Source organism: Pleuronectes platessa, chromosome 7 (assembly GCF_947347685.1).
Source record: "Pleuronectes platessa chromosome 7, fPlePla1.1, whole genome shotgun sequence".
In the NCBI taxonomy this organism is placed as follows: Eukaryota; Metazoa; Chordata; class Actinopteri; order Pleuronectiformes; family Pleuronectidae; genus Pleuronectes; species Pleuronectes platessa.
In genome coordinates this window covers 20,710,479-20,782,567 of record NC_070632.1, presented here as the reverse complement: position 1 = coordinate 20,782,567, position 72,089 = coordinate 20,710,479, and the positions used below count along the sequence as shown (strand labels likewise).

Below are 72,089 nucleotides of genomic sequence, written 5' to 3'. Positions count from 1 at the left end.
TGGGACATTTCCATGCATTTAATTTACATTGTATATTAAAGTGTCAATTTAATTGATAATGCTGGACAAAGTAATCTTACATTAGGTATGTGTTATTGCTACATTTACTTGAATAAAGTCTTTACACTAAAATAACTATAATTACTTTTTACATTTTATACAGAAGCAGAGAGTAAGAAGTGTGGATATTAACATGTGCACTTTCAGTTGAAACCCGATTTTAAATAGTGAAAACAGCAATATTTCAATTAAGTATTAGTAGTAGAATAATTATATAGCTATATTGTCCCTTCATTAAGAAAATGTCAAATAGATGCTTGTGTTACAGAAAAAGTCAACAGTTGTGAATATCTGTGTTTATCTTATTTCAGTGATAATTTGAAATAAGCATAGGTTTACTTAAATGGACATTTCATCAGTTACAAGCATCGCTATTGTTTCCTCGTGCATGTGAGGATAACAATTAAAATATGCTGAAAATTAAAAAGAACATTCCATGGACAATATTTTTCAGTTTCATATGATTTTTTTTCAATTAGGAGGCACAGCATCCTTCACCATTACACAGGAGGTCTCGAAACCCACAGATTGATCATTCTCCGAGGTCAATCATTTGAAGATGGCAAACGTTGGAATGAGAACTTATATTATAGAGGATTATTTCACAAATGTTCAAATGGATAGTGTGATGCTTTAGTATGACACAGCTGATACATCGATGTCACTTTTATCCCCAGGTGTGCATACAGAATAAAATTAATATTTGTAAAGGACAGGATTCACGGTGCAAATGAAGATAAAATGATGTAATAGTTAAAGCGAGAGCACAAACTCAAACAGAATACACAGCATCCATGGCATTAGCCAATCTTACATGTTCTGTTCCTCGATAAATGTTTCCAGAGAATAGAACTGCTACAGCCACAACACACACCTACCGGCAAATTCGTTGAAGTGATTGCCAATATCGTAGGCCTGGTAGTTGTAATCTGCGTACTCGTAGTCGATGAATTTCACTATTCCTGATGGAGGAGGAGAGGGAAATCAGCAGCTGTTAGCACGACATCATGACCAACACATCTCAGGGAAAGCTCACTCCTTTTATTGAAAGAACAGGAGTCGAAGGAACTCTTTTGACTCTCTTGAGAAAATGAGAGAGGAAAATAAAAGCATAATAAAAAAGACGAACTTTTTACCGTGATGCAAAGGTTTTTCTTCTGTGTGTAAAATAAAGGGAAGTGATATGAAGACTGAACTTCATTATTTCAAACTGATGAAAAGAGATACATTCACTCAATTTAATATTTCTTTCAGCTACCATTTAAGAGTGTTGAATGAGACTCTTCGACTGAATTCACCGAATTTTATTCTGATTGATGAATATCTGCTGCACGTCCCCATAATATCACCTCAAATCAGTTCATTTCAGTATTCTCTCCACCACCCGCTCCACTGTCGCGGATGTGCGGAGCTGTTCCTCACCCTCTGGCTTGTTGTATATTATGTTTTTGGTCAGAAGGTCGTTGTGGCAGAGGACAGTCGGCGAGTCGATCTGCGAGAGGTGTCTCTTCAACGACTCCATCTCCATTGACAGAGTCTCAAAGCTGGGCATCTCTCCTCGAGTCAAAGAACTGTAAGATACCACATTTTGTGGACAAGGTTTCATGAAAGTGAAGAGATTTGGATTGGAAGCTGTAAAAGGCCGGGGGCGAGATTGGCCACGCAGGTTCAACACCTGGAAGTCACTGAAGGGAACATACACTGTGAGATGCAGTTAAACAAAGAGGTAGTTTAAGTGGAATATTTGATACAGTGTATCCAATACAATCAGTCAGTATTCTTCACTTCTAAAAAAAAAGGTGCAGCATTATTGGGAGGTTAACAATGCAGGAAAAAAAGACAAATTAAGCAAACAAACATTTAAAAATACACCCCTGCCTAATTTTGTATCTAGCTTTTCTTCCCTTGCAACCCTGGTGGTTTATTTTACGGTGGATAGTGGTGAAAGAGAACATCTTACTTCACTAGATGTTACAGAGTGAGATGATCTTGCAAGCTTGATACATTTCCCTTCACTACAGGATGCCTACCGATGTATGAATTTTTATCGATGAACACTCTTTTCATATAAAGAGTTCCACAGGTAAAAATCTTGGATTCAAAATGTAACATTGAGAAAAAATATTAAATTGTGTTACCATTTGAATGTTGCCGATTTTAAGTATCAATATTAAACATCATTGCAGGCAAATGGCCCCATGATTGTTCCGGTGTTCCAGTGTTGGATGTTCTAATTTTATCGATATTACACTTTCCTATTTTATGAGTTGATTAGTTTAAGTAAAGTGTGATCAGCAAACGAATCAGTAACTGTGGCAACATTAACATATTATCTCAGTTCTTACATATTTTAGTGAAACAGTTCTTATTGGCAAAGATAGTTTTCTTCTCATCAAGCTTAATGTCAACTGAGCTAAAAAGAGAACAAAAAACACATGATTGAAAGAATAAGTAAATTAACTAGAAAAACACTGAGAAAATTCTCTGCCTCGTTGTCGACTCCTGTTTTTATGCTTTCAATTTGAAAGTTTCCATCTAAGTGAGAATTTCCACTGAAATGCAGTGATTCACCTGCACTTAGAAACGATTGAGGAATAGGAGCACTTAAAGGGAAAAAACTGTATAAGAGATTTTGAAAATTGGAAGTCGTAAATTTACAAGAAAAGAAGTTTTACATGTATGCAAATGAAGTCATAATATTATATTATCAAAACTCTGGAAGGACCGTGTAATAAACTGAATCTGTTCTGAAGATATAAGCACACAGATTTAAAGGAAATTCCAGCTTTTGTGGAGAAGGAAATGTTTGGTTGCGGCTGACGATGAGGCTTTCATACAGGTCTTTATTCTCATATTATTATGTCTTTATTCTGGAAATCGCTGATATTTTAACCCTTTAAGTGGCTCTAATACTTTGTAGTTTGCAAGAGCTGCTCCACCCTAAAAGAAATCGATTGGAGGGGAAAAGTGGTGAAAGTAAGTGTTATGGCACTATTGGAGGAGGGAGCGATAAAGTTTGCAGAATAGTAGAAGACCAAGCTTGTCATGAACGCCTCAGTTTTCTTCTATGAAGGTATTTGTATACTGAAGCGGTTCAGGGACCCCTGTAAGGTTAGGCCTTGTTTGCGCTCTGTTGATTACTTGACGTATCAAAGAAGGCGCTAATGTCCTTGGACGTCAGTGCAAAAAGCCTGCGGAAGAAACTCTGAATAACTATTCCACTCCTAATTAATTTTTGTGTTTTTGCAGTCATCAGGCCACGACAAGAGGGTAGAGTAATTTAAACACTGCCTATTTATTCAAATAGGAAGAAAGAGACGCTCCGGTATAGCATACGTAATTTATTGAGGCCTGTTAGGAATGCACAATAAAAGCAGAGGAGCTGATTCTTGTTTATAGTCATGCCACCGGGGCTATACGCAGCCTCCTCCTCCTACACATCTGCAACAAGTCCTTTATGTGCATCATCTTCCTCCACTTCATTCATTCATCCTCTCTTCCTGCTGTGGGTAGTCAGATTGAGGGGAGCCTAATTAAATGAAATCAGGTTTGGATCAAGACAATGAGATAAACTTGACTGAGGCTGATTTTTATAAAACATTTAAATCGTGGTTCCTGCTCATGTTTTAATCATTTTGTTGCATTTATTGCAACTGTTATTTTATTCTACTAGCCAATAAATGGTCAAAAGACAACAAGGTTTAATTCCAAATTTCATTTTTTTTTTACTCACATCTAGGCTAATCACCTACGAAATTTTGAAAGCCACCCGCTCTGAAATGCATAGTTTACCAGCCTCCTCTCTGATATGAATTAAAACACTTAGTCTAACGGTGAATAACTCTGATTCCTTTTCAGACCCATTCATTTTTCTAACTTAAAAAACTGACTTTATCACAGAAACCCTCAAAGGCTAAATGAAAGACTTCCATTGACTTTAAATGGAAACCTGTCGTCTTGCCATCAGATCTTTTTCCTCTCTCTTTTTCTGTCCTTTTCATGGAGCATACTGCATCAAGTACATTCGCCTCCTGCTCCCTGTCAAGTCCCTGTAAGGTAATTAGTGGAATATCCTCCTCTGGCGCTTCATTATCCATGTGCCTTATTTACATATGATTTCAAACACCAGCCGAGCTCTGCTGACATTTCTTTCCTTTTTGTGGTTTTACACCATTCCTGGGAGTGTAAACGGGAGACGTGGCAGGGGGCCTTTGGAGGAGGAAGAAGAGGTTGCACTCTGGCTTTCCATTGCTTTTCTTTCTTTTCTCTCCCCTCTCTGACTTCTACTGTGCTCTCTCGCTCTCTATCTCTCTCTCTCCCTTCGAACCTCGCAGCTGCCGGAGCCTCTTTCGCTCCCTCTTTCCTCTATCTCTCTCTTCCTTACTCTATCTGTCTCTCTCTCTTAGCACAGCGGGTGGCTTAAGAGCTGAAGACCTCCTCTGCAGGTGCAGCCTCTTCCTGCTCTCGCTCAGCCTTTCTTTTACCATTTCCTCTGAAGATCACATTCATTGCAGCACTCACACATGCTCGAGTACAAAAGTTTCTCTGATGCCTGTTTAAAAAGCCTTTTGCTTGTTTTCCCCCATTCTTGGTCTTTTCTGTCCGCACTTCTTTCCCCCTCTCTCTCTCTCTCTCTCTCTCTCTCTCTCTCTCTCTCTCTCTCTCTCTCTCTCTCTCTCTCTCTCTCTCTCTTTCTGCTTATGTGAAGACATATTTAACAGTTTTATCAGCTTAGGTTAAAGTTAAGGTTGGGGTACGGCTTAGATTTAATAAGACTCAAGATGCCAATGAATGTGCAAACAAACAAACACATCATGTACAGTACGCTATAACCATAAATAAAACTCTAAAATCACTTATTTTGAATCATAAATCTAAAAAAAATCTTGCTGTAGCCTTCTTCAATCTTGATATCATACTTTTCTCATGCTCTTTACTGTTATTCAAGCCCGAATAGATAATATTTTCCAGATCGTTTTGAGTTACTCTGCATCTCTCTGTGTGTGAGCAGCAGCGGACTGTGTCAACCAACCCACTGAGTCACACAAATGTCTCACAGTATAGCACCATCTATTGGGCCTCTGAATCTGGTGCAGTTTGCTTTTGCAGATGCATATTTTAGTTTATAAGTTTTTTCTTGTTCCATTTGCTATGCTATATGCAATAAAACCTTACAAGATAAATCTTCAGTATCAGTTAAAGGAAAACATGATAAATAAAATGAATTTCCTGTTTCTTCATTTAGTAGGCTGCTCATTATTTTAGATAATGATACAGAGATCAAATATTTAACTGTTTTAATTGTTTGCGATGTTGAACTGAACATTTTGGCTGAAATGTTTGGTGAAACTATTGGGACTATTTCGCACATATTGAGGTATATTGCAGGTTGCAATTACTAAAAGTATCCCTGAATAACATCCAAACAAATAAAAAGAGAAGTGCTCAAAAATGAAGAAGATAGGAAAGCAGATGCAGCAGAATGTATTGCCAGGGAACAAACATATCTGTCTGATTCTTGTCTTCCATTTACAAAGAAGTTTAGTCATCCTCGTGTTCTCTTAGATCTTTGTGGGGCTTTTGTTTTTCTGAATCCAGGAAAGTTCTTATCATAACAGATCATTTCCTCCACATTGGCTCTCTTTATGGATGACTCAGTCTGAAACAAGTTGCTTTACCCACTTGCTTAAATTCAAAGGAGAAACACCAATTCTTTAAAACAGCAACTTAGATACTCCTGCTTCGGTTTGGGTCGACTTCCGACCTCTTCTCTGCAAACGTAAACAAGGTTGAACGTTTGACCGATAAGGGAGAGCTCTGCAGGAAGCTTGTGGCCAAGCGTCTGTTTCTTTGTAGTGTCTGGAGGGCCCTCTCACCTCTCACCCCATGACCCCTGTCAGGGATAATGCAATGTCATTGCCACAAAGACCACTCCCCCGCCTCGTCCCTCTGACCAATGACAGCTTGCAGACAGCCTCCGTCGAAACGGTGAGAGAGGTGAATGTGCCAACATAACAACTTGAGTACAGACTGTCCAGTTACTTTTAAGACTACAAATGGGTGGAGTTTGAGAAATGTGCCTTTGGCTATCGAGAAAATGATAACGCATCAGAGGAAGTGAATGTGGAAAATGTGGCTGGTTTCTATCATAGTGATGTCTACCACTGAGGTAGCCTTGCAACAACACCTCGATAGGTATTTGTTCAACCCTAAGAGGCTGCTCAGGTCGGAACTCACCTGTATCTTAGTACTAAAAGAAAATAATTGGAACAGTTTTACAAGTATACATTGTTAAACCTGAAACTTCATTGCCTTGGCTTAATTTCTTTGAAGAACGTGAAAAGCTTGTGACAATTTCCTCACGTTTGACCCCCATAGAGATGTGGACACACAGAATCAAAAACACTCACTGGCATAGGCACATTAGCACAGTGCATTCCCTAACCCTAAACGTAACCATCACAACTATATGCCTAGCCCTAACCTACTACAAATTCTAACCCTAACCCTTCAAGAAAGTCTTAACCCTCAAACAGCCCATTGAAAGTGGGTCAGACCCACCTGCCACATTGTCACAATCTAGGCCCAGAGAAGTCAACTGCTTCTACTTTCCCCTCCCCTCCTGTTTCTTTCTCAATCAGTGGTAACCTTTAGACAGTTATTCCAAAACGCTGTAGAATTTGAACTCTCCTTCTATTGCACAGCAGCCCTCACACTTGCACTTCAGAAGGGAACAAAACAGATGAATAACTCAGGTGAGTAGGTCACTTGAGCTACAATCCTCCACCAGCAATATGAGCAAAGGATTCTCTGCTCAGAGGGCCTTGGAGCTAATATTGGAGGAGAGTGAGACACATAGTAAAGTGGAAGAGGAGAATGTTTCTAAAGATGATGATAGTGTAGAAATAACTTGAGGCAAGCACAGAATGTTAAATATGTTTCATACGACAAAGTGTGTAAGACCAGGCTAAAAAGGGCTAGTTTGATATGGTAGGGTATTAGAAGTGTTTAGAAAGTTTTCAAGAGAGGGGCGCCCCTGTGTTGATAGCATTTGCTAGCTCACTGGGCATCGTTTGATTTGAGTCAGTGGAGGTTGATGACTACAGGAGTAACATGTGACCGTTTAGGCCGCTTGCAGACTAGATTGGCCGCACATTTTTCGGTACATTCATGGATTTTGCTTTGTATGAAGGGAAGCTTGCCAGTATGACATATCAGTAGTCAAAACAGGAGATAAACATGGCCTGTACCAAGAATTTGACAGCCTACTGAGTCAAGTAAGGACTAATGTGTCTTACATTGTATAGTACAAAGTTCCCCGACTGGAAGAGAGATGCAACATGGTCAGGAAAGGATAGCAAGTTATTAAACAAGTTAGTTTAATTAAACATTAGGCAAGCTTCTAGTCACCTTGGTTGGGTTGAGTGATCAAGAGGCAACTTTGATGTTTATATTGCGCTAAAGGAATTGATTGGCTAAGAGTTCTGTCTTTTGTGTGCAAAACAAACTGTGTCAAGACTGTGGTCCTCCAATGTTAATGCCAGGTCTAGTTGGGTGTCATCTGCATAACAACGAAAAATAAGCTTTGTAAGCCGTAATCTCGGCAAAGAAAGAAGTAGCAACATGTATGAGGGTAGTTAAGGGAACTTTTTGTAATCCACGAAAACTAATAGAGGTACTTAGTCATGTGTTCCTTGTCCTTGGAAGTAACGCTACAGTTTCTATTATGCTTGTTAGCTAGACATGGTAATGGTTCAAGCTTATTTGCACCACCTCCACAGAACGTTTTGATTTCTCACACAAGTTCAGCATGTGGACACTTGCCAGACCTGCAGATCTTGGTTTTAGGTGCTACGGCGAGATTGGGCGATAGCCGTTGAACGGATAGGTTTGGCAAATGGTCAGTTGGCATTAACTATTCTTGGTTTTTGCTTCATCACTGCCAATAATAAACGCGGTCACTGTCTTGCTTTCATTGAATGTGACATAATAAACTAGTTAATTCCAGAGTAATGATCAATTTTATAGAAAAAGGGTTTTCTGATATAATCCAACAAATCACTAAAAACGAATCAATTATCCGAACCTAAATTTATATGTTTTAAATACGAATACATTGTGATGATTGTGTGATGATCTGTACCTTTTTGTGCAGCGCTGCTCTGCTGGGCTGCTGTTGATACTGCTCTGCACCAGTGTGAGAAAGTGGGACACTTTTGTCCAGAGCAGAGGTTCAACAGACACACCACATTTTGGCTGGATAGAATGGATTCTCCCCATCTCTGCTGCTATCAATCTGCAGAGGGAAAACATTTTCTCAGATCAGCCGGGCTGATGCTGTTATTGCACAAACAATCATTATCAGAGAAGACACAACTCCCTTCCCATTTAGCACTCTTATCTTGTTCTTCTTTCCGAAAAAAAAAAGAAGCTATGCTGAATTTATGACCTTTTGACCACTTGAGTGCTCATTCTTTAGGCATCTTAGTGGTGACATCAAGTTTTCTGGGTATTCCCCACAGAGGGTATCAGGCAAAGCAAGGTGATTGATGTCTGTCATGGCCCTGGCTCATCAGCCTTGGTAGACTGGGTAGTGTCCTACTGGCCTGTGGTGAGAATAATGATGCTGGCCTGTTATCATCAGAATGATGAATGAAACAGGGGCCATGGGTAAACAACATTGCTCAACACAAAACATCAGTCAACGGAAATAATCAAGAAAAACACCTGCATCGGCACAATTGAAATGCCCAACACACACACACACCCACACACACACACACACACACATGCACACACAAACACACACACAATACCCCCAACAATGACCTCTCGATGTTTTCTTACAAAAAATGTTCAAGGTTTCACATCATTATCAATAAACCTGTTGATCTTTGACCACAGAATAGAACCTACAATAATATAAGAATATGCAATATGTGCAGAGTAACTGATATCTTCACCGCCTTATTATATTTAAATTGAAAAATCAAATAAGTATAGGGTTAGTCCATCTGTCTGTTAAAATATATGACTACATTTTTGTTTTGTTTTGATTTATCTATCAGTTCACAGGTCATTGACTTTGGGTGATTTGTTTCAGATAATGGTGTCATTGCAATTAATTCAAGGTGGTTTTGGCAAAAAGTCAGTCTCAAAAAACAACAAACATAATAGATTCTATATAATCTGAAACATGTGAGTGTGAATGCCACTATTACTAATTTTGTTAGTATATATGACAGTATTTTATTTACCTTTTATACCTCTTAAACTCTTAAGGGGTATGTTTCATTCAATTAATTTGAGTAAAGTTAATGTGAATCTTTTTTTTTCGATGTCATAGTAAATCATTTTTTCATTCCTTTTTACTTCTCTTAAATATAAGTTTGATTTATTTTTGAGAACAATGAATTATGGATAAATAATATATTCTATGTCTGTACTTTATTTCACCCTGTTTTCCTTTAAATCTCATCTTTGCAAAGTCATCTTATTGCTCCATGAACGTGCTGCAGGACTGTATCCCTGTAAGAGCACATGCAATCTCAGCACATCGTTGTCTGACCAAATCAACTTAGCAAAATAAATGAATGTAAATGTTGAGGGTTTCCTGGCAGAGACCTGTAAATGGAGGGTTGTCGGAGCAGCTCATCCTCCAGGACCGTTCCTCTGACAAACTCGTAGCAGATGCCGTTCTGGAAGCTGCAGTAGATCTGCGGACCACACCCGTGGGCGTGGAAGACCTGAAACATCTCCACCTCCTTGTTTCGGTTCACATAGAGCTCCGTCATTCGGCCGTAGAGCCGCACCAGAACACAACCGGGCTCCTTAAAAGAGCCCACGTGGCAGCCGATCAGCTGATTGGTGATGCCCCCGGTGAACGTCTGGAAGTAAGGAAAGTCAAACTTAATGATGCAAAGAAACTCTTTCATCTTGGAACAAAACAAACAAATCACTTATAATATGGTATACATTGCAACAAACAGTAGATGTAACGAAGCATCCTGAACACTTAACACAATGCTAATTTAGAGAAAACACTGTAAAGTGGTGTATATGTGTATTTTTACAGATAATGACAATTTAGTGAAAATACAACCTCTTGTAACAAAGGGGGAGGCCTTCACTATGATAGCGTTGACAAAATTACTGTCATGTGGACGATAAAATTACGTCACAAACTCTCCTATATGTAGTTTATATGACAGGCAGTGAATGTAATTACTTTGAAAAGTAGAATGAGTCATTCTCCTAAAAACACGGTTTCAGTTACTGTTTATCCATAACAATCTGGGACAATCACAATAAACACGGAGCTTTATACGATGAACAAAAGAACGAGTGAACAAATGCCATATGTTTAGTTTCAGGAATTAAAAGCTTTTGGTACAATATCATTTAACAGGCCACTCACGTGTCACTGTTATGACTCATTACTTCAACTTTTTCACCATGCTGCCATCCAAAAAGAACAAGAAATGCAACAGAGACCTAGACATCATTTAAAAAAAAGACATGAATAGTGTACTTAGCATAAGAACACATTTTATCCTTAAATTCGTAAATATGCTAAATGCAATGTCCACCAGAGAGGGAGGATTAGAAGTTGTGTAAGAAATATTAAGGTAGTATTATTATATAATCATCATATCGTTCACAAATGTCCAAGAGTAACATAATAATACGTAAACAAAGTACAATCACCTCAGGCATTAACATGCTGCATATTTCTGAACAAAAAACAGAAAGAGATAATCACTATAATCTGAAATATCGAAACACCTGTCACACATAAAGGCTTGCACAATGTAATAAAGCACAAGAGTACTATTTGGACAGGTATGTGATAAAGCTGCTGTTGTGCAGTTTGCATAATGGGAAGTTAAAATCAACAGGGCACATAATACAACATTTTGTGATAGAAGGTTTTAACAAGCAAGTTAATAAACCAAAACCCAGATTCATGTGTATTACCAGCCAAGATTTTATAAATATTTCAATTTCAGAACAAAACAACATGAAATACAAACAGAATAACACAATTGGATCTCCTTTATTATTGAATTGAATTATTCTTCTTTTCTCCAACCTGAAGCAAAAAACAAGCATTAATATATAATATTAGGAATAAACTGACATGCATAAAAACAGAACCATATGCACAGATATATCATACAGTATGTTAATAACATCCAGCTCGAGCTGCTGCCTCAACTTGTTTTTGTCTTTAAAGATCACACTTCCAGCACACGGCTCCGTGTGTGTACATAGCACTCCCACATTGACCACTGTTTGCCTGCCAAAGCCTTGTCACACATTTGTTGTCTTTCAGTGGTTTCTCTAAGTCTCTCATTCTTTGCCACAGTCTCCGAGGCATTTTCTGAGCCTCAGATCAGACCTGCAGACAAAAGGTTTTCATCTAGATGGAAAATTATCAAACAGGCCCAAGAATGAATCTCGAGGCTAGAAGGGCCACTTTGATCCTATCCACCAGCTTTGACAATTTTATTTTAAAAAAAAGTATCTACGATTTGTAGATATTGTATATATTTACAGGAAAAATGATTTAATTTGACTGTATATATAAACATTTATAAATAATGTAAAACAAATGTAAATGTTATTATTTAAATCTCTCTAAAAACAAATTATTTTAAGTAGGTAACATCTTTGACAATGCCTCCAATGTCGTGTATGAAACACTCAAAATTATAAAGTGACTTGGCCTAGAGTTTGATATATTGAGTCTTTGTTTTTATTACAATGTGTGTTATGGGAACAAATTGAAAAACAAGTAGAGGGAAATCTCTGAATATTACACACAGGGGATCAATAAAGTAATTTTATTCTGACTCTGATCCTGAAATATGAATACAAACCATTACAGAGCGTAATTTGAAAGAAAGAACTAAGATTTAAAAGCACAGGCACAGCAGGAGGACGCCCCTGTCCTCCCCCTGCATATTCCAATCAGATGAGCACAATACATCATTAAAGAGGCTGCTGCGACACGACGGCTGAAGGGAAACATCTACTCCTTTGTGTACATTACTGGACCTGGTGTAGATTGAGAGGTCACCCGTCCAATGTGCTTTCACCTAACAAACATAAACCCAATTTCTCTGAAAGATTGGACCTTGTGTTTGCACATGGGACCAGAATGGGATTATTCTGTTCTGAACAGATGCTCTGACAACATTTACACATCTGTTTCCAGGGTTTAAAGAAGAAAAGAAAAAAGAACTTACCTTGGGTTTTCTGCTTTTGTACAATGTTCAAAGCTTCTTTTTATTAACTGCAACTAGGATATGAGACATTAGATAGGTTTTCGATTTCGAAAACTAAATGTAACATTTTATTTTTATTTAACCAAAAACATCAGTTGTTCAAGTATTCAACACAGAAATCTACAGTATTATCTCATGTTCATTTATATCATAAGACAATTCCAGCTATCTGTACTCTGAGGCCACAGCTTTGTCTGAGTGTCTCGCAATATCTTCTGATTTCTACACCAATGGCTCTCAGCTCCCAACCCAATCATCCCAGTGGTTTCTACTGAATACAGAGATCAATATCTATCTATCTATCTAGATATATATATAGATAGATAGATAGATAGATAGATAGATAGATAGATAGATAGATAGATAGACAGATAGATGGATAGATAGATAGACAGTTAGATGGATAGATAGATGGATAGAAAGATAGATAGACTCATTTGGACACTCAAAAGCTAACAATCATTGCAGTCAAATTGATTTGACAAATGCCTTGCCATGTGTTCTGCCGTTTTAAATGCACAGTTTGTTGGACATTCATACATTGAGTACGATATCAGGTAAAACAAATTAAAAAGGAAAACATTTGGACTCCTAAATAATTTTTTCATATTATTTGAACTGTAAATATGAGGAGCTCATTGGGAATACCTATACTCATCAGCCTCTGAATTGTAATTTTGACTTGTAATTTTAATTCAGTGTCTTCATGATTGACACACAACTTCAACGACAGCATGGACATCAACAAACTTTAGACAGAATGGCTGCAGATGTACGACAGCTGGCTTTGATCTCATGCTAAGATACAGTATCAAAATGAAAGTAGTTAATTCCATTAATTATTTAGCGCACCGCTTACCTCAGGTAAGTCTAACGTCCTATCTGCTATATTAAAGAAAGTTAAACATATTCCAGGACCCGTCTTTTAAAAAAAAATAAAGTTAATGTTCTTCAACTTCACAGTTGAACCAACAACCGGCGAAGATTTTACAAACTGAAACTTACAAACTCTATGTTTTCGTGAAAATGAAAGACAGATTCAATGAATTCCAGGGTAAACATACATTTGGAGAAACAAACATTCACTTACCTTCATCTGAATGTCCTGTGCCTTCCAATGGGGACGGAGTCTGCTGAGAAGCTCCAGGATTCCTCTCCAAGGTTCAAGCTCATCGATATGGAGGTCCACATGGAGGAGCCTTTTCCCAGCACCAGCATCCATTTTCAGCAAAGAAATCTTTGATGTCCAGAACTTCAGACCAAAGTCCTTCTCTGCTCTATATCCAGCTGAGTTATCGGTGGAAATAGACAACAGAGCGCGAACATCTACTTCGTCACAACTATTCAAGAGCCGTCAGTGGAGTCTGCAAGTCACTGAAATTGTCCCCTTGTATGTTGAGTGACTCAGCGGCCGCCCAGCTTGCTTATCAGTGGCCAATGTTCCTATGGGGATCTTCATCCAAACTGCTGCACAGTTTACATATTAACCACCGCTGGTAAGAGCTCAGCAGCATGCAACGTAAAGTGTTACACTGACACAAATGTTGAGTTTGACTTTTGGAATGAAACATTAGTGTTTACTTACCTACCTAACTACTCTATCAGGCTGCGTCGAAGCCATTCCGAGGTGCAGTTAACAGAGGAATGATGGAGACACAGTGCTAAATGAAAGAAAGACCACAATTTACTGTAAAATTTAAAGAAGGCAATGAAAACAAAAAACAATATGTTAAATGAATCAGTAGAAAAAAGAAATTGAGTGTCCATTTAACTGCCACATACAAACAAAATAAAGACCCTGGTTAGGGTTTGTATGTACTCCAACAAATAGCAGTTTGCAGTGTGATAAATATCACACTGCTAAAATATTCTCTCCTAAAATTGAACTCTCTCTAAAGCCACTTTTAGCACAGCCCCACCACATCCAAACTGAGTACGCTGCAAACCTCTCTACAGCGTGTCATGCCATATGCAGAATTTAGGTTACAGTTTACTTCATTTAACTCAATTCAAGCTAAAGAGCAAGTATATGCCAAAATCAGGCCAACAAAATGACTTTTACGTCTCTAAATACTTTGCAGATGTGTTTCGTTTTGGTTCGTGTGCACCAGCAGTGACTCAGGGTGGAGTCCATTGTCTGACCTGAGTCATCGTGTGATCCAGAGCACCCATTTCAGTATGATACAATTAGTTGATTCAAACATGGCCTTTATCCTCGCGCAATGCCATGGAACATTTCAACATGATCACTCTGTAAACACAAAACGAATTTCATAAACATTGGAGCAGCATGTTTTCAGTTGTTAAATTATTTAGAAGTTGGGCCAATGTTTACCATTTTGCATAATTGCCTGAAAGTCACGAATGTGGTGATGGACTTGAACTGAATGCTTTGCAAGCTTTTAGACGCAAATGAAATTCACTTGCCATCAAAGAGCATCTCATCATCAAAGATGTTGTGTATTGAAGGAGCGATGAGTGTCTCGATTAAAAATGTAAGGGGCAGGCAGCAGAATAAAATAGTGGAGTCAGTGTTCTTGTTACACTATTTACTTTCAAGCGCATCTAAACAAGAGGAAGACGACAAACACACACACATACTCTCACAATATATCGTCCATGCAGACACATCTATAAACTGTTGTGACACTTCTCTGTCTGTATGTGTGGCTTATCTCAGTTTTTTTTTCTTCCTCACTCGATGTAGTACGGTGAATGCAAACATTAACATTTAGCCTTTGGGCCTTGAAAATTAATCATTTATGAAAGGATCAACAAAGTAGTCTACCAGTACAAGTTAATGTTGCTGGAGTTTTTACTTGACTTCTTAACTTTGCCTAGACTAAGGGTCATGAGGCAAATGAATCATGAACTATGTCTGTTGAGCAAATTGTTGAAGTAAAACAATAAGAACAAGAGGAGAGTGCGATTTAATTCCTTGCAGTTTGTATGTTGTTGCTGATTAAATATTATGTCCACTCACTTTTGCTTCATACAGAAACAAACTGTTGTCCATGATTTCTGGATTTCTGGATAAACAAACGATTGAGCCTATAAATGTGAAATTCATATACCAGCAGTATTTCATGTTTGACTTTCTAAAGGGTAAAATGAATGATATTCCATACTTTGGTTATTGTTAACAAATTCAATAAACAAAAAAACAATACAATACAGCGAAAAGGCTAACAGATGAGCCCAGAGAATGACAAGAACACCATGTCCTCCATCAGTGTGTTAGCATGCTAAGTTTGCTAAGTAACATTAAACACAGAGTAGAGCTGAGGCTGATGAAAATGCCTTTTTTTGTTTTTGTCATTGGTACAAAAACTAAAGAATTTTGAATATAACTCAAAGTTGGCCTGAGATAACAAGTCAGGTGATAAAACAAAAAAAAGTTATTAGGATTGATCTGTGGTGCATTTCCTCATGATCCATAAAACAGTTATTTACTAAATTCAAAAATATCACCTCACCTCAAAAACTCAAACTACCTGGCAAATACATTCGGATGTAGAAAAAACTACCAATGCGCACACCGATGGGATGACACTCTGATTGGTTTATGTATGTTATACACAATACATGCCCATGAATAAGAAAAAGGCTATACAACTACTCTCCACCCTGCACCTAACACAGCAACCCTTTTTGTACGGGTAGGAGTGTTTGTACGATGAACTTTGTATGTATGACTTCATGTATGAAGTCAACATACATGATAGACATTAGACTTCGATCAAATCTCTAAAATGTAGGGTGTTGTTGCCCTCTCTGAGCTGATCATTGATTCTTCAGGGGTTTCAACAATATTGTTGTTTCTGTGGACTGCCATTTTATGGGGTCCTTCTCAGCTTGGGGCCCGAGGCAATTGTCTTATTTGCCTACCTATTGCAACACCCCATGTTATGACCACACACTTAGATATTTCAAACAACCCTGATGTTAAATACGGCTTTTAGAAATTTACAGTGGCACTTCTGATAATTAGAATGATAGAAAATAAAAGATTTGAATTGTTAAACAGAAAAAGGGTGGAAATAAAACATCATTTGATTAAAACATTCTTTTAAAGTAATATAAAAAAATCTACAATTTTCTTCTGAAGTCATTCAGGACTTTTACTGGTTAATATGGTGGGTGTGTCCTGTAATGAAGAATTTTGTGTGGGCGACCTTGATCTTTCAATAACAAAAGTAGTCCTGTCAAGTTGTGAGTAAATTTTGTCTCGCACATTAAAATGTTGTGAATGTTGATTATTGCTTGACATTCTTTGGGGAAAACTTCTTAAAAAGTTTTTAGCAACTCTGAACTCTTATTCAAGGGAAGGTTAGATTCATTAACACCAAAACAGAGTCTTTCAGGTGGAATAATGGTTATTAAAATACAGTGGAGGTGTGTATTGAAGGAGAAGGTTGCTTTTTGTGCATATCATTAGTCAAAGTAAGAACCTGTGTTGTCCCCACGTAAAAATAATGTGTGCAGATGAGATGCCAATGTGTTTAGAAATGTGTACACGTCTTCATCTGAAGTCTCTGAAAGGAGAAAATTCCCTTTTATTATGAAGCAAACAGTTGCTGGTGTCCTTTATCAGACAGCTCTTTGGAGAGAAAAAGATAGAAAGCGCTATGCAGACATTTAACCTTTTTATATAGTCTTACAATTGGGGCTCTCAAGGCCTTTCATTTGTAAAGTTCCTGAGGAAAAATCCGGGAGGCTGGACTCATTTCATCTGCCGGTACAGTATATTTATATTTCAGCTCAAATCAAGGATAGCAAATATGCCATCCCTGTGTATTTTCCCCTCTGAGCCTTGCCTCCCCACTATAATTTCCAGCGACAGTTTGTGTGCAAATGCAGTAATAGACACATTTATCACATCAAAAGGGATTCAATTTTCTTTTCAATCATCAATATGAATAGCGCCACATCCTTTGCGGCCAACAATGAGGGGCCATTACCGTGAGCCAAAGGATGGCTTCGCCTTCTCTATGTATTCAAGGGGAAAGTGTGTCAAACTGTTCAGCGACGCCAACATTTGTTCTAGGCAAATGGAGACAGCTTTCAGACAGGTTAGTATCCAATTTTATTGTCAGACAAATGTCATTTTTGTGTGGGGCCGCTGTAATCATGGGGCTCAGACACCGGTGTTCCTCGACGATAAAGCAGGCAGTTAGTCCATTTAATACTCTAACTCTAATGTCTGGAGCACATTGCCAAGTCCAGACATGACACCCTCTGTCTCTTCATTATGTGAAGAGGGTGAAAAGCAGGATTCAGGCCTCCGCCCTTGGGAGAGGGGGCTAATTGTCCAAGACATTGTTTATGTTCATGGGGAAAGAAAATACTCCCTAATTGTTTGTGGTTGGGACATGTGTGTTTGTCACGTCTTGAAGGAGGACAGGATACTTGTTGTGCTTGTAGTTCCTGTTTGTCATTTAAGTGACATTTACTTTGTCACGTCTTTGGAGGGAAAAACACACCTCTTTAGTCAGTTCACTGCAGCCTTTAGTTTTTTACCACAATTTAGAGTTTTGCTGAGAATTGATAACTAATTAGTTAGTTACTGATTACTAATTAGTTTGAATTTTGGTCAGGTTTGGTTGATGGACAATATCCTGTATATTAAACTTTGTTTGGAATTGACGTATAGCCATCATCATCCCTGCCCAGTCACTAATCTTCATTAAGACAAATATAGATAATCAATGTCTGAGGATTACAAATATAAAAATAATTAACTGTAAAGAATATCCATTAAAAATCAAACAAATTCTGCAACGATGGTGCCAGATTTCCACTGTCGAAAAAATGATAAACTAAATTTCAAACATTGTAACACTTATTGTATGTACCAAAAAACGGCTACAGTTTATGGCTGTCATTTTATAGTCAATGTTTTCTTTATCAAGGAATCGTTTAGAAACTTAGCTGAAGAGATCAGATAAAGGAACATAGAGGACATTATTCGAAATCAATTTAAACAAGTTACTTTATCGACACACTATTACGAAGCGATTGGGTGACTAAGTAGTTTTGCATATCTCTCTGTTTGTCGACTTAATTTAACCAGATCAAGCATCTAAGGAACAAACTGATACCAGTGTCAGCACCAACTTCTTTTCCCTTTTGCAGAAAACGTCTCTGCTGCGCTTTCTGTCATCCTCTGCCACAGCTTATACACGGCCAATCGCTGCCAAGCCACACAGCCGCAGCGGATGAGGTCATCTGTGTAGCCAGCACTGGACGGGCCCTGAAAGCTCTGCTTAATCTGATATATTGGCAGCGAGACGCTTAACCAGCTCCATCTCTCACCACAGTATTTTTGGGGGTGTTCACCATCCAACAATGCTGTCTTGTCTCAGCCTGCACGGATTCTTAGAGGGTGGCTCATAAAGCTGAATCAAATCTCATAAATTCGAAGTACATATAAAGAGCTGGTGCTTGTGATGCCGTTTGCAGGCAGCAGCGTGGTGGTCGGGCAGCATTATAGAGCAAGGCGGAATAACTTTAATGGCTGAAACGATCTAGATATGAATGAAAAGAATGAGCCACAAAACCACGTCATCACATGAGGCAGAGGTAGCCCATTTGACTTTCATGTTAAGTAGTAGTGTTAATTGTGGTCGGGCTACTGAATTGTGTTGGAAGTAAACAATCATTCTCTGGATTTACGCCCCGCATAATGAAAAAAGAAATGTCTTATTAATGAAACATTGAACATGATAAATAATGCTGTGTAAAGATGCTATGCAGGGATTTATTTGACTGGCTAATTTATTCCGCAGGCCAAAATGAGCAACATCAGCTGTGGGCGATATTTAAAAAACAGTATAGCCCAAAATCCAGCCACATATGAATGTTCACATTCTGTCTTCCTCAATTAAACATGTAATGCATAGGCCTGGGCCTCTGACCTTGGCTTTGGAGAGAGCTCGTATCATTTCATCTAGAAATAAAAAGAGAGACTGGCAGCAATTATAGCATGTTAATTACATATTCACTTTCATCTGCTAGAAAATCAACAGATCTGTTGGGTCTCTTTTGATGGAAGGAAAAAAGCGCTGCACTGTAACTGAAAAGCATCTGTCAAGTGCCCTTTCTACTATCTTCTAGTCCTTACCTGTTTCGGTAAAAAGTGCTGCTCAGGTTTAATCTTTCAGAGACGTGGGGGGAGCGAAGTTGATGTTTGCATGACATACCTGAAGAGAGTGATGACTACATGAATGAATCTGTACTCACAGGATACTTAATAGACATGTTCCCCTTTTATACAACATCTGCACCAGCAACATCTGTGAGGAAATGTTAATCGCATGACATACACTCTCTTGCAGTCACTCGCTTCCTCTCCAAAGAAAGACTCTTTTTTCTGTCTATAAGTGCCTCTGATGGCCAAAACGGTGCTCTGTTTAGCGAGTGTTGTAATTTCCCCTGTCAGGGTGAAGAGGACGAGGTAGAGGGGTTTAACAAACATGCCGCCCCGTCTATCCCACGTACCCCCCTCGTCTCCGTGTCAGAGAGCGATTAACACGGAGATGGTAATGTCGCTGCCTTGCAGGACGGCAGGGCAGAACGTCTCTGCTGAGGAAGCAGCGGAGCTCAAGAACAGATACTTTTTACTGGGATATAGTGAAATATAACTGCATTTGTTTACAAAGCAATAGCTGGGAAAATAGTAAAATCAATAACCATCAGGTATTGGAAGTCAAATGGTTTTCAAAAAGGTAGGAAGCTCATATCAGAAGTGCATTTCTGGTCCCAATAATTTTATAAAATGGGGACCCTTATTTGGAATTTGACAACTGGATTATTTTCTCTCGATTTTTTTTATATATAGTTCCCACTTTTATCTCTTTGGCACCAAAGCTATTACGTAAGCTTTCAATCCAAAAGGACCGATGACTTTCCTGGAAAAGTCCTTTTCCAGGTTTTTGGACATTTCTGTTTGTTTAAAGGTTATGTAATGGAACAGCTGTATTTCTGTTTCTCTCTCTATTCCTGTTACGATGTAGTCAATTCCTGGTATGAGATATTTAACATAACAATACTGAATGGTACTATTAACATAGTGAGGAAATGTTACAAACGTTAATGTAACTAACATATTCAACAATAGTCTCAATCTTTTCATATGATCACTCATTATAAAGGTCTTTTCTCCTCCTTTTTTCAGGGTCTCGTTTTGCCCCTTGTTCCAGGTTAAATAAATACATGGTCAGTCTCAGTCTGACTCCAATATATAGAGAAATTAAGTTTGACCAGTTATTCATCAGGACATTGTCACAAACACATCTCTATTTCTTTTATGTGAGTTCTTGATGGGGAAATATCTGCACACACAGTCAGACAGTCACACAGTCACACAAACACACACACACATATGTTCAAACATGCACTCCAAGAGGGCAAACACTATCAGCCATCCTTTTAATATTTAACCAGCAGTGTCATTTAGGGTTACAAAGATACAAAAATAAACTATCATTATTATGTGCATCATTTAATCATCCAAACATAACAGTAAGTAAGAAAAATGAGATTCAAGCTACTTCAAAGCAAAAATCATTCAAACGCTGAAGCAAAACCAACTCGGATAAGGAAAAAGTCACTATACGGAAAAAAAAAACAGGAAAAAAAACACAGGCATTTTTAAGCAATTGGCATTCAGTGAAGTTTTGGAAAACACAACATGCCATTCAAAGTATAAATGCCCTCAAGACCAGAAATGGACACTGCCAATCCTAAACTGTGTCAAACACACTCTGGCTTGTTAGACTTGTAAAACCTAAAGGCTAGGAATTCTCGAGGCTGTTACATGATATACGCCGTCATAACTGTGGACACAGACAGTTAACACACACAGTCCAGCGGTTTGCTACCGTCTGCAGTCGTGGGCAGCGGTACAGAAAAAACAAATACAATTCTGCTGCCTGGTCGTCTGCAGGAGAAACAATCTCTCCACAAATCCCCAGAGACAGAAAGGAAAGAAGAGTCTGCGAGTGTGTACGAGTGCAAGGGGGGTTTGGTCGGACGGCAGGAACTAAATGGAGAAGGCGTGCTGCGGTGGCCTGTTAATGAAGGGGGGGGGGGGAGGGCTCAGAGGACCAGAGTGGGATGAGTGTGTGTCTGTGTGTGTGTTTGCATAACTATCCAGCAGCAAATCTGGCCATCCTTACACACTCACAACCAAAAGTGGACCAGTGACCTGGGAGAATGTGGATGGATCCAGGCCTGCTCTGGTAACAATGGGGGGGGCACAGTGCTGGGCCGACTGGAGACTATTTTCCACGAGATCATCCCCTGCTTACTCTCCAGAGGCCAGAGCAGGTCTTGATCAGGATTTGAACCCCCCCGCTACCAAGACCCCTTCACACTGGGAAATTCTCTGTCAGCACTTCTCACACCGTGTCTCAAATCTGACATATGCAGTAGCCTACACAATACAGTGTACTCGCCGGCATGGAGTGTGAAGTCTCATTGGATCCTAAATCAAACAGGACCATTGTAGGAACACTTTCACAGATTTGTAAATACATTGGTGGACCCTCTCTTTCTGCTACATAGCCCAGATGGCCAACGTTGTGTCCATCCTTTAACACCCAACTTTTGGATTGTTTTGAGTGCACCATCCAGGTTATTATACTCCACTGAACACACTTCAAATAGCAAGTAAGAGTTTGCAGGAGCAGTCTGTTGGAGATTGCACCTGGACATTCAATTATCTTCAAACCAACAATCCTTGAGCACTCTCACAAGCAAGACTTTCTCGACATCTTTCTTCTGGGTGTATGACAAGAAGTAGCCTGAGGAGCAACCCCTCAACATGTCAAAGACGCACTGACCTGCTCCAGTACCTTCCCATTGGGATACCATGACCTGCAAAGGTTATCCCAACTTTTTCTTTGAACAGCACCCTAATGATAGATCTAACAGCTCTAAGAAACAGAGTGATGGATGTGAGAGGACTGATTAGATCTGAGATTCAATTTGAAATTCCAACACCCAAGTGAACACTTTAAGGATGGAAGTGAGGCAGCTTGTATGTTTGGGTTTTGCTAACTTGAGTTTTGGAGGATGAGGTTCAAATGTAGCACGCAAATGTTGCATCATTGCTCACATTTCAGAGGGCGAGCAAAATACATCTGAAAGAGACATTTTAAAGCAGGGACAAACAAAACCAAATCTTTCCTAATAAATACATGATTATATCATTGGAGTTAAGTGAGGTTTTAGGACTACAATAAATGTTGTAACTAAAACCTCATCAGTTTAAAGGTAAAAACCAATGTGTATGTGTGTGTGTGTGCGTGTGTGTGTGTGTGTTTCTGTGTGTGTGTGTGTGTTTGTACATTAGATGTTCAAAGCAGTTTTTCTCTGCTGGAATTGCTCCAGTCCCGAAAGAGCAGCGGTCTCTCTCTGCTCTCTTTCACTCACACACACATACACACACACACACACACACACACACACACACACACACACACACACACACACACACACACACACACACACACACACACACACACACACACACACACACACACACACTCACACACACACACACACACACACACACACACACACACACACACACACACACACATTAAAATGCAAAAATACAGACTTAATAAAAACAGCCTTTGAAACTATCAAGACTGTGGGTGCTCACATTTTAATCACCACATTTCATTAATTCATTCCTTTTCTCCACGAGCTCTCTGTCCAATGAGCTACTGTACACCCCGCTCGAAAATTATTTTTGTGCAAGAAAAAGATTGAAGCTGTTCATTTCCTTTCTCTGAAAATTAATCACCTTTGTTTATCTTTTACTTTACAGTGTGAAAAATAAATTGCAGCCCTGAATGCGCCGAACATTTGATCAAGGCTGCATGTCTTGAGACAAAAAGGAGCTGCTTTAGCCTTGGTGCGCTGCTTTTATTTGAGAGTCAATTTTGACCCACACGGAGCGACCTCCCACCGTCCTGCCTGCCACAAACAAATTAAGGTGCACTCAAGCAACAATTGAACAAATTCATGGCAGTACACCAGGAATTCTGTTTAAAAAAAAGGTGTTTTGTTTTACCTTGAATGTCTGTGAAAGTAAAGTTTAGTGTAAAGTACGTGCTTACTGACTCGCTTTAAATGGTTGTTTCAGCACAAATTAATCATAATAAGAATAGGAATACGAATACATTGTATACATATATCACCTTTCATACATAAAATGCAACTCAAAGTGCTTTACAATAAAATTAGAGACATGAAATAAGATAGATCAATAAGAACACGTTCCCAATAAAAACAATGATTAAAACTAGAAAAGGGTATAGAGAGATCTAAAACTATCAAGAGAAAGTAGCTTGTCTGATGTGCGGAGGGAGTGTGTTCCAAAACTTTGGTGCATAGCAGCAGATTGCTGCTTCCCCAATCCTTTTTAGATCATTTTGGGGATATTAAGCAAGCCCGCTAAATATCCTAGACCTGAGGCAATGGGTAGGAACATTGTTTGATAAACAATGCTCATACATTGTTCCACGCTGGAAAGGCTATTTATCATTTGAGTTGAAGCATCAGTTTCATCTGGCGCTATGGATAGATATAGCTGAGTATCATCCGCATAATAATGATAGTACACTCTGTGATCACTAATAATCTTTCCCTGTGGTAAACTAAATAAGCAAAATTATAAAGGAACAAGAATGGAAACCTATGGAATGCCTTGTCTTGTTTTCATATTGTTATTCAGGGCGCTTGTAAGACATATCCTGTCATCACCTCTGTGGGCTGTTCGGTTACTACCAGCCAAAATGATCTTCCTCGTCGCTCAGATATTATATATTGAAGATTGCAAGCAATCCTGGGACCCACTCCCTCTTCTTCTATAGTTTAATGCTGTCATCTTCCAAAAATTAGTTTTTACACTGCTAATGATCTGACCCATGGTTCAGCTTGATCATGAACCACCTCTTTTGGCTAAACCAAATGTTGTTCCATGGTTCAAGGCACCTTTTACACCTGCTTTTTTGGTTCTGTACAAACTGAAAAGTCTGAAGGACTGGAACATACAAGGTAAGTGTCAAGGCAACTATATCTTGGAACTGCATTTTATGGGTAGGTGATATGACCCCCTGCAGAGCTTAATATGCACATACAGAGCAACATCTCCTTGTTATGTTTTCCATATTTCCCATCCTGCCATTCTTCCATCAGGGTTTTCAGCCAATAACAATAATCCAGAATGATTTAAATGTATTATTTCATGGAGATACTTAGAGATATACACAGATGGTGGCATGTTTAGTGAAGGTTTAATTAACTCCTGCTAACCCTCTTAGCAGCAAAATTGGTTTAGAAAGTTTATTGCATAAAAGTTTATCTGTAGTATAAAGACACTAAGAATAAAATCATGAAAGTGGAGTTCTATGGTCCACTGGGTAAGAATATGATGTGCTAATGCATGGCAGCTAAAGGATGAATCCATATGACCACTATACACAAGCCACAGTATATTTTTGGCATTAAGCCTTTACCCTTCACTGACTTTGGCCAAAAGTTGTGAGCACAAAGTGCTGATATTAATTTACACTGTGTGTTGTGGTTGTATATGAGCAATTAAAAATCCCAGTGGGTCCTGTAATAGGAGTCAGCTGGGGACTGGAGCACAGAGATCAGTAAACTATTAATTGGCTGTCCAACAGGTGTCTGTGTGCTGTGAGCTCCAAGTGTAAGAGTAGTGTGTGTGTGTGTGTGTGTATGTGTGTGTGTGTGTGTGTGTGTTTGTGTGTGTATGAGTGTGTGTGTGTGTGTGTGAGTGTGTGTGATAGAGACTCCAAAGTCACAAATTAATCCATTTGTTTGAGGCCTTGTAAACTGAGGTCAATTTCAACTCTATGTTGAATATGTTCCACCTGAGTGAAATATTAGTGTTTGCTTTATAAGGTCAACAAGAGACAGAGGGTGATGGGATTACTAATTACGCAAATGCTACTGAACGAATTATCACAAAACTTGGTCCAAGGGCTGGATTTATATATTATCCTTTTCTAGTCAACTCAAAGCACATAACATAACATAACTGTTTTGTCATCCACACACATTGGTACAGTAAATCTATTTGCAGCACTTTCTCTATTCATAAATCACAGACTGATGGAACAGCTGTCAGGAGCAATTTGGAATTCAGTGTCTTGCCCAAGGAAATTTCTGTACGCGGAAGGGGGTAGACTGGGATTGAACTGCTGACCCTCTGTTTAGTGGATGACCCACTCTACCCCCTGAACCACAGCTGCCAAGTGGGATGAATGATGCACTATGCTTTGGGAAGGAACCCAATCAACTTTTGTGCAGATCCAGGATTTCACTTTTGTTTAACATTGTAATTTATTACAGGTATTATTTGTGCAGATCCAAATCAAAATCAGGATGAAGTGATTTCTAATGTACTCTTCCAAGGGGACTGTTTAGGCTTTCGAGTGTTTTCATTGCCATTAATCCATTTGTCTGTTTGTCTGTTTGTCTGTTCGGAGGATTATGCAAAAAATTCTGAAATGATTTGAAACTTGGTGGAAGGGCGGTGTATGTGCTAAGGGAAAATAAAAACTTTCTTCAAGATTGTGAGATTTGGTGTTTCTCTGCATGTTTGGAAATAGTTCAAGAAATAATGTAGACATCTATATTGTATTTACTGGATATTTATATAAGATGATAATTCATTAATAACGGGAAGTGAGCTGAAATGACACTTGGATGAGACGGTCATCAGATCATTCTGCATGTTGAGCTGAGCAGACTGAACTCAGAGCCAAGACAACAGGACCGGTCGGTTTATTGGATAAAAGCTCAGCTTAATTTGATGGATGCATTACAAATACCACAAATGGGCAGTCGAGCCAATATACCATATATGGCTTTGGGGGTTGTGGCCTCAGTGACCCTGCCATTGATTGGATGGATTCATACCTAGCCAAAACAATCCAGATCAAGGGAATTTAAATGTGGTTTCATGAGGGGACTGTAGGACGTTGGCAGGGGTATGCACTGCTGCTTCTAGTGGGGGTTTTTTCAGCAGGATTCCACAAAAACTACTAAAATGATTTTTTTCAAACTTGTCTGAAGGGTTTGTTATGGTCCAGTCCATCACAGTTAAAGTAGAGACAGAGATCTACAGTTTTCTGTGTGCCTCTTAAAAATATGAGTCTTACACCACTTTAAATCTCTTGGCCAACAGAGTTGGACTTTTAAGTTTGGCCGGATTACTTCATACTAATTTGTGAGCAAAAGTCAAATCTAATGTATCAACTTCTGAAAGCAGTTTTAAGTGGAGGAAGATATTTCAATACATGTTTGGCCCCCTGAAGTTATAAGAGCAAGACAGCGAGAAACTTTTCCAAGTCGGAAGCAAAAGATGTGACACATAAAATATTAAAATCTCTGGAGAGTCACAGTGAAGTGTCTTCTTCAATTAGACTACAAGTCCTCAGATCCTTTTCTTACACAAAATGCCTCCGATTTATGGTCTGAGACACTGAAGATGACACAGAAACAATTCTCTACTACAACTAATCCTTCTTAAGGACTAATGAAGTTTATTTATGATGCATATTTCCTATAATAAAACTGGTAGTGATAGTATATACACTCTGAATTTCAAAATTGTTCTTTTGTATGTATCTATCGATCTATCTGTCTATGTATCTATCTATTTAGAGTCAGAATCAGAATTGGATTTTATTGCCATGCAGGTTTACACATACAAGGAATTTGCTGTGGTGTATTATGTGCAAGTATAAATATGAAAAAATAAAAAAATAAGAAATTGAAACTGCCAGTGAGTGAAAACTATAAGGATAACAACAACAGACGTGAATATGGAGCAGGAGGAAAGTGAAAGTTGAAGAGTATAGAAACTGAGAAAAGCTGAAAACTCTAACCAAAACAATATCAAAGGAACCTGTGTTTTTAGACCCTCTGTTTAGTTCTCCTCTGCGTCCATACATATTTCATCGGGCCTCAACAAAGCGAGGCAGGAGCATATTCTATCACAAAGGCCTCTGAACAGGGTCCCACGTGAATGCTGGACAACACACGCGCGTGCACACAAAGCTGCTCAATTGTCCCAACACTGGGTGTAAGATTGTAACAAGTCCAGGCTCAGCGTGTGCCCTTAGGGTGTAAAAGAAGCTACAGAGAGAGTGAGAAGGCCCTCAATTGTCTCTCCAAGGAGTGGAAGGCTTATGGTGAGAAAAAACCCTGAGAGTGTTTTCATCAGAGAGATGACAATACGAAGGACAAGTTTCGCAGACAAGCCCTCACATGTTGCTTCTGATCACCTTCTGCATCTTGTCTCAGTCACTTGTGAGCTAACATGTCGCACTGAAAATCTCCTTTTTTCAAAGCTATTGTGCATCAAGTTCTCGCCGTGAAAAGCTGACAGGTTTTTCTAATGTGCATAGCAGCATTGTGCACTGTTACTCCTCCCGACGAGAATCAATTTTTCAGGGGAAAATGGAGGCTAAAATGGCAAATGCCCTGGTTCTCTCAGGCTCTTAGCCTCTTTCTTTCTTTCTTTCTTTCTTTCTTTCAAAGGCTCCTCTCATTCCTTTGCCTGCATTTGTGACAGGACAGATGTGACAGTGTAGGTCCTCGAAAGAGAGCCTCAGGTCATTGGGGCCTTCTGTGGGACTTTAGCTGCATGGACCCTGACCCTGTTTGGCTGCTCTACCAGTTGTTCAGCACGGCTCTGTGTGACCACAATAGAGATAAGCACAAGTTGAACCTCAGACTCTTTTGCAATGGAGTTAGACTGTGGCTATACCTATCATTTATCTGGCTTTTGAAATAAGTAAGTGTGCTTGATGCAGAGAATCCACAATTTCTTAGAGTGTTGGCCACTTGGGGCAGCAGAAAAAGGTTGTGTAACCATGTCATTGCTTGTGTAAATATAGATATAAGTAGATATAATAATATAATTAACAGAAAGTTGATAATTTCCACATCCAACAGTTGTTGAGCAACATTATAATTTATCTAGAGTTGTGTTTCTGTCCATCTGGTGAATGTTAAGTCTAATACTCTCTCCCTTACCCCTGTTTTGCCGAGGGACATGTCCAGCTCCTCAGCTGCTAGGAGATATTTGATGCTGTAAACAGCTGCTTGCTGCTGAACATGATGCAACGAGAGGAGCAGAGTTAAAGACAGACCGCACACTTAAATGTGTTCTTTTGAGTTTTAAACTAAATTACATCACAGTTCTTTGATGGAATACATCACTGCTGGGTTTAAATATCACATTTATTACCAAATTGGTTGAACACGGCTTCTAAGGCCACCTAGTGTTTAAACTGATGTTGGACCTTGCAGTGCCAATGCTTCAATCAACTGTGTATGACATGACATTTATAGGCGTGCCAGCCTTTACATCACAAAAGCCATGAATATAAGACTCCAAAATAAGATTTTTTTATTAAGTTTGATTTAATATAACTGATGGTTCAGAATGAACTCTCTGTAGTGCACAACAGTCCCCTTTGATTCAATCAAGCTGCACCATCAGTTAACTGGATGTGCCTGATGTTTTCATCAGATCCATTGTTATTTTTGTGTGATCGTGCTTACAAACAAACCAGGAAACAGATGGACAGGAGAGAAACATATTCTCCATATATAAGCCAATATTCAGCTTTCACTGTGCCTGGAATCTACCTACAGCCTTTATTATTAAAGGACCCATATTATGCCCATTTTACCACAGTTGATATGGTTCCTTGGGGTCTTAATGAAATGTCTGTAAAATAGTTTGGTCAAAATACCACAAGGATTATTTAAAACAGCACCCTTTTTACCCTGTCTAAAACAGCCCTCCTCATATTGATTGATTGGTGGGTGGTCCAAGGCCATGTAGCTAGACTCCCTACATTGGCATGGTTGGAAAATGACGTATTTTTGGGTCGTAATCCCATTCGACGCACTCTCGCGTATCGTTTCTGACATAGAGGAACCACAACAAATCGCGGGAGTTGTTTTTTTCCAGAGATTTTGGGAAGGAAGATACCCAAATTAACGTGTAGAAGCACTACAAAAGTGGAATTTTCAGAATATGTCCCCTGTAAATGATTTCTAATATTGTAATGGGAGCAAGTTAGTTATTACCATCATCATCAGTACTATTCAATTCAACAAATCCCTAAAACGTTTGTTCAATCAAATTCTTAATGCGTTCCAAGGTTTTGCCCAAAGTTTTCAAGGGAAATCCACATGTTCTCATGGAACATTTAAAAAGGCTTCCTAAGGCAGTAATTGATGATGAAACACACTGAGCTTTAGATGGATGATTGCCTTTATTCCATGTATGGCATACAATAATGGTAATTCTATTTAAATAAAATGCAACTTCATATTCAAACCAAAGACTTTATAAAAAAAGATTCATTTTCGAGTAGCAAATATGTCAGAATAGAGATTATGGAAAATTAAGTTCAACATTCCATTCAAAGCTCTTTATGAAACAATATATTCCACGCCAGGACAAATAGATCATGCTTCAGTTAAAAAATTAAATACTAATAGTGCCTTGTCAATTAATATACACAGATAACATACATAGTGAAAACACATAATAGTTCTAACTGTAATAATTTAGTTTTTAAGAGTTGACTGAATAAAGTGGCGGCTGATTGAAAACATGTTTTTTAAAAACCTGCTTATGAAGAGTTGAGAGGAAATAGTTCGGAACAACACCATCAATGGTTAATGCTTCAGACGATGGACGGAGGCATGTTACTGTATCATCCACTTCGCTAAGTCAACATCGTCCCCTGTTCTCAGATAGTTGAAATACTTCGGATACAACATCGTCAGACAAGAACAAAAACATTCCACAGTGGTAACAGGTAAAGTGTTTCACTCACAACAGCTTATACGTTCCTTTTCAAAGAGTAGCACCCACTCATACACAATAATTAATGAATAACCACTATCAAAAACATAACTACTGAACTCGCACACATTCCTTGGATTTGATGTCGTCACTGAGTTGCACTCGGCTGAACGTGAATGTACATTTACAGATCTGCATCCGTTCAAGCTGACATGCTGCAGCTCCGCTCCGTTTACCCAATTCCAAACGGGTCCAGGAGAAAATTTTAGGGAAAAACTAATTCTCACTCAGAATGTTTTGGAGTCAACCTGCTCTTTAGTCGTCTCTGTGATATGAAACATTATGTGTACATGATCTGGTGCACGAGCTCAGCACTCTGCTCTCTGTGTTCGGTGTGCAGGCCATCATACAAAGCTCTCCTCCATGTTAGAACACAGCAGGAAGGAGTCGACCAGCCGCGGTTTGATGAGCTGCTGGTGGTCCGCTGCCTCGATGCTGTCTGGACACCCTGCTGCCAGTCTCCTCAGGGCAGCCTGGAGACACACACACACACACACGTCAGTACTAGTGCAGAACGACAAAAAAAACACAGACATACACAGTATGCGTTTCACAGGATTGCTGTGTGCAAACATTAACTCATTTAGAAACATATGCAATCGCATATTATTTACAACCCTGGAGATAGAACTGTAACTGTAGAGGTTTTATATGTTATAATCTAAAATTATCCTTTATTTTAGCAGCAAACAACCAACTAGTAATACTGTTCTACCTGATGAAACTAAAAATGAGTTCAGTCCTATTTGACCAGAAGCTCTGTAATGCAGCGGGATTTTTTTCTAAAGCAGACGAGTAGCGTGTGTGACGTCTCAGGCGCATTCAGTCAGGAGAACCTCCAACATTTACATTTAAGATTACAAACGATCTGTGACAGCGCCGTGTCCTTTGAAGATGAAAATTCAACACCTACAAGTGTACTACTTAACCCTTGGCTAGAAGGATAAAATAGAATCCCATTAATTTGAATGGACTGACAAGTGTGGTTACAGTGAAGACGAGGACATCGCTCAGCGCGGCGAGGCAGCCCAATTAAGCTCCCGACCATTATGCGCTCCGCATCCCCTCAACGGGCTTAAGAACTGGTTTTAATAATCATGATCAGATTGAAGGAATTATACGTGCGAGCAGGGATATTATTCATGATATGTACATATTTAAACATACGACATTTGAGATGATGTGAATCAGTCAGCTTTCTCAACGTAGCTTAAAGATACTGAGGTTGTGATATATATTCTTTCACTTTCCTAATGTTACCCTGTGGAGGTAATTAAATTGGACAGTCAATTGCTGCACTGATGTTACACATGCAGGCCTTTGGTATGATGCCCTCAGTTTGTTCTATTGAAGTCGGGGCAGCGCAGCACAGTTGAACATGTTGATTCAGCGGTACAACTGAAATAGACAGTTTGAATGTTTAAATTACACATTTGTATTCTGGACATGGAGTTATTTATACATATCTGAGGGTCTGCGAATACACAAGCATATGGACACACACACTGTACACCCACCAGGCAGGCGACCAGCACTGAGTCGCTGTTATTTCTCTCAGTAGGGGAACGACACAGCTCAATGAGAAGAGGAACCGCTGAGACAAGAGGGAAAAATGTTCAGTTAAAATCTTGTCACCTTCTCAGATATTGATGTCAAATGAATGTGCAAAGCAGTTCTACTTGTTGCCAGGAGGTATTCACTGTGTGTAATTGTGTACGTTTTCAGGTGCATTCAAGTTCTGTGGTATTATTTGCTTTTACGTTATTTTCTTAATTAAAGAAGAGTCACTCTTTTCATGTATAACTCGTTATGGATGAAGTATGTGAATCTCTGCGGATAAAATTATGAGGTTTCATCAAGTATTTATAAAGAGCTGCTTCCCAGGAGACGATAAGGTATGCAGGGGAATGGACATACAGTACATACAGTATGCACAGTATGCACAGTATGCACAGTATGCTCAATATGTCGGTGATCAGATACAGACCTCACCGGCCCGTGAAATTATTCTGAAAGTTAGGTAAATAAATATTAATACTATTCATAATATTAATATTAATAAGTAAGCCAATTGTAAATCTTCAAGGGAAGCTTTACCATTAGAATCAGAGAATCCTGTCTACTTGGTAATTTTGTATATTTAGCCTCACTTCTTACAAACAGAGCACTTTTCCAGGCGCCATTCAATATCCACCTTTATCATAATTATGCTCATTGATCCTTTTGCCCTCTCCTTGGTCAGACTTTCGAGCATCCCAATAAATAATTTCTTCCTCAATTAAAATTAACTGTTTTATGATACATTTCCCTTGTTTTGTCTCTCATATCTGTAAGCTTAATTCTTTATGGACCCCAGACCATAATTTAATAGATACAATTAAAGTCATATAATACAAATCATGCAAACCAAAATGTAATTAACAGTGCCAAAGACATATAAAAATATTTGTTAGAATTGAATTTTGCATACAGTATGTTGTGCTCATCCTTCACAATTAACATTAGTTTTCTGCATTGCTCTTTATTTCGTACTTATTACTTGTATATAAAACTAAAAAGCTGCAGTACCTTTCAGATGGATGGCTGTTTGGGCCACATCAGGGTCTCTGCTAAGACGGGCCAGAGTGACGGCAGCTTTCTGCTGGACTCGCTCGCAGGCGGCGCCCTCTGATGGACTGGAGGAGGATGGTTTCTCTCCCAGCAGCAGCAGCAACCGCTCTGTTCCTAAAACATCATAATGCACAATAAAGATTAGCTAAGCAAGAAACCAAAGAGACAAGGATATCAGGAAGGCGAGAGAGGACAAGAGGTACAACAAACAGTCAGAGTGGAACACAATACCATAGGACCACATTTTAGATTAGCGTTACAATTGAAGTCAGCTAAAATCTAGCTTTTTTGTAAGTAAGCAGCATAACACAAAAACGACCAGACAGATTACCATCAAACCTGGGGTAAGGGTGGTATCGGTCAGGGAAGAACTTTTTTCGAAGTTTTACACAATAATGAATGGATTATTTTGATGAAAGAAAAAATTATCCTTTTTTTTTTTTGCAGGACTGATATTTCTGAATGTGAAATTTGGTGTAGATCTAAATGAAAAAATGGATCTAGTGTATTTAAATGTGACTGTTGGGCCTTGGTGTCATTCTAGCTCACTTAAATTTGGTTCAAACATTTTATTTTTAATTGCTGATACAAAGATAATAACAAACTGATATTTAATTAAATTGTGCAGAATATTAAAATAATTTACAGTACATAATATGAATAGTATTCTTATCTGTTCATTACATACACTGTATTTGGAAATACTAACTGACTGACAAGATGTAAGAATAGTAATGATACAGGCACAATACTCAATGACCCAGACTCACACTGAACACATATCTATCTTCTATGTATATGAAATGGTATAAAAGCAGAAGATATAAATTGTTAACTTGAAGAAAGCAAATACATAATGATTATGAACTTGCTCATTGGTTGACGTATCATTTTAACACTGCTTCACAGTTGTTGCTTGGTGCTTCCATCTTGAGGATTAAAGATGAATTACACAAACTTTTTTCACTCGTCCTCACCGAATGGCTGTTCATGAGCAGTTCAGTTTATTATCATGTATTTGAAAAATGTTGCCTCAAATAAGGAACTGTTATGTTACATTCCCCTTAACATTTTAGTTGCAAACCTATGTACCTTGCTCCTGCAGGACTTCAGCAGCACACTGCTCTAAAACTGAGAGGTTCGCCAAGATGGTCACCACCTTAGATTGAAACAGCAGTGAATACAAAATAACATGATGACATATACACACACAGACGCCATTGAAAATTCATGATGTTTTGTCTCACAGCAGTTTACATGTACATTTAATTTTAAATAAAATCGTGACATACTGCAGATTTGCTCATGGAAACCACTAACTTGAGTTCCTCCACACTCACTGTCCCTATAAGCAATAAAGAAATACAAGCTGAATGCATATTTGCACCTGGTCTTTGGAGTAGGGTGTGTCAACCCTCTGTCTGTCGTTGCAGGCCTGCAGCAGGATGTGGACGGCGTTGAGCTGCAGGAGAATCTCACAGGCCATGCTGTCAAAGAAGGTGATGTTGGCCAAGGCTGCAGACGCAAGGAGGAACACCTCACCACAGGAGGCGCTCTCACACAACTCTGAGGGAATAAATAGTCACAGTTCAACCAAAAACAGTAACAAATGTAATTCCAGGGGAAAACTTGAAACAACAGCCTCAGCCTTGAGGTGTACCGCCTGAGTGCAGTAGTCGTTACATCAGTTTGAGGCTGCTTACTCATTGTAAGAAAATTGTTAATTGTACTTATATTATTACAGAATATCAGATTCAAGGCAAATACCCAGTTTTTTTGGTTTTAGCTAGGTAAATGTTCCTTCTTGTAGTAAATCCTGTGTTTATGTATTGAGTTTTTAATTTAAGGATCACCACCCCCTGATAGTCTATTCTGTTTACTCTGCTCTCATTGATAGGACTGAGTTGGATCATTGACTGTATATGACATGTCTCTGTTTCCTCCCAGTTTCCAGAAATGAAACCACAATATCCCGCAGAATGCATCTGTCTGGTGCATTTGGAGCCAGAGTCGCATGGAAATAATATTTTAAACGTTTCTCAATATAATACAATTTATCAGCACCACAAACTAGCGGCTTGAATTCGACTGCATTCGTTTTAGATACGTGTACCTAATAAACTGACATCTGGGTACATATGAAATACGTGCTCTGAACCTCTGTTATTATGCACTCAAATAAAATATTCCCACACTAAATCCCTACTAATGATAAGGCTGCGATAAAAATTATAAATAAATAATTTAACAACCCTATCATTTTATTTCCTACACAATTAAATCTCAATGATGGTTCTTTTTTTTGTCAAAGTCAATGGTCAGCTGTGACATCATCAGTGCCAAGTCCACTCACTGATGAGCGAGGTGACGATGTCGTGCATGCTCTCCAGGAAGCTGGCGAGGTGCTGCGTGGACGTGTGGTGAGGCGAGGTGATCTGAGCCACAACCGCCGCCGCCTCGGCCCGGGCTGCTTCCACGCTGCTGTCATCGGTCAAGATGTCCGCCAGGCACAGGATCCCATCCACCTGCAAATTAGATAAATACACATTAGGCCCCACATCATCATTTACCATGATCTGTTATGTTTGAACAGTCAACTTGTGAAACTTTGACCCTTATCAGCCCATCTTGATTTAATTACAAGTTAGCTGTAACTTTTGTGTCTGATTATTCTCTTGAGATATGTTGAACAATACTAGGCATCAGTCTTCTCTAGTGTGTGTGATATATGTGGAAGGTAAAGTTACTTCTTCTTTACATATTTACTAAAAAGTTAAAAGCAAAAAAAACGATTTGTTTCTGATGTTTTTTTGTCAGGACACTTAAGTCCCTGAGCTCATCCCCACCAATGACGTCACCTCAGACAACCTGCTGCAAAACATTTTACTGAGCAGGAACACTGTGGTGGATATAGGATTTTTCTGAATCAGGGGCCATAACGGGGCCACAATTTACACAGAGGGGCCAATTAAATGACCAAATCCATATACAGTTCCTGATTCAGCAGGGTGCACATTTAAGTCATTCCTTTGAGCAAAGCCACACATAATTGAATATATTTGGAAATTTGTTCCTCGATCAAGCACATTGTGTTTTTTAATGTGAGTTGTCTGACCGAAATCACAAAAAATAAGCCAAACCGGAGAAAGCTCTTTGTAAGCACTGTTGTAAACAGACTAAATAAGCTCAAAAAAACTATAATGAGAGACAGATCATGGAGTTGGAGTTGGACATGAGTGGAGGGTGTACGGAATATATGACTATACATGACATCAGTGCCTGTCTAAACTATTGAGCCTCCATTTATGTCTGATGTCTGTACTAGTTGGAAATTTCTATATTGTGAGAAATTAAATGAAAGCCACAAGTTGCCAGGGTGGTGAAACTTTATTAATATATCACCATACATTAGTATTTGAGTGCATATGGGTGTCAATTAATCACCAAGACCATGATTGCATTTTAATCCCCACTACACCAGAGCCAGTGTTGTGTATGCTTATATATGTTTTTTGCCAACATGGACATATGTTCTTTGGTGTGAATGTGCGCATATTTGGCTCGGATGGAAGAGTGGGTCATCCACCAGCCGACGGTTTGATCCCAGTCTCTATGAGTGTCCTTAGAGAAGTGTTCCCTGATGGTTGTTCTGCCATTGTGTGATTGATGTGTTAAAGAGAAAGTTCTGCTCATACTTGCACTGTATGAATGTGTGTGTGTGTGAATGGGTGAAGGGCTAAAGTGTACTGTGAAGTACTTTGAGTGATCATTGACAATATAAGACTATAGCATATATATATATATATTAAGTATATATATATATATATAGTAAATGGTTTTACTATATACAATTATAGGCCATTTACCATGAATAGTGGGTCTTCTAGCCAGCATCATTGTGTTTAATCATTGTGATCATCTAAGTGATTTGATATTCATGTATCAACGCTTCATAAAATGATGGAGCTGTAGAGCAGATATTTATCCACTTGGGGACAGTGTTGCACAGTTCATACCATCTTTCTCGCTGCTGTTGTTTGTGACCCTGCACCATGAGCAAGTCTTGCATTAATGCATTAGTGTGAAAATCAGCACATACTTTGGAAATGCTCCAACAATTAAAATTCATAAACTATCATAAACTGCAGGGTGGTGATCTCAGGCGATTGAAATGCATCACCCACTGCATGACATTCATTTTTATACCACTGACTTCTCCTCTCATTGTCATTATTGATATCATTTAGTAATGAGTACATTAATACCTCTGGTGCTCTGTCACCACCAGCCAACTCAGCTGAAACATAAAAGTTTAGAGACAAACATGGGTCAGCTCTCAGCTGCCACACCTAACAGTCTTAGAGTAGAGTGTAAATCTGAAATGTCCTTGAGAGGCAATTCGTTCTTTGGTCAACAGTCGTCATATAGTATAAGAAATAATGATAGGTATCTATCTACTAATTTCACAACTGTTTTAGCAATTTGTTTACAAAGTGAAAACACAATGTATGTTTCATTGCTGTAGTGCTTTAAATTGAAAGAATTAGAAACCTTTTTTTGTAAAGTTGTAAACATGGGTTTGAAGTTTGTGTCTCTTGCTGGGCAGACCTTTGAAATTTATATATGAGCCCAACACGTGAACAGTAATAAATCAAATTCAGTTAAATGTTATGAAAGTTTTTGAGGGTAAAATCATCCTTCCAGATAAACCAGGTAGGATAAACGCAAAGTTTTGGTAACTTCTTTCTGTACCATAGACTGTTTAGTAAAATTAAATAAAGACATGGAATAATTCTGAAGTAGCTCTGGAAGGTACAAAGGATAATCTCTATCTGTCGGTGCTTCCTTTAAGTAGAATAAAGCTTCCCCCTGACAGGAGCATCTGAAACTCTATATTTAAGGTCCTATACCTGCTGATGGGCACCAAGCTTCACAGGGTAATTCCCTGTTTAAGTCTGTGTGGACGTCATTGGTACTATGACAGCACAACCCACTGACGTTGAACAATCCACTCTTCACCCCCTCCCCTCTTTCCCTCTTTCCCTCTTTCCCAAAAATAGAATGTTTCCTATACCTTGCCATTCACATCACAACGGATGTATCTCATTCAGTTTTCGTCAGAAATAACTTTTCTGCACTTTTGAGAGTCAAGAACCAAAGTGCAGGATCTTAAACATAGCCACATAATGAAAATCTGTAACTTTTCCTCTACGTCAACTGAGATTTACTCCATTTATACACAATATGCTGTCATGAATTTTGTTAATATTGTTATTTTGTTGATTTGCTCTGTAACACTCTCTGTTTTTCACCACTCTTGTCGAGGGTTAAAGACAGAAAATGTTCCAACTTGTCAGGCCATAGCAGTCAAATTGGGATTTGTGAATACAGGCTTTTACCAATTGAAATGAATGATTTAATGACTCAGAGACAGCGTGTGTCGCACTCTGATACAACATCCATCCTCTATATCATGTGGGGGTTATTTTTCTTTGTGCATGTCGCTTATAATCAATACTTTCCCCATTCACCATGTTCAGATTGCTTAATGTTCCTGCGGGGAATTAAAGCTAAGTAGTGTGCTGCATCTTTACCAGTGAGCAGTGCTGGTGCACACCAGCCCCTTCAACAGTGACAGTTGTGTTTCTCAAGCCTGAGCGGCCGCCGGTGAGCGCTTGGTAGCGCAGACTTGCCTGACAGCCTCTCCCCCGGGGACAGGGCTGCTAATCTGGGGCGGACTTTGGTTCCTGTTTAAAAACTTTTCACACTTGGATGATTCATGCCGTCCCAGCTGCTCTATATGCGAACACAGATACCGCTGTGGCATCATTATTCGCTGGAATCAGGTTATATTTGTCTCTCTGTAAACGCTTGCTTGACACAGGTGCGTCTGTTGTTTATTTTGGTTGAATTCTCAAAAGGGAACAGACGAGGACAAACAAAGAAGGCTGTATCATTAGTTCTCTCTCTCTCTGTCTCTCCCTGCCTCACCCCTTTTTTTTCTCCTCCCTCCACGTACACAAACACAGCGAGGAGTCATACAGGTCTAAACGGTCAGCTCAGCGGTCAGGAGGTCTGGTTTAATAATGTCCTCTCTGCATACCGGAGCCTCACTGTAAACCATGACTCATCTGTGTGTACTGTAGAATTCTGTCAGCAGGGAGAGAACAACACGTTTTCCTCACACACCATGACGTGTATTTTCTCACTGCCTCCCATCCTGAAATTATATACAGTGAGATTTTAATGGTGGTTCACGAACCCTGAGGTGACTGGATTGGGTGAAGTCATCCATTCAAATAAACAGACAGCTGGAAAACTCAGCTGCCGCAGTTGGAAGTTTCTCAAAAACAGAGGTAAAGTAATAAACCCATACAGCCTGTGTGAGTCAATGTTTGTCTCCTTATAAAAGAGATAAGTGATCAATTATTCATTATGAGGAGACACAAACAAACAAAAGTTTTAAATTTGGCAAGAAGATTCTGCACTGCATTTTATAACCAGGAGTAACTGGTAAGATCACCTGCAGCATGTGTGTGTTTTAGTACAGATGAAATGACCACAGAGGATGCGTCCTCCTGCAGTAATCAGAGGAGGTTTAAGAAACGTGTACTTACTTTACCATCAGCTGCACTGGCACAGGTTGTCTGCCTGCTAATTCCACAAACATCAGTCTGTCTGTTATTCTGTCTGTTAGTCTGTCTGTGTATGGAACATGTATCTCATAATCTGTCCCTCTAATCAGTTTAACACTTGCCGTGACTCTTGTGAATTGCCAGGGGTAGTGCAGGGCCGAGTGTGATGCGATTTAGACGCATGATACGTTTAAATATTCTCAAAAATGTAATAAACAGTAGCAGTCAGTGGGGGCGGGGCAGTGTACCTCCAGTTGATCATGTCTTCATCTTTGTCCTCTGATAAACAACAACAACAACAGGCAGTAACTGAAACTAACTGTGGGTCACAGACATTCATGGGAGTCGGTAGTGACGATCTCCGTAAGTGCAACAGCATTCATAACAACACTTCCTCTATAGCAAGTCGTCTTCAGAGTAAAAGTGCAATGTTCATTTTATTACTGAAATGTTTAAGTTGAATTATAGAGTTTTTATTCTGAAAAGTTAGGAACTTATGTCTGAAGTTGGTGTCGTTCGCTTAACAGACTTCTGAAATAGCCGACATGTAATGTATGAATAAATAACAGGAGATAAGCCAATCAAATCAACGTATATATAAACCATATACGTGATGAGTAATAAGCAGAATTCTGCTTCATTTTTTGACTATACATTGACTATAAAATCCCCTATAGTCAATGTTAAAGCTTGTAGGATTTATTTAAAAATAAAGCTATTTTTCTTTTCCAGTTAATTCTTTCATCCAGCTGTCGATTCCACGGTCACACACTTTGTTTCCCCCCCCCCCCCCCCCCCCCCCCCCCTCCTGCTGCTGCTTCCATCATTGGCACACATTCGACTGGGAAAACCAACCTAGCTTCCCGTATCCTAGCATGAGTGAGAGCGGGCCTGAGTATGTGCGAGACAGAGTATACTGTGCTGCTGGGAAGAGGAACAACTGCCTGTCTGAGCTACAACTTTCAGCTGATTAGTGTAAATATAATCAGTCTGGACCGGAGGTAGCCAAGGTATTTTACTGGAAGTACTGTACTTACTTTTGATTAATGTCATCTCTCACTTTCTCTCTACCCCCCCCCCCCCCCCCAATACATATCCAAATGCCTTTTTTTTCTATGACAAGAATACTTGGATTAGTGCTCATGTACTCCCTTTACTCCCACTGCTTGTATTCCCTTTCTATTTCAATTGATTTCTCACATCTGGCCACGAACCTCACATGACAACTTGCCTTTAAGGCCAAGCATGGCTCATCTATCAGTGATCTACTGGATTGTCCATAAAATAATTATGTAATAAGCAGTTTTTACACAGTGCGTTAAGGTTTTAGGTATACTTTAAAACTTTGCTATAACCTACCTTGTCGAGCTGGTTGATGCCCTCCTCCACGCAGCAGATGGAGGCCACAGTTCTCAGAGCGTGAGCATAGAGGTCTTTAAAGCGGTCCTGCCTGCAGATCTTAAACAGGGCCACCACAGCTCCTTCCTGTGGAGGGACAAAATCCAATGTTATGTTTAATCCTTTGGAAATTAGGAACTAATCTATAGACATCATGCAACATTTTGAGGTTAAGGTGACTTTATACAGGTAAATCCAGCCAGATCCGTGGTTTACCATCAGTTCCTTTTAATTGTGAAACGACAATTTTCTTTTGTCAATACATGGTTTAATGTGAATATGGATATGATGCAGTACAGATGAATTATGTTTTGCTTTCAGTCTTATTGAATGTGGTTTACCTCACCCATAAATGTCCATTGTTCTCACAAGCCTTATGTGATTAACCTTACTTGATTTGTCTTCCCCTTTATGAGTAAATACACAAAACATATCGACAGGTTTAATGTCCTGTTTTTATAAGGTAAATTCTTTCTTTTTTATTCCAGCAGGGACACAGTGAGAAACTATACCAGACTTGAAGTGACTGCCTCTTTTTTAGTTTTTTTGTATTTCACTTTAGTCCATTTCATAAGGTTAAGGAATATGTTTGGATTTGGCTGTCCACTAAGAATGGAAGGCAATGCAAAACCTTAATAAGGATACCTACATGCAAACATGTGGCAAAGTTTGTTTATTAGGATAACGTGTTTAACTGCATCATCTGGTTTTCAAGAGTGTGTGTGTGTGTGTGTGTGTGTGTGTGTGTGTGTGTGTGTGTGTGTGACTTTAAATTAATATAAAAACTAAGTTAATCAAAGCTATAATAATTTGCTGGGCAGTGCTGTATTTCTTCAGCACAGGCAGGTTGGAGTTAAGTGTGTGTTAATCCAGTCCCGCTGTTTAACAATCACACAGCATTAAACGTTGAGGTTCCCAAATTTCCCTGTTGCTGCTCTACTTTCCTTCAGCAGCATTGTTCGCTTGACTTCAATTTGTGGTTGCTACCTCAGCTTGATACAACCTGGCTCACAGCTCGCGACACCCACCGTTTACATGCCCCAAAACAGGTCACATATCCCTGACACCTGTACGGGCAATGTGTGTATCATATTCATACTTGATGTTTTGTCTCCTGAGTTGCTGTTGCATAAGCAGGTTTTAGATTTGTTTATTTGTCTACTACAGGAGTTCCCAAACTTTCCAGCCCCGACCCCCAGAGTTATTCTGCCAGTGACGTCAGAGAAATTGTTCACAAAAAAGAAATCTCCTCTGTGCAAATGGTGCACTGTATCATGCTCTAAATCTACCTCCTGCAACTGATGCTATAACTGATATGTCAGAGTCATCAGGTTGATGAAATGTCGAACAATGTGCATGGTTTTATCTTAAGTTGACCTATTATTATTATTATTATTGTAACGTAAATTACACTTTTTTTAAATTGCCCCCCCCCCCCCCCCCCCCCTCTATGTCACGCGACCCCATCAAGGTGTCTCCGAGTTTGGGAGCTTTTGGTTTAGTGTACAGTTTTCACTGCAGTTAATTCTGTCTATGTCTCAGGAGCATAATTAAAGGACATGAAGGTGTTTAGGTCTTGAACACAACTTTCATTTAAACTTCAACTTCTCGTAAACTTTCGAAGGCCTGACATTAGGATTCATGCCACCAAATGATCCACATCACAATGTGCTCTGGTCTTGAGGCACACGTGATTGTACACAATTATGGATCAAATTGCTTCATGCTAGACTGTGTCGTGACATTCATCAGGTCCCACAGATCTAAGCCAATAGCAGCATGGTGGTTTTAAAGAGCCCAGGGGACCCGAAATGACCGATGGATTTGGCCGGCTTTACGCAGCGAGCCTGCCAACCCCAGAGCCTATCAAATGGCTCAAGCAATTTATCATGACGGATAAAAACGGCCAAAATATACACATTTCATGAATGGAAAACATTGAGTAGGAAAAAAGATGATTTGCTAGCCGTAATAGCTGAGCATTTTCTATTTTCTGCTGGATTATGCTGGTGTAAACAAACAAAAATAGCTCTTGTATTGGCTCCATGTCTACGCTAACGCATCCCTCTGACAAAAAAACACTTGCAGGTATTGAAATCTATTCACTGTGCAGAATTACCAGGAGGAAGACGAAGCCGATAACTACCACCATTATCCTAATAAGGCCATTATACTGGGCTGGTATGTCTCATGCTCTGCGAAGGCCATGCTGCCGGGGCTTGGAGTGGCTAATCATTGTGCTCTCTAGCCTGACCGCGCCTCCCTGTTCACTGCCTACACAATATTGGCCCGGCTAACCAGGAAGAACTGCCAACACGGACGGACACTTTTCAGTGAACCTCCGGAGAGAGAGTGACGAAGAGACTGTTGATCCTGATGTTTCATGTGACGCAAATGTTGCTTTAGCTTTTAAAAATAAGTGAGTCTGTGGAGAAGCTCAGAATGAACTGATACATTTTTTAAACCTGGTCATTTTGTTCAAAATATATATTAATACTTAATAATATTAACAATTTGAACATTTGATGCAGCTAAAAACTGCCAATGGGTATAAGAGATTTAAAGAAATACACATGACAGTAGCACCACCATGTACAACTGGACACTTTTGCATTTGTCTAATTTAAGCATTCTGCACTTTCATTATATCCTTCCATCATTGTCAAAATACTAATCAAATAAATTGGACAACCTTTACAGAGTCACGTTCAAGCTTTTGACGATGTAATATTTCATGTATTATTTTCCACACTTAATTTTAAACTAAAACATTTTATCAACTCTGGGATGGACTACCATGAACTTTGGTGCAGATGTCCCTATAGTGCACAGAGCATGGTTTCTTCACATATTCCCCTGACCTTTCCTCTCCCGTCAACATGAGGTTCACATTTGTGGTTTGGAGTGAATTACTGTGGACAGCTGTTGGATGGATTGCCATGAAATGTGGTAGACACATTCTTGTTTCTCGTAGGATGAGTTGTAATAATTTGAGGGATGTTGACTTTTCATCTCAGGCCAATATACTTTGGTTTAGGACAAAACAACACCTAGCTGCAAAAAATAAACCATTTTCACACACATCCACACCCAATTCGCAAGATATTTTCATGAGTTTTTTACATGAAGAATGCAGGAGGAGAGAGTCAGATGGGTTCACATCAGGAACATGTCCAGCATATTCTGGCAAGGGGTGGGGTAGAGCCAAAGGCAGAACATAATGTTTAAATTCCACTGTGGAAACCAGCACATCAACACTGGGGTCAGTCCTCAACATCAAAAGCTCTTCAATGTGGTTAAATCTCGTTGATTTTCCAAGTTGACATCTTCATTAGCATCTTATACATGTGTGGCATTTGTATTCCTTTTGTTTTTTTCCCGTTTTCCATCACCTGTTGGAAAAATCTTCAACACGCCCACTGGATATTAAGCTGGGGGGGCTGGCAGGAATAGTTCTGGCGAATGTCCATAGCAAATGACTCGGACAATTGTGTTCTCGCATACAGGGCCTTTGGAGACGTCTCGAAAGATGTCTGGAGGTATTCCAATCAGCCTAAGTTGTACTGTGCTACAGCTTGTGTAGTACTAATGTTAGTATGCTAATTCAACAAACAAACACAAAAAAAACACCATGACAAATGTGTTACCTGCATTCTCATGTTCACATTGTCATTTTGAGCATCTTTTTGGTGTAAGCATTTAGCTAAATGTATTGTTGTACTGTTTGGTCTATTTTTGAACGGGATATACCTCATCATGGTGTTTGAACTACCTAATTTCTTCAGTTGTCTGATTGGATAATTTAGCTACAGCTGCATAAGATATATGGGACATGTGTGATACCGCTACATAAGCCTGATCAATGAAAGTTAAACACGAAGAAAACCATCAATAAATGATTGTTTACACAACAAGACCATCTTTATAATCCTCCTTAAATAAAAAAAAATAGACCTGAAGGAAATAAAAGCCTGACACAAGGAGACAATCTGACTTTCTCGTGTGTTTCCTCTTCACAGATCGTTGGGCTTGTCGTTGGGCTTTCCCTTCTCCGTCAAACAACTTGCAGTCTATTGTTTCCACTGACTTCATACTCATCCCCTGAACGAAGCCCACAGAGCACATTTCCACTCACACTCATGCATTTTGTTACTTGCTGCACTAACATCATCATTTGAAACTTGACTACTCATCTATAAATGCTTCTCTATCCGTGGGCTTGCATGTAAAGGCCTACACAGCGTGTAATTTCTTTCCATCTCATCATTTTCTGAATTCAACTCTGTTCTGCTCAGACAAAGGCAGCAGTTTCTGGAGCTGCAGGAGGATGCAGGCAGTTTAAGTCTGGATTTGAAGCGAAACCATAATGCTCGCCCAAAAAACTAGGTTCATTCCTCTTCTTTTGTTTTATTTCTAAATACCTCTTCCCTCTCTACCCACGTGTAGTTCTGATGACAGATTAACTGTAGGCCTGAGTTACTGCCACATCACGCTGCCCCACACCCTGCAATCTAATGTGTGTGACAGCAAGGACACACACATGAGGCGTCTGCCATGGACACATTTAGATCAGTATCCATCGTGACAGTAGGTAAACACTCAAACTCACTTGTACATCATGACACAGATGTTTGTTGGTGTTTTTGTTAAAGAGTCCAGAGTTCAGGTGAAAATATTCAATGAATCGACAGTAGTTTTTATCATTTGTTTGTATACCAGATGGCTGTGGTTCATTCAGTTGTTACAAATCCTTCGCAATTGTGGTATTACTCAGTTTGACAAGCTGTCAGTTGTGTGTTTTTTGTTCAAACCTCATATATGAGATATATGATAACATTAGAATGAAACACTAAATGTTTTGAAATTATGAAAGTAGTATGATTCGAGATGGAAGATTTCACAAATGTAAAGCTTGCAAAGGGCCTTGCTGATGCCTTCAAGTGTCACAAAAATATACTGCCTCAATTCTCAGCAGCCAGATTTTTCATTTAATTTGGTTCATGCTCGACAGTCCTTTGACAGGATGATTTTTTGGTCCTTTTCCACTAAACCCAGAGAGACACTTTATGACCTATGACAAGCCTGTCATACACGCTAATGTATGAGCTACAAATAACAAGCAAAGTGAGCAAAAGTGATCTGCTGTCGTCATCATGTAAGCTGGCTGTAAATTACAAATTGATACATAAATATGACACCAGACTCATTTATCCTGAGGACTTGCGTCTGCCTTAAACTGTCAGGTAGCCATGATGCAGTTAAATCTTGTTAAAGTCCACCCATCTGTTGCCTCCAGCAGAATGAAATCAACATAATAATTCTTCAAATCTACCCGTCTGGATATACTAACACTGATTCATCTCTCGTTTTCATTTTGTCTGCTTCAGTACCACATATTCAACCTGTACCTCCCTTCTGCTCTCCACACCCGCACACTGCTCACTCACTGAGCCCTGTCTGTCAGCAGCAGCACAGTTAAAGAGGTAGAGGAGGCCGACACACCCGGTCCCCCACCCAAGCATTTCAACGGCTAATTGCTGTTGCTCGAAACAAGTGCGTGCAAGCTGCGGAAAATGATAATGAGTGAATAGCTTGGAGAAGAGCCAGATGATGCGCAACACTGTAGATGATGTGCACGGGACAGTGTGACAGACAGCCTGGTGCATGGAAGCTATTTATTTCAGATGGCAGGTGGACGGTGTATTGTATTGGTTATTCATTAACAGGTCGACCGGCGGAGCTAAAGAGAGAGGTCAATTCAGAGCGGACTGAACGGTAAAGACGCCTGAACAACCTGCATTTGTGATCAATGCTTACTCCTAATGGGAGCTGACAATTGATCTGACAACCTGGGAACAAAGAGGTGTGTGTGTGTGTGTGTGTGTGTGTGTGTGTTTGTGTGTGTCTGTGTGTGTGTGTGTGTGGGCGGGGGCATCAGGAAGAGTCTTATCAAGATTATCCTGGAAGCGGGCAGCTAACTAATGGATAACTGAGACTTGCTGTCTGGTCCGTCTTATCTCACAATACTCTAGCTCTTTAGAGGCATGCATAAAGAGATGGCTGCTGTTCTGATGACGGTGAAGTGGAGCTGAGCATAACAGGGGTGCAGCTAGAAAGACGGAAGCAAGACCAAGTATTAAATGAAGTCACCTCAGCAAAACACTCTGTGGAAGGTCTGACAGAAAACCATAAACCTAAGAATAAAATGCACGCTGCTGCTGACGTATCACTGACGCCAGGATCTCACTCCTCAGGTCTCAGCACGATCACAGGCGTCAGTGAAGGAGCATTAATCACAGGCGCACATTTCAATGAAGAGACACACTTCAATGTAATGGTCCCAGTCGTGAGAAGAATTTCCACTCAAATCAAACCCCTAAGCAAACACAGTATTAACGACGGACAAGACAGGACAGATTCCAACAGTATGTTCACAGTACCTTGGCAATGATGCTGCAGAGCTGAGGTCCGTCCTGAGTGAGGGACAACAGGTTGCTAATGGCACTGCCGATGATGTGAACGCTGTCAGACGATTCAATCTGTTTGATCAGGACCTGAAAGAAGATTCAATATTCTGTGTGATTCCACAAATTTATTATGTTATTTATTTGTATTGGCAAACGTTTAAAAATTCTTACAATCCAGATAAGAAACTAGAAAGACAGGAGAGTGTAACACATCGGCCAAGGCCCAACAGTCCCCTTATAATATGCTAGATTACTTGGATCTGTAGTTTTGCTTTAGTTTTGAAGAAATTGTACTTTCTCGATACTTGTTGTTCTGGGTTTGTTGAATGCACTTAAGGTAAGTTGCTTTGGATAAAAGCGGCAGCTAAATTAAATGAAATGTAATCTGCACTGAATGGCACACACCTGAAAATCACCCTTTCTCACAATGTTAACTGAAAAATGATTTTAAAAAAGCCCGGATTTGCCCTCTGATATGGATCCACACCAACATTTAATGGGTTCTTCATTGGGTTATATCCCACCCCAATTAATAATAATTCATAATTTGGCATACACGTTATGACACTGGCATCACAGAGGTATTTTATCCATGATTTCTCTGCAAGTGTTACAAATGAAAAAGTTCTGCACACTGAAAGAAATGTCATCTCATGAGGTAAGATAATTTAGACATTTGTTTTCCACATGATGTCAGGGTTGAAAGGTAGAGTTTATTTGCCAAGCGTCTCACTGTCTCATCAGTGGTTGATTTTCCACTCAGCTTTGTGAGCTGCATGTGCTGGTTAACTCAACATTAGACCTTTAAATAATGGCAATTACACAGTGAGTGCATATAAATAGCCATTGACCCACTGTTCAACATCCAGGATATGAAATCCAATCATCCATCATCTGACTGAAATAATAAAATAGTCGTCAACCTTAACCTTAAATCTCCAAGTCATACAAAGATGATGTAATCGTCCATTAGCGCAGCCCACACAATGCTGAACCCATGTTTGTGTTTCTACTCGACCGTTTTATGTTGGTTGAACTGGGAAACACACGCATATGTCTAATTCTGACTGAAACCCCAAAATAAACCAAGCACAGACACTTGGACGATCCACTGGAGAGGCCCAACCTCCCTTTGCAAACAGCAGGTGATAACGTGGCACAAACTCCTCTACGTTAACTGATCCTAGGAATATAAACCTTTTGTCTATTAGAGGCATATGTGGCGTATACAGATTACATACCCTGATCTCATTGGCTAAGGCCATGTCGATCATGTTGCTGAATGAGTCACTGACATCAGTGAGGATCTCATGAATGGCCTCTCTCATGGATTTAAGGAAGAATTCATCGTCGGTGTGAAGGCACCTGTGGGTGAGGCAGAGATTTAACATTTAGAAGCATGCCCTGCATCGATCCACTTTTAAAGGTTTTTTTTTTTCTTAGTAGTGTTTTACCTCTCTGTAATATTAGTCAGCTCCATGCACTTCTCCAGTAAAGTTGTTTCATACTGCAACAAAAGAGACACATAGAAAAGAAACAAGCCAAAATGAATGGCAGAACATTTCTTGCTGATCAATGACAATGAACATAACAAGACGGTTTAAGCAAACGAATGTAGACAACTTAAGAGTTGACTGGATTGATGTGGGTTCAGTTCTGATGCATAGGATTCATATTTTCTTGATGTAACAATGCAGATAAAAAAAATATCAATTTATCATCTGTGAATAAAATGACAGCAAGGGTTTAATGTTAGAAAGAAAAGTTATTTACACAATTAACTTTTCATCTTAACTAAAAATGTAATTAATCTCTTCTGAAGGTACATTTTGCTCCAAATATATCTTTGTCATCATCAGCTTCAGGTATGTCCAAGTTAACAGTCAAAGGGATTTTTCCTGCCATCTTTGAGATCAAAAAGTTGGTACAAACCCTGGAAGATTAATAATTACTCATCCACAAAGGTCAGATCACTATCAGATTTGCATTTTAGTTGTCCATTTTGTTATTTAGTAATTGATGATGTGAGAAACTACCAGACTTGTGAAATGTTGGGGTCCTGGAGAAGTCTACCAAGGCCTCTATTCGTGGACTGATATAAATGGATCTATACCTCAAATCAGCCTTCTGATGTAGCAGTATTAAAATGTGTATACCATAATATCAGGAAGTCTTATAACTTTCCTTTTTAATTTTAAAAGCTGGTTGTACATTGTAGAGTTCAACCACCTCGAAACCCCCCTGTTACCTTCTGCATCTCAGGTGGGGTACTCCTGGCGGCGCTGTACTCATGCACCAGCGAGCGGACGTGGCAGTTGGCTCGTACGGCCGTGCTGTGGACTCTCTGCCAGCGTCCTTTCTCCAGCCGCTGGAACATCTTGCCGAGCTCGGTGCTGACCACCAGCGCTCGGCGGAGGAGGATCTGCAGGTTGTTCCTGGCCACATGGTCCCCTGCACCGACCCCGGCGCCCACGATCAGCTCTCCTTGCTGGGAGTCCTCCTCCACCCCGATGGGTTTGGCCTGGAGGACGCACATGCACTCCACCTCCGTCATGTGGCGGAGGTCCTCCATCCATCGCTGCACAGAGTCGACTTGGAAAGATTGAATCCGGGCACTGTGGGAGGAAGCAACGTTAGGAGCTTATCAACAAAGAAAGGTTTTGTATTAGATTACAGTTGTGTTCTGTGTGTACCCAAATCAAGATAAGACTTAGAGACCAGTTTTTCAATTAGGATATAAATAAGGATTTTAGTGCACAGTGAGCATAATAAAAACTTGTTTCACTAAACGTTAAAAAAGAGGCAATAACTGACACAAAGAAATAAACTGATTTACTTGCACGGATTTCTGTCAACCAACCAACTCACAAAGAAGACACCTTAGGTCAGAATTTCAAATTTGTTGATTGTAGTTACAATGATGAAACACATCCAAATGACATAAGGCATTGTTTTTCGCTGTCAATTCTCCATTTAGTATCCAGTTGAACAAAGCAGCTATCTCTATTTATTTGAGTGCTTGGAGTAGATATGTCTGTAAGTAAAGAGGTTGATTATGAGGAAATTGTTCCGTTATAGAAAATGTAGGCAGCATGTTGAATGTGAACTACACATGCTGCACCTGTTGACTGTTCAGGTGGCTGGCTAACTGAGAGAGGTTTTATAGAGATTGGACTTAACAGATTTTTTAGTTTTGTATTTTATGAACTTCTCTCCTGGATATTTTTGTGCCAATACCCATGTTTTGCTGGACATGGGTATTGGCACCCACCGAGCCCACCCAGTTGCTGGATTTTTAGGGTGTCATGGTCTGCACCTTGGCTACCCCTGGGTGAATGTGTTCAAATGTATGATTCACTGATTGGTTTCTTGGTAAGTGTCAGTGTGTGTATGAATGGTTTGGCAGGTCTGTGCATGGGCGTGGTTTCCCTCTGCAGGTCCATAGCTGGCACGCTGTCGTATCGACTCAGTATTGGCTCCAGTTCTCTATCTCTGTCTCAGTGCTCTGTCTGCCCTCCCACACTCACTGTCTTTTCTTGCCTCAAGTCACTACCTGCCTGTTGGTCAGCTTGCCGTGCCTGTCCGCCAAACCCTCATCAAGAGCCCACCGGGTTTTATCACATCACAAAACCCAACGAACAAGGACAGAATATATCTACATTCCAACCAGATGATCCTATATTATATGAGCCCAGGGTAAAAACGTTATAAAATGTTGATCCACAGCGCACAAATGAGAAATGAGCATTACTGAAATCAATGATGTGTACTGGAGGTCAATTAACGCTGTCTAACAACCCTAAGCCCCCTACCTCTAAACCACACACCCACACACACACGTCTGGGCGGCTTAAGGTGGGGTTAAGATGGCAGCTGAAATTCCTACGCCCAGTGAATCCAAACTCCCTGAAGTGGACAGGTCAATGGCTACCACAGCCACCAATGAAATAATTTCCCTGGTGGCCTCTCTAGGTACTGTCAGCAGTTTATGGGAGATGGCAGGTCATCTGAGACCTGTAGGGTTATTGCAATAGTATTGAATATTGGATATTCTGGTCTGATGAGAGGCATTGTGGTTGTGTGTACACTCAAAACAATCGTTTCTCATTGAGCAGCAGTAAACAACCTCATCAGTATCCTCAAGCCAGGTATCGGGTTTCAACTGAAACTCAGAGCTGGGCAAACGGGTCATTAAAAAGCCACAACTTTAGTTATATCCAATCAAATATCAAACAATGAGCGGGGAGGCTGTTTACTGAAGAAAATTAATATTTTGTTTTGTTTAGGCTAGAAATAGGTCTCATTAAAAGCTGAGGCATATTAAACCATCTGGCAACTGCAGGCACGAACATAAAGCCTCCACTTTAATAAAGATGAAACAAATTTTTATAAATGCTTACAAACTGACATTAATGAAAATGTTAAATTAAAATGATTCAACATAGAAAGAAATATATTATAATATATTAATGTAATATCTATATGTATGGAAAATTAGTCACAGTGAGTCGATCATTTGTCAGCGAAGGAGATGACCTAACAATGAAAAGTAGCATAATCTGCTGGTTGCAGCATGATGTAGCTCACAAGTTCAAAACTCTCCAGCAAATAAATCTCCCTCCATCCGGAAAGAAGATCAAGACGTAATTAGCTGTGAATGTAGACTAGAATAAATAACTGTGCTCCACTGCATGCTCATCATTAATGTGGAGCCGGTTCTGCTAAGTGGGCTAAATGGCTCCATGGTGATCTTCATGACTTCTGAAAATGGATGGCATGCAAGTTTCAGTTTAACTCTAAGTGATTAAAGAAATTAATTTCTCCTATATGTCCCTTGCAAAAACGATAATACTGAACTCAGCTTCATTTTCATTTTTTTTACTTCACAAAAGGGACAAGCTCTTAATACCAACTCCACTTCTGAAAATATCTCTTGTTCAAGATTAATAACCCAAGAAACACTGGGACTAAAACTGAGTGAATCAAATTAGCCACAAAGGGTTTGATTGCTAGACAAAGGCTCGGCTGAAGAGGAGGTGGAAAGAGCCCTTTGTTGATAATTGGGATAATTTTCTTCCATGTTTCCCCCAATTAACCTGTAGCATCTCTTTGTTTCTGATGACAGATCTGTGATATGTGTCCCAACGGCCCTCAAGGGGACTCTGAAAACTCATTAACAAACAACCAAATCAATCTTAGGGATAAAAATGTCCAACAACACGTCACATTCTCCTCATATCAGTCCCGATGTGGCAATTTTAAACCATAATTTCCCCAGTTATATAACAGGATTACAGAAGGATGAACCAATGTTGATTTACTCGCCAAACAAGCCACACAATGCTCCCCTCACCACTGTGGAAAAAAAAAAAAAAGATTATAATAATAGGTTTGTTTTCCAAAGGAGGGGAAGCGGTGCACTTCAGCTCACTGGGAATGACAAATATTTATATGCAGGGCCAAGAGAAGGGTCAGACGACAGCGGCTCCATTATCCCGGACAGGGATTCTGTGGAGATGAAGCACCGCTCGTCCTCATCAGCTGGTGGCTGACACCGAACCGAGGAGCAGGGGCAGCAACAGAAACACGAGCCGCTTTGCAGGAGACGCGCTTGTTTTCTTTTAATAAAATATTTATATATGTATTTCTATAATCCAGATACATATTTCTGGAATTTGTGGATAGAGGCTATTGCAAAATGTTGATGTTTTTTGTAAGATATTTGGAAATCGATTGCAATCTTTTTTTTAACTGTGCTGTTCTCTCTATGATAATGAATTAGATGTTAAGTCAGTACTGTACTTAACACATATTAGACCTGAGTTGTTTTGTGAATCAGGATCAGTTTGGATGTTTAATTTATTCATATAATAATTTATTATTAGGGGGTATTTTAAAGCAGGGGTTTAGTGACATTCTCAGTCACCAGTTTTGTATCCAGCAGCTGTTTAAGGGGTGTAAAGGACATTATACACAGAAAGTGCTGTAATGTATTAGAAGTACTAAATGTTGTAACACATATTACGTTTTTGTACCCTAGGATATATATTTTTGATAGAAGTGAAAACCAAAATGAAACTTTCCTTATTATTTAAAAGAAATGCTCTGAGTTGTGTTCTAAAAAAGTAATTACATGTTTAATAGTGATGATAAATAATGAATCAAATTAAGATGAAGCTGGTGTAGGGGCCAACGTGTTCTATAACAAACATAAACCTAGGGGGGGAAATATTCCTGAACTTGTGCATTGAAGGTTTGCAGGTATAGAAATGATCTAACTTTCAAATTGAACTGCTGCAGCAGTTGGCTGCTCAGCATCAGAGACGGTCGAGTCCCACACACAGACCGACGTTAGAAACCCGGTCGCTGTGTTCAGTGAGTGTCAGAGAGCTCACGATTCCTGTAACACATCAGGTGAAACGATAACTCAGGCTCTTAGATGATTCTCTCTTTTCTAAGACATAGAGTTGTTCTGTGGGATGAGTCACTGAGACGCTGCTGCTGGAGAGGAGAGCACTGTGTGTGTGTGTCTGTACTTGTACAGGTGTCTTTGTGAGGACCATGTTAAGCCCACAATTTACAGATTGGGGACATTTTGGACTTTCCTCACTTTCTGACCAACTTTCAATGGACTGTTCCCAGGTTAAGACTTGGTTTTAGGATTATAATGAGGCCCGGTTAGGGTTATACATTTAGTTTGGATGCATTGTGCCATTGTGTGTGTGTGTGTGTGTGTGTGTGCCAGATTTAAGATCACACTTGGGTTGAAGGTTGAAGTCAGGGTAAGAGCTGAAGTAGTTAGTTAGACTCTAAATTATTGGGCAGAGATATGTGAATATTAATGCATGTTAACACATACACAAACAGGCTAAATGCCATATTTCCATCATGTTTACTGAATTGTTTTTGTTGGACTAAATAGCTTCACCCTTTCTTTAGCATTGGCTTAGTGCCAGAGACTGAGGAATCATCTCCACCAGCTTCTTTCAATTTTTACTAAAATAGTTCATAACTAGTAAATTTCTCAATAATGTACTTAATACTTCATAATAACGTACTTAATACGCAATTAAGTAACTTGTTTAAGTAGTGTAGTAGTTCTATTAGCTTTAGAACCGATTACTTGGACATATGTTACCTTCCAATTTGCTCTCTACAGAATTGTATTAGCAGGCTACTGTTGAAATGTGGTTCAGTCGCCAACACAACAGTTAAGCATCATATTCAGTACAAATATTACTGAATAGTAACTATTGCCTAGACTTAAAACAATTAAAAAAGTTCAAGTAGCTGCTGAACAAAAACTGCTAAATAAATGCAAAACTGTGAGTAAATGATACTTATTCAAAGAGACAATATACATTTCATTAAATGTTTTGCAGAGAAACAGCATTATTTTACACATATTTCCTCAAAATATTACGGTTGTAACTGTCAGTTTGTGTGGTGCAACCGTTTTTAATTTCATGATTTGTGAATCTCATATGAATATAACTAATCTATAACTAGGCTGAGTTTTACCTTCACAAATAGCTGGTGAAACCGGCTCCAGACTATCAAGTGAAAATTCAGGAGATTACACATTTTCTTGCTTAGAAGGTAAAAACTTTAAACGGTTTGTCATTCGTATGAACCAAACGCCAACCCAGTGCATTTTCAAAAACTTTCGTTCTGTGACATCCGGCCGCTTTACAGAGGGAATCATCTGCTGACAGCAGCTCGGTGCTGAGGGAAACCCTCGCTGAGCAAAGAGGAAGAAAACACGGAGGCGACACTTGATGTGGCGCACATATGAAGCTCTTAGAGAATGTCTCATCACACGATGTGAGTCACTTTGTTTGAGGCTAAAAACAGCAGCTGTATCCGCATGAAAACACACGTTCCTCTCCTAGCGCGTGCTGTCTGGGGGTCATTCACTGATCGCAACATGAAGATAATGAAAATAAATTACAGTAAACATGCACTTTAAACCACAGTGACAGTCGCACGTTTGCCTCACTCTCTGCATCAGCTAACAAAGTGGGGCGTAGTGCTTGTTAGTTATGGAGCAGCAGGCGGCGGGTCCACGCCACACGGTACAGCACCTGGTGTCACTCAAGTGAAGCAGTTATTGGACAGCAGGTACTCATTTGTTCTTCAGGGGTGGATGCCTATTCCAGGGCTTGCTCATATCGCTAGAGGCTTCTGGGGAGTCAGGTACGATGAGCAACACTTCACACATCTTGAGCGCACCTTACATAATGTCTCTCTGTCTTGGGTCCAACACATGTTAAATGGTGGTGAGTAAAAGTGGAGACTCTCTGTGTGGCTCAGGCTGGTTAAAACATCCCAAATCCAAATATTAAGATCAGACAAGGACCTAAAAATACAATGCCCTCCATCCGGGCCCGCACCACCAGGCTCAGAGACAGTTTCATCCCCCAGGCCATAAGACTTTTAAACTCCTCCCAACTGCAATAACTCCACTAAATAAGCATCGTGGCATATTTGCACTATTGCACAAAATTACACTACTGTTTTTTGTTTCTTCAGCTATAAATATATTTCATATTTTAAATTGTTGATATTCTATTTTACACTATTTGATTCAAATTTTGTTTTTCTAATTCTTGAGCATTGTTAGAAGAGAGCCTGTGACTCAAGCATTTCATTGCCAGCGACTGCTTAATTGTTAGCTCTGTGCATTGGATAATAAAACTCTTGAATCTTGAATGCACAGTTGTGGATAGTTATTGTGAACAGCAGGAGTTTTTAAAAAGGGTATTGTGGTAGATTTAAATGTGACTTGGCTGAAATAATTAGTTGATGAACTCTTCAGTCAAATGACAAAACAAACTGTTGTCATAGTAATGACTGTTTCTGAAGTTTATCAATTCATATCAAGTCATGTATGGTGAGAAAATAAATAAAAAACGACCCTATCTTTAGGTTTTGGACTGCCGGTAGGATGAAATGCACAGTTTGATGACTTCCCTTTAGAATTCAGGAGATTAAGATCTGTCTACTATTTTCTGATTCTTTACAGGCCAACAACTGATTGATTAATTAAACTGATTTAATTGCCAATGAGAATGGTAATTGTTGCATCCCTTATTAAAGAATTCAAGTGATACGTTTAAGCCATTTAACTCTGACTTGGCTTCACCTCAGCTCATGAAAACATATTTTTTGAGTTTTTCTAGACATGAACTCAGGACTTTTTCCAGTTTTTACCATCTACACATGAGCCAAGCAGCAGGAGAGTCCTGCATGTTTGTTAGTGTCTTCAATGTGAACCCTTTTTCATCCTGAGATGTTTACATTTTTTTTCTTTTTGGGGTTTGCATGTGTCAGGTAGTAGAAACGTCATCAACACCCACTCACTAGAGCTGAATCCTCCAGATAATCACTATAATCTCACATGGGCTCACTCGAACATTATTCTGAATTCACATAACCAGGCTGGCAGGAGAAAGTCTAATATATGAATATAGATCAAATTGACTATTTAGTTAAATGAGATATTCCGACTGAACTGACTGAGTGAAACTTACCTCTTCTTCAGGGGTATAAATCAGATAAGCTGTTAGTTTGTGACATAAGTCTACACACTGACTGTATGTGCAGAGTGAAGCTGTGTGTCTACTGTATGTCCGTTACACCTCAGACTTAAACTAATCCCAATAGTTACCATTCTGTCATTTTCCATCAGACCTCTCTCCTTTATCTCCTGTATGTTGATAAATCAAGAGTCAACGCAACTTGGGGATTTGAATATGTTGTTCAGGTGAAAGACTTAACTTTCACTGACAGATTTTGTACCTCGACACTAATACAAACTTGTTCCATTTGCCATTTTGTGTTACTGTCTTTGTACAATCAAACAAAAACCTTTTAATTGAAAACAACAGTTTCTGTGGTTTGATCGTGTATTAAACTATAAAATCCATTCATTAGATTGGTATATTCAGTGTACAGCACAGTGAGGAGTTTTGGACAAAAGCTTTTATTTCCAAAAGGTTTCAAATAACATCTGGAATGGTCCGCCAGCTGCATGCAGCACTGTCCAGTGAAGCAGCATGTTTGGACAGAAACATGCTTTACTTTCTGCGCCAGACGTGGTTCAGAGTGTTCGCTTGTGTTGTCAGTCAGCACTTAATAGGCAGGAAGGAGTCCTTCACTGTTGTCCACTGTTGGATTTGCATGACTGTGTGATGTCTGATGTCACGTATGAAGAAATGGAAATATTTCTCAGATACCACAACAGAACCACAGTCCAGCCGAGCACAGTGAATGGAAATGTGGGCAGAATGAGCTGTGAGATTTGAGGACCAGACCATTGTGGCTTTGGCTTCAGCTGACAGAGGAAACAAGGACGCCCTTGTCCCAAAAAGAATTAAATATGCAGGCGTATATACAGAAAGTCCAAATAGGATTTAATGGATACCTCTTCTGCTCGACTCCAGGCTACAGATCCACTGAAAACTCACATTACACGGCCTCACTCTGTTAAAAGATCGCATAAGAGCTAAGAAACTGGTAAAAGAATGAAGTTCATGGTACTTTTTAGGGAACACAAGCCATGGTTTCTTGGGTGGAAGTGGAGTCTGCGCTCCTCCTGAAGTAGCGCAGGGTAAGAGGATATTGTGGCAACAGACGGGCACACTTTACGCCTGGCAGCAGGGGCAGACATCTGATTTCCAGATGTTCCAGATGGCTTCTGATGTGCAGCCAAGACCCGATTCACCTAGAACAGCAAACACCAACTTTGCTTCTTTCTTTCCCAGTCTTCGAACCCCGTTCCCTCTGCTATCTGTGCTCTGTCTGTCTGATTCACCGAGAGCACGTGTACGCTTACACGCACCGTAGGCATTAAAATACAGACATTGCAGGCATATGTGCAAGACATTATTCTGTGGTTCTGCTCTGTGTCTTTATGTGTTTCAAACCACATCCAGCTGACTCTTCTGGTTTGCTCCCTTTTTCCTCTCTGTCTCTTTGCCTTGCATCAGCAAATCCGAACTTTTGCTACTTTTCCAACACTCCTACAGGGGTTTGCAAACAGAAAGCAGCGACATACAAAGACTAATATACAGAGTAATTGACGGCACAGAAATTTGGATTGCCAGGCTCACCGTGTAATGATTCTCCAGCCATTTTTCAGACTGTAACCTGAAGCCCAGATTGTCCAGACAAGCCGATCATGGGCAAAGCACTGGTTCTGTTGTGGAGATGTTTGTCAGCTGAGTGCACGTATGCTTTCCATCTGTGTTTGCAATTTATTTTAATACAATTCAGTCATTTGGCTTCTCTCCCCGTCTGATTCACAACCATGTGCAGCACGGATAGGATGTTTGAGTGTGTGTATGAGAGACAGAGAAATCAAGTAAGAGATTATCTGTTTGTGTGCGTGTGTGGGTGTGTGTGTGTGTATGCATGGCGTAACAGATTTGATATGCAAGGGCATTCAGTGTGCATCCTCTGCAATGCCATGTAAGCATTTGAAAAACACAAAACTGTCAGAAGATATCAAATGTCAGACTGAAAATATTCTCAATTACCGCAGCTGATGAAGATAATTTTCCCTTTTAATAAGAAAGATCTGAATCTGGGGATTTAAGATATAAATCACTGCCGTGTGATAAGCAGTTTATGACTGTGTGTGTTTCGAGAGCAGCAGTTTATTTAAAGACTGGTAGCCATGAAGGTTTGAAAAGCGGGTTTCAGATGAGTTTTTCAGAAAAAAGAAAGACGTGAAATGAAATAAATGACAGATTTCTTACTTTTATACTTGAAAGATCTCAAGCTGGTCATGAAGGCAGAGCAGTGGATGGATGCAGAGAGTCCAGTTCAGGTCAGCTGGCAGGTTTGTGTTTCCTGACAACTGTTCGTGACTGCTTGACCGTGTGGAAGCACAGCTGCTCTGTCTTTACTTCAATGTCTCATTGTTCAGTCCGTTTTTTTGTATCTTGGATACATGTGTCTGACAGATTTTTCAGGTTTTCATTTGGTTGCAATTTCATGTTCTCCTGTGCTGATGTGCACCTCAAACAAGGAACAGACTGATATCCCGTGTTTGTGCATGAAGAGGGAGTGAGAAGGTGCATGTTGGTGAATGTGTTTGCATTGTCACTAAGATTTTGACCTTTGCCCCTCTAGCTATTGACCATCTCTCACGTGTTGATCTAGAATGGTGACTAAGACTGATATATTGATTTGGGGATGTTGAACCAAATAATCTATTGACACATTAGCTGGTAAATATTTCCCCTGGCAGTTACAGGGGAAGGCGAGGCTGCTTAATAAGAGCAAGCAGCCCCAGCCGTTCTCAACATAATGAAGAATCAGGTAAAGTTCATTTGGTCTCAGTTTTCGTTCGGTTCCATGATGATCGAAACATATTTGATTAAACATAGTTTAACAAACAAGTTTTATTATTGTGTGCGGTGTTTGCCTTTCACAGATGAAGACGTGTTCGCATTAACACCAACATCAGCACGCAGGACACAATGTATAAATTCAAATGTGTTGTTCACATGTTTTTCTTTACAGCACAACAATGACGGCGAATCTTATCCTTGCAAGTTTACAGCTTCATTGCTTTCTTCTAAGAGTATGGCACCTCTTTGTCACCCTGAGATAATTGTATTATTTTTTTTTTTTTTTTTGGGGGGGGGGGGGGGGGGGGGTCAGTTTCACATCTGTCTTTTGTAAGAAACATCATCAATGCGCTCCCACTTGAATCGGATATTCTCCTGCTGTGTTCTCACATGGGCTCTTTTGGACTTAAACAAGAGTTTTTACTTAGATGCTCGGCAGGTAAACTTTGCAGCAGCTAACTCGGACATTTGCTTACTCACATACGGAGAATGTCAGGAGATAATTAGTCTCAATGCAGGACGAACCCACAGAGATTCATCCCTCAACCTCAACTTCACCGAAAGGATATAAGAGGACATTTAGGCTAAAAACATGGTGTAAATGACGCCTGGGGTGACACCACACCAGCAATATAGAAGCATGCTATGTCTTTTTTCAGTTGTTTTTTTTAATTTGAAGACATGGTCACCAGTTACTTAAAGGGGACATATAATGCCCATTTTACCACAAGTTGATATGGTTCCTTCGGGTCTTAATGAAATGTCTAAAACATATTTTGGTCAAAATACCACAAGGATAATTTAAAACAGCACCTTTTTACCCTGTCTAAAATAGCCCGCCTCAGATTGACCTGTTTTGAGTGCAAATTAACGTGTAGAAGCACTACAAAAGTGGAATTTTCATAATATGTCCCCTTTAAATTGTATTAGATTTGGCTGCAGCACCGTTTACCCCTGAAACTCCAAAAATATTTGTGGAATCTTCACTCTCCATCGGCAAAGTGTTAAGTAGATAATCAGTGAATTCAATTTTTTCTGTGAACTATCCCTTTAACATCTCTCTGCCCTATGCTGCTTATCTGGCCTGTAACAGTGTTTCTGTGGGAACTTTACTGTTCACATGAACAGCTCTGATATATCTGCGGGCTACCTGAGCCAAAGTCACTATTTAGTGAATATACCATTTGTCAGCTAAAGAGTAGGCTATGGCCTTTTCATATTCAGCCCACCAAAGACATCTGACTTAAATTTGCAGGGTCACCAAAACCGCGACTCTGAATGAATGTTAATGTTGTGTGGTTTGTGTTGTGTAATGTGGAGCGACGCAGGGGGATTGCGTGGAAAAAATGCAGCGGCTGTTGGCAGCTAAACCTACAGACCTGTGTGTAGCTCTGCTGCTGCGTTCTCTGTGGCTTTCCCTGATTACTGATCATTCCTGAACTTTTCTTATAAATCTGTGTGTGTGTATGTTTCTCTGTCTTCCAACTCATGAACCACTTAGAAACCAAACCTGACCGACGACTGGCTGTACCTTGCATTTTTTCGAATCTGTTACCAAACATCTCTGTGATTCATCATCAGTCATCTCTGCACGAACCACAGAGGAGGACTGACAACACAACAAGACCCTGTCACCTCTGAAAACCACTGCCCCAGTCAGAGCTGCCGTGAAACCAGTGTCTCTCACACAACAGACACCATTACAGTGCATTACCAGAAAATTGTGGGGTTATTTCTTACTATCATCGTTAATATTGTCAGAATGTTGTTTTAGTGTGTATGTGTCTTTTTACATGTATGTAACATGTCTCTGGAGGGTTGTCCAAAGAAAATGGCTTTAAACATGGTGAAGAGTGACAGTCATTGTTACGCAGGCAGGTTCTGTAGAGGGCAAGTTAAAAGCCAATAAGCTGAAGCCCCATTCAGAAGGAGACTTTGAAGCTGCGAGTGGATAACGGATATGGCAGAAGATATTGACATCACACAGGAGGACACCAGAAGGAATTTTGGAGAGATTGAGGGAGAATTACTGTCTTTACCAGCCGTGCATGGCACCATCAAAGGTGAGTTGCCAGTAGACTCATTGTCACTACAATCTGACATCAGACGCTTCGCCAACAAGAAGCAGTTGAAGAGTTTATTGTAACCAAGTAATGTAGCGAGATCCTCTGGGTCTTCTCTCTGGCTTCTGTCTGAACTCCAGAGTTGCAACATCTAGGTACTGCTGTACTGCACGATGCCATACGTGTCAGATTGAACATATGTCTGCACTCAAAATATCAACGAATATGTATATATGTAAATAAATGTGCAAACTCAAAATAAGTTTTTTCCTGCAAGTATCCTAATGTACATATTCTCAACAGGATTTCAAATGATATATAACAAATCAAGAACTACTTACTGCATTTCTCAGGATATTTCATTGCTGCTTCTCACCTAAGATTGCATTTGTAATGACTTTTCCTATTCTGATCGACGTATTCCCTGACTAGCCACTGTACTGATGGACACGGTCTTGTGTATGTGTGTGTCCACAGTGGTCAGACTACTGCTTCTACTTGCCTCATGGGAGATGAAGAGAGCGAGCTGCTCTGCCTGGAGCTGCTCTGAGGAGTCGCCATTCTGTCAGAGGCCATCTTACTTCAGCTCAGCACCTGAAACACAACACGTGCGAGATAAAGATCAACACTGCGGGATATGAATGTGGTGGCACCTTCCAAATCAACTTATTCTCCTGTGAGAATATGTTTGGGGATGTGTTCTCTTTCATTAAAGGTAACAGCAACATTCACCATACACACTTTGAACGCAGCATCACTCACAGAGGAGCGCACACTTTGCCTCCTCCTGGCTGCGTTGCTTGCCTCTGCAGCGTTATCCACTACAATATCGTCTTATTGATCCGCCTCCAACCTTTCTATTCTTGTCTTGTCTTTTTTTCCCTCCAAGTAATTCAATTATCAATAAACCTCCCTGTTTTAAATAGCTGCAAGCCGCTGGTGTGCCAGTGGAATAATATTTCTTATCGTCTAATTTATTGGCTGGCTGCCAGCCAGTGACTCCCCTCCCTACTTTGAGCCTGAGAAAAAGAGGCTGACGCTCTTAAGTGCCCACAACTTTATTCCACCGTTTTATTGATGTATCCCATTTAGATTAGTCCATTTTCAACCGGGACAAGACATGGATGCCCTCCTGCCTGAGCCACACTCTAATCCTTTTAGTTAATGATATCCTGCAGTGCTGTGGTTACAAATTTGATGTTTACTGTGGAGTATAATTAGCAGGTAGTTACAAAGTGAGACTATCTCTCTCCCACGATCACAAATGCACACACCCTGCAATGCAATGCACAATGCAGATTTCAGCTCTGCATCCCTGCTTTTACACCAAATGCTTCATACATAAACAGGAAGACTCGCAAATAAAGCAAGTGAGACCAGAGTGCTTCAGGCGAGCAGTAACTCGTTCCATCCCATGTTGACCTGCTTTTTAAGTGCTACAGCTTTCAAGCCGAGACGCTTCAATGACAGAACAACTGATCCTTTTTGTGGAGTTTGTTGATGGAAAAGATCCGACACAGCAACGCATCGAGGAATCACCGATTTGGTTTCACTGTTTGCTTCAATGGCCCCCAAACTCCCGTGTTACATAATTATGAGCTACAAGGGAACTATTTGATGATGGATAAAGAAATACGATATCTTTTTTTAGGCAGGTTGTGACTGAGCCATTGACTTCACACCCAGATGGATGAATAGGTGAAAGAGATAGTTGAATGCAGACAGAAAAAGAAGAGGGAGAGAGTAGGGAGAGGAAGATGTAGAGAGAGGGGGAGAGGAGGGGGGTCCTGTAACTGCAGTCTTGGCATGGCTCCTCTGGGGCCATTTTCAGAGAGAGCATCACAGCGAATCAGAAATTATATCAGTACTAAGCCCGGACAATGGAAGCCGGGAAGACTGACAGTAAAACAACTGTCTTTGGGGAAAAGCCTACATCGAACACTTGCAGTCAAAATAGAGCTCAATAGAAAACCCTTGAATACGTACATAATAGAATTGCACCATTAGATTCTTACAATAGAGGTGATGATAAATTACAGTAAATCATAATTGGACACAGGGTCATAGCCAACGAGACACGGATCCAGCAGATTCCATTACATGTGCCTCCAGCTCGTTACAGCGCTCTTCTGTGGATTACCATACAAATGGAGATGAGTTGCCCAATCAAGTAATTTAGTCCTGAGCACTTTGAATGCGCCACTAAGTGCCGTGTTAAGGACCATTTCACTGGAGGTGATCTCCGTGGCCTGCAACTGCAAACGATACATGAGGGAGGAGAGAGAAAGGCTTTAGTCAAAGATCACATCTCGTCATCTGTGTCTCTGAGACGGTTTCAGTCACAGTGTCCCGGATGATTGTGGTGCAGGAATGTGCTGTAATAATTGATGTGATGTAACTGTTAAGAACTAAAGCTGAGCCATATTGTTTTAAGTGAACACCACATTTTCATGGAGCTGCAGGCACAACATCCCCCAAGTGCTAGAGAAATACGAGTTTCCTCAGCAGATGGTCAGCTTTGACCAGATCCTGGCTAATTTTCTCGCTGTGCTCGACATTTCTTTTCATGTCTGGGCTGAAACCTGAGTTGCCCTGCGGGTTCCCCCGTCGGTTGCCGTGGAGAATGTGTCGGTAGTAGGTAAGCCAAACAAAGGACACCTCTGTCTCAGCCTCATGTCACACACCGGGTAAAATAACAACCACTCAGTGACTTGTGTGTGTAAGGGAAGTCACTTGGGTGTGCGTTCCAGATTTACTGCAGCACTGGTATTTATTCCTTACATGTGTGCAGGGTGGGATTTAAATGCCGATGTGTCTTCATGAGCATGTTTCTGTCACTTGCAGTTTTCCTATCATATTTTGGGTGATGCCTGGTCCTAGTTAGAGTCATGCTAACTTTGCATTAAGCAAAAGGATATATCTGATGTTAGCCCACAAGCCTTCACATACTCTGGCTGTGTAGTTAAACAGTCTAACTAAGCTTGGTAATTGTAATAATAGAAGGCCTAAATAGTGTTAAGATTAAATTAAATTTGTGATAACAAAAGTTACACAACATTGAGAGGTATAAATATCCCTTTCACCACCCTTTCTCTGCTGACAGGACATTTGGAATGTTAGCATTTATTTAATATTTAATATTTATCAACTTGGGTGTACTCATGACATGCCACAGGTTAAACAAATTCACATCATGGGGTTGATGGTAGAGATGGTAGCGACGCAAACAACTTAGGAAACATGTGCAAACTCAGTGTGGCTGTGTAATTACATAGTTGTTGGGGAAGAGGTAAAATGACTGTGCGTTGTCTATGTTCATCAAACTTTGGTCTTTGGCTGAGGTGAGTTGTTCGTGATTGTTGATATCACCATAATTCTGGTGTTAAGGATTCAAGATAGACACAGCATGAAGCCAGGCGGATTTCTAAGCTCTGCAAAGCAATTTGCAGTAGCCAAACCCAATAGTCCAATGTAGCTGTGACAATGGCACACCTTCAGACCTTTTCCTAACAGGGAAAGTTTATGCACAGATCAGTGCTCTTTCCTCCTCTCTCTGTCACAGTCAGGTCCTACCGCGTTAGTTTTCGTTAAAACATCCATAAAGGTGTGACCGTCCTTTGCAGGCAGGCAGGATTCAGAATAAACTCATTTTGTTTTTCACTATAGAGTTCTCTACTGTAGAGGTGTCATCCCACACGCCCCAAGACATGACCAGGTGGCTCCAAAAGTTGTTAATCTGGGAAAAACACAAAGTAATTCTCACACAAAATTTTGTGAAAATCACACACACACACAGACACACACACACACACACACACACACACACACACACACACACACACACACACAAACACACACACACACACACACACACACACACACACACACACACACACACACACAGGGAGGGCAACACCAGGGTATATAAGATTTAGAAATCAGTAAATCGTCTACTGGTTATTGGTATTCAATTTCTACCAAACGATCCCCCTAAAAACCTACATACTGGTCATTTAGTTTTTTCTTTTTTCTTTTACGTCTCTAAATGCTTCTTAAATCTTAACCACTGTTTTTGTCCCAACAAATAAAATGTTCACATGTGCATGGTAATGTACCACCAAGATTTTATTGTGAACTGACCTCACTGTGTGTGTGCTCCATAACTGCACAGTCACTGGTTAAAATACATTTCCAGAGCTTTTTATAACATTCTGCGGTGAAGTAGAATGCCTCTCACAGATTCTGGGCAAAACCACCAAATGAATACAAAGACTGGTCTGCAGAAAACAAAGCAGCACACCACCAGGGCTTAGCTGTGTTGTTGTGCCAAAAGCAATACATTTTTATTTGACAAAAACACCAGAAATCAAACGGAAGAAACAAGCGAAGCCACTCACCATTTTGAGGGGGCCAAAACCGAGTGGCGTCAATGTGATGGAGCTCAGGATGGAGTGAGTTTAATATCCATGTTTTTTCAGGAGTGATTCCTTATGGTTTGGCTTGATTTCAAAACTGCTGATTAAGTACAAAATGTTTCTCCTCCTGCTGCCGTCCTAACTCACACAGACTGAAGAAAGCGTCCACTAAAGAAGTCGTCTCTGGCCTTTGGCCTTAAAATACAGTCGCCACGCTCTGCGTCTGCGACTTGATGGTGCCCCACTGCTCATGTCCTGTCAGTGAGCTGGATACTGGGTTCACAGGAGGAGACACGTCTCACCACAGAACTGTCATGTGGAGAGAAAGGCAGAGCAGGCTGGGTACCACATGGGTGGTTGGGTGGGAACAAGCTGGAAGCAGGCTGTGCTTGAGCCATGGACCCAACATTCCCATCCCACACAGAGTGGGTTGGCTTAAACTTGGCTCTTGTGCTTGGACAGAGACCCACACAGGCCAGCAGATACTGCCTGCTGTGAACTGCTACTGCTTGAGTGTGTGTCAGTCAGTTCAAGTTTCTCCTGATATATTACAATAATAAAACTACTTTTACACTCCACTAATTACTTCACTATGTCATGGTTATTACTTTGCATAATGTTTCCCTTTTGATTGATATTTTAGAACCTTAAAGTAAGCTGTCTAATAGCTATGATAATTGCTAATATACTAAGATAACCTGTTATATTTGAAAAATTAGTGGCGATAATGTGTACCAGCTGAGAGCACAATATTAAAGTAGCTGTGTCAGCTAACACAGCATGAGCTAATGCACCCTTAGTTGACTTGATTTTACAACCAGCGTCTATGATGAACATCCTAATGTTACTGAATGCATACACTGTTAAATTATGCATCCATGTGTTTTTTCTACACTGAGCCAGACTTTTCTCTCCAGACACAACAGCACTCTTGCCCACATTATCTCAGTGAGTCTAAATGCAGAGCATTCCACAGATAACACTGGCATGGGCAATTTATTTTAAGTTCGGCTCTGTTTTTGCCAGGCTGACACTAGCTTTGCTAACAAAGTTAAATAAAGATATAATAATAATTTAAACATCCTTCACACTTCTTCTCAATGATTCCTGACAGCGGAGTCAAACACACTGGGAACCACCACTGAAAACACTGAAAGCTTCCCCAGTTATCTCCAGGTTCATTCCATGAGTTTTTTTTTATTGTGAAGATGAAACAGCCCCCGAATATTACATTCAAAGCTGTGTGTTGTCTCAGTCTGCATCATCTGGTAGCTCTTGTAGTTCATTTAGAGACACTGAAACACGAAATAATCTTGAAAGACACACAGAACTATATTCCACAGCTGTGTGGCTAATGATAGAAAAACAATGTCACTATCTTGACATCTGGTTGACGTCTCAGGGTGGTGGTGACGGGGGCTCAGGCGCATCACAGGTTTGAGTGAATCAGGAATAAATATGTAGGCGGATGGAGAGGAAGCACTGCTTCCGTTTCCATAACTTTTACTACAAAAAGTGACTCTACCTTGTTTGGAAAGGATATTGAAGCAGTCGAAAGAAGTGAGGAATATGACAAGGGGAACTGTGGGGGATGGACTGTGGGTATGGGGCTGCACACTCCTGTTACAATAGCCTTTGTCCAAATAGATGGGGTTTTCAAAGTAAAGTTTTGTAAAAGCCAAAATATTTCTTCAGCATGAGAGGGTTCAGATGTGTTATACTTGCTTTTAAGAGTCAGGTTATCTTTGGGCTGTCTGGCTCTATTCTTCACATCACATAAGACATGCTGTCATCTTTATATTTTGAATATTTCATAAGGTGTTGCCTCGAGGGGCCTCCTGGTGACTTTGGTGTCTAAGATGCTGACATCCTTAAAAGCCTCAGGTTCCTACTCAAAAGTGAAATGAGACAGGCTTCTACATCATCTTTTGTATCCTGCAGAAAATCTGGTTTACAAACACATAGATCTCAAGATTGCACATGACAGCTAACAACAAACATTATAATTAAAAACTGCTTTGGACTGCAGTTGTGTAGTGCCTTTATTCAAAGTGCTTTATATTTTGCCTCTTATTTGCAGCAGCAAGTCACCATGCAGTACATTCCATCATACCATGAAAATGAATCACTAGTGTGCTATCTTAAGCAGATTTGAGAAGATTTTATTGATTACTTATAATCAGATAGGCAAAGCATGTGGAACTCCTCAAGGCCCCATGTTTGGACCTCATCTGTAACTCTGTAACCACAGTTGTGCAGATGACTAACAAACCGACATAAGCATACTACCAAGGGACTAAAATCCTATACAATTTTTGACCAAGTGCCGTGAACAAATGAAAGATTGGATGAGCAAGAATTCTCTTCAGAAGCAAAGATTAAAATGAAGTTATAGTTTTTTGATACAGGGAAGAACCATTAAAATTCAGCTCTCAACTTAACAGCGACTTAAAACAATTACAAATTCCGCTTATTACCACTTTATAAACAAAACGAATATTAAAAGATTTGCTTGTCTCTCAAAGAAATCGATCAGAAGGTTACAGCTGATTGAAAAATGCAACAAAAAAAAAACAGTGGACCATACCACTCCAGTTGTGAGATCTTCACACTCTGCCTGAGCGTCACATATTTGACTTCTCTATTAAACTATTCATATACCCCTTTTTGTATTGTGTTATGTGGCATATGCCATACATCGTGATGCTTTTTATATTTTATATAAAGCACATTGAATTGCCTGGTTGGTAAAATCTGCTATACAAATGAACTTGTCTTGCCTTGTGGTAAATACCTGACCTTTTAGTTCCCTACTCACCAGTTCATAGCTTAAGATCCAGAGGTCTGCTATCTGTCAGAGCGACCCGGTTGATAACTGAAGTGGACAGAGCCTTCACAGTCGGGACCTGAGGCTCTGGAACGATCTGCCTGAGGAAACCAGGTCAGCTTACAGTCCATTCCTCAGACATACTTTTATGGGCGAGACTTTTACTTGAATTCTAATTATCTTTAGACTGTCTTTTAATGTATGCAACTATTCTCTTCACTGCTGATGCTGCTTAAACACCTTGAGTGAAAGACTGCTTTTATTATAAAGTATACTAACAAGTGGTTTTGGTCCTCTTTCCAATGATTTCATAGGTAGATGGATTATGATTTAAAAATAAATGATGAGTGAATGAGAGGTGATAGAAAGTTTTTATTGATCTATATTGGTTCCACTACTGACGGTTTTGGAACATAAAAGTGTAAGAACTAATGGAAAGTGACGGTGGAGGTGCTGAGAAAGTATTAATGTCTCCAAATGGGTTATTTGAGTCCTTCTGACAGTCATCATTCAGCATCTGTCAGCAGCCTCTGAACCCAAGATGGACTTGGTTGACGTATGAAATGCTCCCAACCGCTCAACTGACAGCTTAACTATACTTGGGTTACTCATACCTGTCCATTGTTAACAAGACTGTAGAGCGGCTATAAATATTCCCATCATTTGGAGCAATCTGCATGAGTCTTAACACAATGAACCATGTGCTCAGTTACAAAATCAACACCACAATCAACTCATGAATTTTACCAGCAGTCTGCGTCAACATCATAACAACAGCACACAGCACAATGCTCTTTTTTCTATCCAAACAAAGGACACACAGATGTATATTTTTAGCAGTGCATACAATAAAAGCACTCTATAAAAAAGTTAACTGGAAATGTTGGTTTTGTCTTGCTGGCCTTAATTACCCTTGAGTCTCTGTGTGCACTGGTTTGAGATATGAAAGCTTTGGGTAATCCCCGTCACACTCCTGACTGGATGAAATGAGGAGATTCCCTTGTAAGGCCAAAAACTCCTCATTCTATTTAGGGTCGGTGGGCATTCTGTCCTTTGGCATAATAAGATGGAGGACGAATGCGTTGCCCTCGTGGAGTTCCTAGGCAACCAACTTAGTTTACGGAGATGAGATCAGATGGATTCAAGTTGCACACACACACACACACACACACACACACACACACACACACACACACACACACACACACACACACACACACACACACACACACACATACACACACACACAAACACAAACAGACCTGTAACCCCAAGCATGGTCCAAGATCACCCACCCTGTTTAATGTCACACTAATAAAAGTGGACAGATTGCTCTTTGCACTTCAGTGCAGGAGTAATCAGACCAGCTTCTGCTAAATCCCCATTCTTCTAAAAGGAGCCAGTGACACATTTCCCCCAGAAAACATTAAATTTAGCTGCATAAATAGTAACACTGCCTTACCACAAGCCTGCTAAATGCACTGTCGCATTGGTTCTTTATGGTCAGCTATAAAAGTACACGTAATTCAAATTTTCTAGGGAAAAAAAGAGACGATAGCAGCACCATACCTCCTCAGAGCTCAAATAGCCCCAGCGTCAGGCCAAGAGAAATATCCAAGTGCATTTTAAGCTTCCCGGCTCAACGACAGTTAACCGAATGAATACCGGGGAAGAGACGACATCCAGAGCTAACAAAAGGTTTCGGAGTGGAGCGCCGTGGCTTCAGGAGCAGCTCCAGCGGGTCACAGGGACTGGAACTGGATCCTTGCACAGTGTGGTTCAGTGAAGGGGATCATGTGGGTACCTGAAACCGGAGCGGTGGCAGCCAGCTAAACATCAGGAGCTGCTTAATAATGAATGAGTAAGGCCTGCAGAGAGGCACAAACACGCACCACATGGCTAATGGGGAGTCAGAATGACATAATTGGAGACAGGCTTACAGCATGGTCAGGTAAAGTAGGGCGTATGACTATAATCAGTTGGAGCAACTCGACACATGTACCTAACGAAGTGTTCCGTCACCACCCTTCAACTCTGCATGTAACACATGGCAGTTTACACTAGTCTTGTAAAACCTCCTTTTTACTTTGTTCCATTAAGGTTGAGTGTGACGGCAGTTCATAAAAAACAGACTTGATGTTAGAAGTCAGCAAGTTAAAACCCAGTGTGGCGTCGAAAATAACAAAATGAATGGGTGTTGTCATGTATGACGGAACTCTAACCCAACCCGGCTCAGAAAGAGAATATGATTGGCTGAGATGCAACACTCAAAGGAGAGGGGAAAACCAAATCAGGGATGAGCAGCCGCCAGCTCCAAGTAAGAAAAGTAGAAACCGCTTCTCTCCTATGAAACATCGGCTGAGTCATCTTGGAGCCGGGAAAGTATCAACAAACACTGAGGTTAAAATCAGGAGACAGAAGTGCATCAATTTTGAAACTCTGTGGTTTTACTGACTGGGCTTTTGTCAGAACCCAGATCACGCTGACGCAGGATAGTAAACCAAAACTGACCCAGCACAAATTGAACCACAGTCTAATGAGAAATGTGGCTGGGGTTTGGAAAAAAAACGATATGTGTTAAACATAATATAATGTTATTGCCCTGCATATTTTAACATCATAAGAGGACTATTTATGCAGTTAAATGGCAGAACGATTTTGCACAACACCAAGGAGTTGGTGTTTTTACCCACTGCGTGTATGTACACAAACCTTGGTTAAATGGTGGGAAAGCACCATTTTCTGGTTGTGGGAAACCTGGATGTAAAGCTCCAGATGGATATGATTTAACAGGTTTCAACTGTTCAACTTAAAAAATCAGATCCAAAATCAAATCTAAATGAAAAATTGGACAGAAAACTAGGATGCTAATATGCATGTAAATCTCCTCATCTTAACCTTAATTTATCATGCATTTGTTTGTGCAGTGAGTTAGTACAAACATGACACGTTCTATTCAACAAAGGCTTTTTAATTTCAGAAAAGTAAATGATATGTAAACATGATTAACTCTACCTTTGTGTATTT

At 39.9% G+C, this 72,089-nt stretch overlaps 2 protein-coding genes across 2 annotated transcripts in view; both read right to left on the bottom strand.

Moving 5' to 3' along the window:
- Nucleotides 1-13,887, bottom strand: part of zgc:113516 (uncharacterized protein LOC541449 homolog) — a 23,354-nt gene extending 9,467 nt beyond the window's left edge. Inside the window, exons 1-5 of the mRNA XM_053427559.1 lie at nucleotides 13,441-13,887; nucleotides 9,685-9,947; nucleotides 8,204-8,356; nucleotides 1,483-1,631; nucleotides 939-1,022 (exon numbers count right to left, since the gene is read on the bottom strand). Of these exons, the coding sequence (XP_053283534.1) occupies nucleotides 939-1,022; nucleotides 1,483-1,631; nucleotides 8,204-8,356; nucleotides 9,685-9,947; nucleotides 13,441-13,572 (781 nt within the window). The 5' untranslated portion in view covers nucleotides 13,573-13,887. The remainder of the gene's footprint in view (nucleotides 1-938; nucleotides 1,023-1,482; nucleotides 1,632-8,203; nucleotides 8,357-9,684; nucleotides 9,948-13,440) is intronic.
- Nucleotides 13,888-29,670: 15,783 nt separating this feature from the next.
- Nucleotides 29,671-50,639, bottom strand: LOC128444162 (protein inscuteable homolog). Its single transcript, XM_053426473.1, has 12 exons — nucleotides 50,636-50,639; nucleotides 49,647-50,038; nucleotides 48,853-48,905; nucleotides 48,640-48,763; nucleotides 47,372-47,485; nucleotides 40,893-41,018; nucleotides 35,252-35,423; nucleotides 34,286-34,464; nucleotides 33,991-34,057; nucleotides 32,857-33,012; nucleotides 31,806-31,882; nucleotides 29,671-30,761 (listed from the first exon to the last, which is right to left on the bottom strand). Exons 1-12 carry the CDS (start codon nucleotides 50,637-50,639, stop codon nucleotides 30,633-30,635), a joined length of 1,593 nt encoding a protein of 530 aa, XP_053282448.1. The 3' UTR covers nucleotides 29,671-30,632.
- Between the last annotated feature and the right edge of the window lie 21,450 nt (nucleotides 50,640-72,089).

Bases quoted from the DNA above. Each gene is read 5' to 3' on its own strand.
- LOC128444162 (XM_053426473.1), bottom strand. The intron at 48,764-48,852 runs GTAAAACACTAC...CCTCACCCACAG, and splicing joins CTGACTAATATTACAGAGAG to GTGCCTTCACACCGACGATG. The intron at 35,424-40,892 runs GTAGGTTATAGC...TCTAATTTGCAG, and splicing joins GCATCAACCAGCTCGACAAG to GTGGATGGGATCCTGTGCCT.